Source organism: Papaver somniferum, chromosome 7 (genome assembly GCF_003573695.1).
Source record: "Papaver somniferum cultivar HN1 chromosome 7, ASM357369v1, whole genome shotgun sequence".
Taxonomy (NCBI): Eukaryota; Viridiplantae; Streptophyta; class Magnoliopsida; order Ranunculales; family Papaveraceae; genus Papaver; species Papaver somniferum.
The window spans coordinates 197314505-197386593 of NC_039364.1; the positions used below are offsets into that span (position 1 = coordinate 197314505).

The 72089-nt window shown below is 37.3% G+C and overlaps 1 protein-coding gene across 1 annotated transcript; it reads left to right on the forward strand.

The window, feature by feature from the left end:
* The first annotated feature begins 10863 nt into the window (after positions 1–10863).
* Positions 10864–16234, forward strand: LOC113299340 (tryptophan--tRNA ligase, cytoplasmic-like). The gene is made up of 12 exons (XM_026548354.1): positions 10864–11175; positions 11274–11393; positions 12459–12644; positions 12739–12790; positions 12897–12962; positions 13121–13207; positions 13660–13752; positions 13862–13942; positions 14194–14265; positions 15121–15189; positions 15289–15399; positions 15839–16234. The coding sequence occupies exons 1-12, from the start codon at positions 10961–10963 to the stop codon at positions 15887–15889; spliced, it is 1203 nt and encodes a 400-aa protein (XP_026404139.1). The 5' UTR covers positions 10864–10960; the 3' UTR covers positions 15890–16234.
* The last annotated feature ends 55855 nt before the right edge of the window (positions 16235–72089 follow it).

The following is a 72089-nucleotide window of genomic DNA, read 5'->3' on the forward strand; positions in this document are numbered from 1 at the left end:
CATGATTCTGAATTAGGACTTGTGCAAATTTTTTGTGATGATGAGCATGCTACACATCTTGAGTGTGACTTAGATAATGCTAATGTGACTGATAATATTGATACTCTTGATCTCATGCATGTGAGACGCTTAGATGTCACTTTATTGCCTAAGTCACAATCTGATAGCCTTGCATCCTACCTAGATTTAGTTTGTCACAATATTGTCAAACCAATTTTCATGAGAATACCTAATCTAGGCCTGGAACTGTGTGCCTCTCAAGTCCTCTTGGACTATTTTGCATCTAAGTATAATATCTTTGAGGAACCACAGTTGGAATTAGCATGTGTACCCGTCCCTAGCAAAGTTCATTTCAAATTAGACCTTGTGCATGATGAACCCCAAAAACTGCGAGATTTTGTATCCAAAATTTTATCTGTTGAAAAATCCAGGTTTGGGGGTAGCTCATTTTGTTTCACAGCTTCACTTGCATGCCTATCATATTATTATTGTGTGAAGCTGTTGAAACCTCTACACTTTGTCTTTTGGGTTGATCCTCAACTCTTTAGATTGTTAGTGTACGGTGAATTTTTTGTATATAATCCAGTAGATAAAAATTTTAAAAATCCTTTTGTTCCTTTTGTATATATTTTGCTAATCCAATATGATCTCGGCTGACATATGTTGGATTTTGCCTTGAATAACGGAGTTCTAATCTTGCTTTCGCCGAAATCGGGTATTCTCTTTCCTTTTTCTCTACTCAACATGATCCTCTTCATATGTTGTATTATAATTTTGTTCATATTTTGAAACATTGAGGACAATGTTTAGTTTAGGTTTGGGGGTATAGAGTAGATAACGACATGTTATAATTGAAAACAAGAACTCCCTTTTTTGAAAAAATTAAAAAATTGAAAAAAAAAAAAAAAAAAAAAAAAAATCATAAAAATGGAGCTCATTTACCTTGAAATGTTGACTCTTGTGCATATGTAAATAGGAGTCTTAGTCTAGATATTTAGGCACCCTGATTCTAGCACAATTCACATAGTGATAAGAAACTTGCACACGCACGATCTACCAATACATGTATAGCCTCGATCTTCAAGGTGTTTGATAGGAAGTTAGATTGCCAATCACTTTAGAATACTGAATGAGACTTGACTAGCTTGTTCTTTGGTTGGCTGGGATAGAAGTTGGAGGATACGTTAAGAAAAGCAACCATAGAATTTGACCGGATGCATTCGATAAGGGCCACCTCTTGCTAAGAGTCATGTAATTATTTTTTCTTTTTGTTCATGTATCAAAAGTGTCACTATGTTGTAAAGATCAAAGTTATTTCTTACAAAAAAAAAAAAATCAAAAAAAAAAAATCAAAAAAAAAATCAAAAAAAAAAATAAAAAATCAATTATTTATTCATGTTTTGTCATGTTAAAGACAATAGTCTCTCTTGTTCCAAAAATAAAAGAGAGTAATCAATGTAAATAAGAGTCATGTAAAGAGTCATCTTTTTTTGTGTAAATAGTCTTGTAATAAGCAAGGAGGGTGCAGCCATCGATGTATAACGCGGGTAAACTGAAATATCACCAACTCATTGGGTGAACATTCACAATTCTCGTAAAGCCGGACAGCTAGCTTGGCTTAGAATTCGGTTCTTAGCCTAAAAACTATCTCTTGGTGGTTAGTAGTCATAACTTCAGGTCATTCTAGAACATGTGTAGATACACTTTACACTCTTATCACATGTCTTTTTTGTTATCAGTGCTAGGATTGTGCCTTTGATAGCTAGATTGACATCTCCATTTTGCTGTGAGCTTAAACTGACTTGCACATGTCACATTTGATGGAATCTGAGCTTATATTTTGACCTAGAACTTTGTAGGTACGTTCTAAGCAAACCTTCACGAGACTTCACTCGTCCACTAGGGACACTTAGTGGTTTAAAAGGCTTAGTGCATACGCTAAATGCATTCGAGAGACCAGCGACAGTGGTATAGGTAGGATTTCCTTAGTTTTTTTTTACTTGAGGACAAGTAAAATTCAGGTTTGGGGGTATTTGATGAGTGCTAAAAAGTGCATATTTCTATATATTTTTCTTGGCATTTAACTCATCTTTTGTGCATTAATTCTACATTTTATCCCATATTCTGTATTTTCATTGTTTTCAAGAATAAATATTTTTATTAATTAATTTTGTATTTTTAGGTACCAAATAAAGCTTGGATGAATTGCAGAGCGAAAAGAGCAAAGAAACGGTTAAGACTCCCGCAGGAAGGCAGCGAAGAATGATGTTTGCAAGAGCCGGATAAACTAGAAGTGGGCTTGAAGAGGAAGAATTATTCTTAAAGAAGATATGGGCTTGGCATATCCAAGGCCCAAAACCCTCACCCATATCCATTTCCTATATCCATACCCGTTTCCCTTTCTAGCCGTCAGATTGGACACATCTGAATCCAATGGTCGCAACATCGCCAGTACATCAAAGTCTGAAGCTCCTGCTTCACACTACAACACCTAACTCCAATCTCCACCGTTCATTTTGATGTATTATACATCCAACGGTCGCTACAAGCTCCCTTCTATCTCGCCGTTAGATCAATCTATCATTTCCGCATCCCACGGCTCATCTTCGCGAATCATCGAGACTTGATGAAACCTCTCAACACCCAAGCACCTAATACCTATACCCATCAACCAAACACTCCCCTCCTTCTTCTCCATCGACTTCACCTCCCTCACCTCCGTCTGCAACAGCCTCACCTTCACCACCAACTCCGCCAACTCCACTGCCTCAACCACCACAATCAACCACCAAAAGCCATCATGGCTATCCCTCACCGAAACCCATCATTCCCCTAAACTTCTAGCCATCTATTCTCTCGATTTATTCCCTGATTTCTCTCTGAAACCCTAGGTAAGAAATCATAGAATAGGTCGAGTTAGAAAAGCAATTGGAAGGCATGGAGAGGAGCAGGAGAGTCAGAAGAAGAATGGGTCGAAGGCTATGAAGCAAATCAGAGAAGTATGGGTAAGATTCAACAAACCCTAATTTACTGTTTTTGGGGATTTGGGGAAAACTTGTTGAAACCTAATTGAAGCTTGTAACTATAAATAGGACTTGTGGGTGTTGTTGTAGAGGGATGCCTGGATTAGCCAGAGCACCACCTTAGAGGCCTGGACTATCCAGTGCTCTCTACTGTTACTTCTTGTTTAATTTCAAGTTCAGTAATTTCAATTGTATTTGTTCACCATGTCTAGTATGTTCTAATTACTCTTGCTAGGGTGTAGATGAAACCCTTAGTCATATGTTGAGAAAATTTATGTTCAATTTAATGTTCTTATGATGTTCACTGTTGTAGGATGATTACTAGCTAAAGCATTCAAATGCACTTGTGATGATTTTTACTGTGAGAAGACAGTTCATGCTAGGAGTGAATTAGATAACATAGCTAGAATTATTATCCATTTTATCCTGTTAGGGATGATAGTTAGCTAAATTGATCAAATGAACCTGTGATAGGCTGTACTGTAAGAAGACAGTTTATGCTAGGGGTGAGTTAGTGAGAATGGTTGGCATATTATCCATTTTATCCTTCCCTGGAAAGGAACAAGAACATAAGTTGAATAGGTATTGCCTTAGCTTAGGATTATTAGGTGGATTCAAATGCCCTAGTGCTTTTAGTCACTGTCACTAGAAATAGTTAGAAAACAACACCAGCTCCCTCCTTGTCCTTGTGGACTTCTCCTTATTTGCTCACTCACTACAATTTGACCCTGTGCACTTGCAGGTTATCACTGTAGGCATCCATTTATTCTTATTTCTTACATCCTTAAAAGCCTACCAAGTTTTTGCCCTAGCCCTGCTGTGTAATAATTTGACAAAAGCCTTAGAATGTTAAACAAGTTTAGGAACACTTGAACTTAGTTTAAGCTGCAACTTCATGCTGAATTCACATGCCTTTGACTAGTTGTACCTTAAAAAGACAACTAGTACTTTGGAAAGAACTATAGTTGTGTTTAACATTTCAATAAGAGAATGCATAGCATGAACTAGGGTGAAATCAAACCCCTTATTTCACTGATCTTCTTAATCCACAACTTCTTTCATCTTCTTTTATTCATTACACTAGTTCACTGCCTTTGGCTCAATGCCATTATTTCACAGTTATTCCTTGGTTCACTATCTCACTGCCACTTAGTTACTTGTTTAGATAACTTTAGCTTAGGAAGATTTCAACACACACCTTGTCCCTGTGGATCGACTCGCACTTGCACATTAGCTACATCGACGCCGTGCACTTGCGGTATTAGTTTGTGACTCTTTTAGAGAGCCACCAAATTTTTGGCGCCGCTGCCGGGGACTTGGCGTTGTGTGTTGATTTGTTCTTTGCTGTTTTGTTGCATTCACTTTCATCTTCATATTTGCATCATAGTTCATTGCATTTGCATCTTTCCCTGCATTGCATACTCATTTGCATATTTTTCACTTACATTCCTGCATCATAGCTTGCATCTTTACTCACTTTCTGCTTTCAGCCAGCAGGTACCTGCCTATCTTGCTGCTTTTGCTGTGGAGCTGCTGCTGCTGCTGCTCCTGTGCTTGCTGTACTCCTGCTCTCCTGCTGAGCTGCTGTGCTTGTGCTACTGTGGTGCTCCTGCTTGTGCCAGGCCAAGACTGCTGCTGAGCTGTTGTGGCCCATGTTGCTGCCTGTTGCTGCTAACTGCTGCTGCCTTCTGCACCTGTTGCTCTGCTGTGGCCCTGTGAACCTGCAAAGCCTGCTGTTGTGCTGTTGCTGCTGCTGCTGATCTGCTCCTGCTGCTAGGCCTGAAGTGGTGCTGCTGCCATTCATAAGCTAAGCCCAACTGGGCCTCAACAAAGACAAAAGCTTAGGATGATCCAAAGCCCAACTGGGCTTTTGCAACCAAACTGAGCAGCTGGGCTGTGCTTAAGCAAGTAAGCCTAAACCCATTAAGAGAACCCAACCTGTGGGCTTCCATTTTTAATTTGTGGGCTTGTAATAATTTTTTCCATTTTTCTGTTGGGTTTGTAATTAATTTCTTGTGGGCTTGTTTGTTTAATTTCTTGTGGGCTTGTGGTTTTAGATTGATTTGGGCCTGTTATTTTAATTAAAGAAAACTGAACTCTTGAAAGCCCAGTTGGGCCTCATATTTTAGTTAGTAGCTAGCCAAAGCCCAACTAAATTTCTGGGACTGTGGGCTTAACATCCATTTGAAAACTAAACATTTACACTGTGGGCTTGACCCAAAAACAGAAAACGTTTTCAAAGCCCAGTTGGGCCTCGACCTTTGGCTATTTAAGAGCCCAAATTTCAAATTGTTACCTGGGCTCAGTTCCTAACAAACTCTGGACCTTAACTAACTGGGCCAAACCGAACTTAAAACCCTCAAACACTGGGCCTGTTTTTCAAAAAACCAGCTGGGCTTCGTCCAAATTTCTCAGCTGAGCCGTGCAAATTCCAACAAACCAACAGTGAGCCTTACTCACAAGCGGTGGGCTTCTTCTTCAAAACTCACAGCTGGGATTTACACGCGAGCAGTGGGCCTATTTTTCAAAAACATCATCTGGGCTTCTTCTTCAAAACTCACAGCTGGGCCTCTCCAAAAGCACTAAAAGATCTACCCATTATCTGGGCTTTTTCCCGAATAGAAACCAAGGTTTCTTCATCCCATTTAAACCAAAAGTTTTTTCTTTAACCCATTAAAAACCAAAAGGCTTTGCTCCCTTTAAAAACCAAAACTTTTCCTCATCCCATAAAAAACCAAATTTCTTTTCCAAAATTCCCAAGAAACACAAAGCTCTTTGCTCCCTTTAAAAAACCAAAAGTTTCCAAATGTCTCCCGACAAAACCAAACTTTTCCCTAAAAGTCCAATCCCATTAAAAACCAAATTTTCTTGTATAGAGTCTAGTAGATAGTTTCTTAGTTAAATCTTTTGTTTCTTTTGTACATATTTTGCTAATCCAATGTGACTCTTAACTGAAATATGTTGGATTTTTTTTCCTTGAATAACAGAGTTCTAATCTTGCTTTCGCCGAAATCGGGTATTCTCTTTCCTTTTTCTCTACTCAGCATAATCCTCTCCATATGTTGTATTATAATTATTTACATCTTTTGAAACATTGAGGACAATGTTTAGTTTAGGTTTGGGGGTATAGAGTAGATACCACGATCACATGTTATAATTGAAAACAAGAACTCTTATTTTTTTGAAAAAAAATAAAAAAATTGAAAAAAAAATAAAAAATAAAAAATCATAAAAATAGAGCTCATTTACCTTGAAATGTTGACTCTTGTGCAAATATGTAAATTTTAGGAGTCTTAGTCTATATATTTAGGCACCCTGATTCTAGCACAATTCACATGTGATAAGAAACTTGCACGCGCACGATCTACCAATACATGTATAGCCTCGATCTTCAAGGTGTTTGATAGGAAGTTAGATTGCCAATCACTTTAGAATACTGAATGAGACTTGACTAGCTTGTTCTTTGGTTGGCTGGGATATAAGTTGGAGGATACGTTAAGAAAAGCAACCATAGAATTTGACCGGATGCATTCGATAAGGGCCACCTCTTGCTAAGAGTCATGTAATTATGTTTTTCTTTTTGTTCATGTATCAAAAGTGTCATTATGTTGTAAAGATCAAAGTTATTTCTTCAAAAAAAAAAAAAAATCAAGTATTTATTTATTCCATGTTTTGTCATGTTAAAGACAATACTTCTCTCTTGTTCCAAAAATAAAAGAGAGTAATCAATGTAAATAAGAGTCATCTTTTTGTTGTAAATAGTCTTGTAATAAGCAAGGAGGGTGCAGCCATCGATGTATAACACGGGTAAACTGAAATATCACCAACTCATTGGGTGAACATTCACAATTCTCGTAAAGCCGGACAGCTAGCTTGGCTTAGAATTCGGTTCTTAGCCTAAAAACTATCTCTTGGTGGTTAGTAGTCATAACTTCAGGTCATTCTAGACACATGTGTAGATACACTTTACACTCTTATCACATGTCTTTTTTTGTTATCAGTGCTAGGATTGTGCCTTAGATAGCTAGATTGACATCTCCATTTTGCTGTGAGCTTAAACTGACTTGCACATGTCACATTTGATGGAATCTGAGCTTATATTTTGACCTAGAACTTTGTAGGTACGTTCTAAGCAAACCTTCACGAGACTTCACTCGTCCACTAGGGACACTTAGTGGTTTAAAAGGCTTAGTGCATATGCTAAATGCATTCGAGAGACCAGCGACAGTGGTATAGGTAGGATTTCCTTAGTTTTGTTTTACTTGAGGACAAGTAAAATTCAGGTTTGGGGGTATTTGATGAGTGCTAAAAAGTGCATATTTCTATATATTTTTCTTGGCATTTAACTCATCTTTTGTGCATTAATTCTACATTTTATCCCATATTCTGTATTTTCATTGTTTTCAAGAATAAATATTTTTATTAATTAATTTTGTATTTTTAGGTACCAAATAAAGCTTGGATGAATTGCAGAGCGAAAAGAGCAGAAAAGTAGTGAAAAGTCGGGAGGAATTACACAAGGAAGCCGCGAAGAATGTTGTGCGCAAGACCAAAAGGCTAGAACTGGGCTTGAAGAGGAAGAATTTCCCTTAAAGAAGATATGGGCTTGGCATACCCAAGGCCCAAAACCCTCACCCAAACCCATTTCCAATATCCATAGCCCACTTCTCCTGTAGCCGTCAGATTGGATCATCTCAGCATCCTATGGTCGCCTCATCGTCGCTCATCAAAATCTGAAGATCCTGCTTCACACTACAACACCTAACTCTAATCTGCGCCGTTAATTTTGATGTATTATTCATCCAACGGTCGCTACAAGCTCCCTTCTATCTCGCCGTCAGATTGATCTATCAATTCCACATCCAACGACTGAGCTTCTCAAATCATCAAACTCGTTGTACCCGATCAACACCCAAACACCAAATTCCCTATACCCGAACCAAACACACTTTACCCAAATTTCCCATCGACTTCTTCTTCTCTTTCCCCTCACCTCCGTCTGCAACTCCATCACCACCACGCCCTGCCACTTCCACAGCCACCTTCTCCACCTGCCATAGCCACCATCACCACTCTACAACAACCCATCTCCTTTCCCATCATTTCCCTACCACTCTACCCACCTAATTCATCGATTTCCCCTCTTTTTTCTCTGAAACCCTAGATGAGAAAATCAATGAATTAGGTCGAGTTAGATACGCAATTGGAAGGCATGGAGAGGAGCAGGAGAGTCAGAAGAAGAATGGGTCGACGTACAGAAGCCATTATCAAGGATTAGGTAAACTGAATTTCAATTTTCAGAAACCCTAATTTACTGTTTTGGGGGTTTTGCTTGTAAAGTGGAATTGAGTATAAATAGATGTTGTGGGTATGTGTTAGAGTTATGCCTGGATTAGCCAGAGCATCAGTAGAATAGTTTAAGTTTTTTTTCAGTTTTGTTATTTCCATGAACTGTAGCTTTGAGGGTTATCAATCTTTTCAATTCCATGATTCTCAATTCAAATGCATTGTTAATTTTAGCTGTTCTGAACTCCAACATGTATTTAATTTGAGTGTGTGATTGTTACAATTTATATCAAGCTCATGTTCATGTTTATGTTTATGTTATGTTTTGTTCTTATGATTTTTTCTTAGGATAGTCTCATTCTAGTGCACTGTTGAATGATGTATTGCTAGGATAGTTATCTTGATGCCTGTTTTGCTTGAGCAATGGGAAGTAATCAGTGCTCTGGTATGCCTGTGATTGACTGTGCTGTCAAAAGACAGTCAATACTAGGGGCATATCAGTGAGCAAGCTGATTTTCCTCCCATTCTAATATATGCTCAAGGTCTTCAACTCAACCTAGAATTGCATTGCTTGATTAGGTCACAAGGTGCTTAGCCACAAATATTTTTACAGTCACTTATAATTTCAAGCCTGTTTTGATTCCCTGCTCAGTTAAATTTCTTAGCCATCTTGTTCAGTTTTTCTTGCAAATTGTAGCTGTTGTGCATTGAAATCAGTGCACAAACTCCTCCCTGCCCTTGGCTTACAACCTTGGTTCTTAACTGTTTTTCCATATTGCTTTGCATCTGTTTTGTTTATTTTGCAGCCTTGGTTTGTAGCCTTGGTTTGCATCTGTTTTGTTTATTTTGCAACTATCACTGCCCTGTAAATACCATTGTATATGCCACTGTCACCTTTAACTCACCTTGTGTAGGCCCTGTTTTGCTCTCTTTGCTTCATTGTGTCATTGTCACTCATTGCATTTAGATTAACTAGTTTAGGAAACTTCAACTTACACACCCTAGTCCCTGTGGATTCGACCCGTATTTGCACAAGTTACAACCGACACCGTGCACTTGCGGTTATAACATGTAGGCTTCCTCTTGCTCTTATTTTCTGTCCCCTTTCAAAGCCTACCAGTGAGTGTTAGGCAATAATGTCGTGGATACTATGATGAGTATTGAGGCAGTGAAACCGTGAACACTACGATGCGTGTTGAGGCTGTGGATCCGTGAACACTAAGATGATTTATTGAGGCGGCGATGCTTCTGCCATCAAGAAAGAAGAAGAGTTTTAGGCAATAATGCCGTGAACATTATGATGAATGTTGAGGCAGTTGAGCCGTGAACTCTATGATGAGTGTTGAGGTAGTGATGCTTCTGCTGTCAAACACAAGGATGAGTATTGAGGCAGTTGAGCCGTGAACACTAAGATGATATGTTGAGGTAGTGATGCTTCTGACATCAAACAAGAAGATGAATGTCACAAAATAATGCAGTGAACACTATGATTAGTGTTGAGACAATGATGCTTCTGCCATCAAAACACGAAGATGAGTATTGGACAATAATGTCGTGAACACTATGATGAATGTTGAGGCAGTGATGCTTCTGCCATAAAAACAAGAAGATGAGTGTTAGACAACAATGTCGTGAACACTATGATGAGTGTCGAGGCAGTAGAGCCATTGACACTATGATGAGTGTTGAGGCAGTGGAGCCTTGAACACTAAGATGAGTGTTGAGGCAGTGGAGCCTGAACACTGTGATGAGTGTTGAGGCAGTGGAGCTGTCAACACTATGATGAGTGTTGAGGCAGTGGAGCCTGTCAACACTATGATGAGTGTTGAGGCAGTAATCGTCTCAATACTAGGATGATGTGTTGAGGCAGTGACTCGTCTGCCATCAAAACACTGAGAAGAGGTTAAAGGAAATATGTTGTTAACGCTATGATACTTAGAATCCGAGAATTGATATACAGAACAAGTTCAAGGAATTCAGCCGTGAAAATTCTGCTACTTGAAGCAAGTTCAATTTTGCTGAGTCTAAATATTGATATATGAATCGAGTCTAAATATACAAATAAAGTAACATTATTAGACACTCATAATAAACTAATAAAGTTACACATTATAAATCAAGGAAAATGAAGTTGAGTAGAGGTAACAGATCAACGAAAATGAAGTCAGTACTTGCTATTCACGGAGTATAGTTATAAATTTGGATACAAAATCGGAGTTATTCCGAGATTTTACCAAGAATCTCTCGAGATATTATTGTCAATCTATCAAGGTTATGAACTCGGCTGAACCAAACCTATTGAGTTTGCCGGTTCGACACTCGATCCAGTTCTCAAAACATCGAGCCACGTTGAAACCAAGTCTCGGCTGAACCAGGCCTGGTGAATTTTTAGGTTCGATACCCGGTCCAGTTCTCAAAACATCGATCCGAAACCAAGTCAATCTGCGCGGGTCGCCTAATGGGCACCAATTAACGCCCCTCTTGAGTAATTAGATAAACAACGCCAAACTAGGTGTAACTATTTCAGTTTACATTTTTTATTTTCATCCTTGATCCTGATTTAAGTTTTTGTTTTTTGGGGTTAAGGTTTTAACTCTCTCCAACAGTTATATACTCCCGGTTATTAGGGTTCACTCACCTTCTTCTCTCCAATGGAACCAAATAACCAAGAAAACGTAAAGAAGGAAGAAGAAGAACAAGTAGTAACTCCATGGGAAGTAGCAAGTAAAGGTAAGATTGACTACGACAAACTTATAGACCAATTTGGTTGTCAAAGATTAGACCCAACCCTAATTCAACGGGTCGAACGTCTTACTTCACGTCCTGCTCATGTGTTTCTACGTCGGGGAGTTTTCTTCGCTCATCGGTTCGTATCTCTTGCGCCATTTCTGTTTAATTGAGTTTAATAAGGTTTATGATTTTCGTAAATCTGAGCTTGGGATTTTTTTTAATGTTTTTATGTAGGGAATTTAATGGGATTCTTGATGCGTATGAGAAAGGAGAGAAATTTTATCTGTATACAGGGAGAGGACCATCATCTGAAGCCTTACATTTGGGACATCTTATCCCTTTTATGTTTACCAAGTAAGTTTCTCTTATGCTGTTATCCCCATCTAATTACCACCTTATTTTCGTGTGTAATAATCTCTACACAGTTTACATGTTAGTATTGGAAGTTATGATGAATATCACTATAAGAATCTGAAAATTGAGCTTCGAGATTTGTTATTTAAGGTGCATTTGGTCGGTGTCAATTGCAATTGTGGGCATTGAACTTGGTTTCTTTCGTATAGGTTGTTTCTTTAAGTAAATGAGAAGTAACTTATATTAGGTCATGAGTATCGAAAAGACAAACATATTGTTGTTTTATACTCATGGGTTGCATGTGTGTTTATCGAAATCTGAATTTTATGCTGTTAACAAGAACATTGCTACCAATTTGTACAATTTCTAGGTAGATGGGTGAATAACAGTTGTGTAAGCTTATATATTAGGACATCTCATCCCCTTTATGTTTACACTGTAAGTTTTCTTTTCCAGTTATAACTCATCCTATCATCGAGGGACCGATGTTGATAGTTTTGTATTGTATAATGTTAGTCTCGTCTGTATAATCTGTACACAGTTTACATCTTAGTATTGAAATTTTTGTCAAATATTACTTTGAGAAACTGATAAATGAACTTGGCTATGTGGTTTACTCTTGTTGTTTGGTTAGAAATTGGTTATTTGAATTATGTTTAGTCAGTTGCAATTTGGGCGGTTTAACTTGATTTGTTCCATCTGGTTATTTCCAATTTTGTGTCAAATATTACTTTGAGAAACTAATAAATGAATTTGGCTATGTGGTTTGCTCTTGTTCTTTGGTTAGAAATTGGTTATTTGAGTTATCTTTATTCATGGGTATCAATGAGACAAACTTACGGCAACGGTTGATATTCATGGGTTGTCATGTGTTTTAATCTAGATTTTTACATTGTTCATTCTTATTTTGGTCATCCACAATTAAGGACTAAACAATGTTGCCACCAGTTCGTAGAAAACCTAGTTGTGGTCAATAGCAGGCGTGTAACTCTATATTTTGTTCATTTCCCTAACAAAATAACAAGTGACGTATGTGTCTGAGCTTTGCTTTTATGCTGCTTGTAGATACTTACAAGATGCTTTCAAAGTTCCACTTGTAATACAACTAACAGATGATGAAAAGTGCTTGTGGAAGAACCTTCCAGTGGAAGAGACCCAAAGACTTGCTCGTGAAAATGCTAAGGACATCATTGCATGTGGCTTTGATATTACTAGAACATTCATTTTCTCCGACTTTGACTATGTTGGTGGGTATGTACTAGTTAAATATTCTCCATACTGTATTAGATTGCTACCAAAAAGGTCATTTTTTTTCTCTCTCTTAATGGTGAAGCTTTTTTTGCAGCGCGTTCTACAAAAACATGATTAAAGTTGCAAAATGTATCACATTCAATCAGGTGATCTTCAGTTACATATTTCCTAAGGCAAGAGGGCCTCATGAAGCTGCTTTATTTTAGATTCTTATTATGGGCTTCCTTCAAGTTCTTGAGTTTTCAAGTGCAGGTTCATGGAATATTTGGTTTCACTCCTGAAGATCATATTGGCAAGATCAGTTTTCCACCTGTACAGGTGTGATCATTTGCAAATTGGAAATCCTTTATTTTTTCCTTCATATGATTTGTGTAACCGATGCGTGTTAATATTCATTGTTTCTTCAATTTGTTGTGTGAACCCTCTCAATATGCTTACATCTTCACTTTTCTCACTTATTCTTTATTTGTTGGCAGGCAGTTCCATCCTTCCCAAGTTCGTTCCCTCACCTGTTTACTGGCAAGGATAATTTGCGTTGCTTGATTCCTTGTGCTATTGATCAGGTTTGTTGTCGATATCCTAAGTCTTTTAAATTTGAAACGTTTTATTGCCTGATGCAAATTTTCAAGGATTAGTAAGTTAACAGCACTTTATCGTTCCAAGGTGGATATCTGAAGGTCTCATCATGGTCCTCCTATAGTTTATATGTGCTCATATTTTGAAATACTAGTTAAACTTGCCTCAGTAGTCTTTTAGTATTAAACCATTCCAATTAAACATTAAGAATAAAGCGGTAATCTTTTGAATATATGCTTGGAAAAGAAACATAAAGTAGATAATTATGCCTTTATGGAATGAATCTACACATCTGCACCCTGACTACTGTCTATGCATGTGTAGCTCACGGGATACACATGTACTCTACATACCATGGAAAAATAATCCCTGTGTTGGTCATTCATCTCGTGACTGTCCATTTGTCCTTAACATCTTCATTTTCTACTGTTGAACTCAGGATCCATATTTCAGGATGACACGAGATGTTGCTCCTAGGATCGGATATCAGAAGCCTGCGCTGATCGAGTCTTCTTTCTTCCCTGCTCTCCAGGTAATATATTGTTAACTTCTGTGTCTGGGCTGGTTTATTTGTATACACTTAATTTACTTGCTCTGTATCTGTTTGCTTATTTTTTTCATTTCAATATGAATATTTGCAGGGAGACACAGGGAAAATGTCTGCCAGTGATCCAAATTCTGCTATATATGTTACCGACTCCGCCAAAGACATCAAAAACAAGGTTTGTTTTCAGAAGTCACAGGATTCTACATAATTCACCATCTACTTATCCACACATTTTGAGAACCAAATTAAGCTATATCTACAATTACATCCTCTTTGGGCGAATATATGAGTTTCTCTTAAATCTCAATAACAGGAATTGTTTTCGTATTTTTCTTGTTCTTTCTCTTTCTGCCATCTTTTGTCGTTTAAAGTTTGTGCGGCAGCGATATTTATTATACTCATCATAAGGAACATTTTTCGTTGCAGATTAATAGGTATGCCTTCTCGGGTGGACGGGATTCGGTGGAAGAACATCGGCTACGTGGAGCTAATTTGGAGGTATCACTTTTTTGACAAATCTATTTGTTTTAAGATGGTCATTTTCTCAACTTAAAAAGAAAAAGAAAAAAGAGAGTAGATTATCATTCCTATTTTAACTTGACACGAACTTTACTGTCATGTGTCAAATAAGGTATTTTGACACGATAACATAAAAATCTGGGAAACGGGGACACGAGATGCGCAATATAGATATGATTAAGTATAGTAGTTTTCCTTGGATTATACGGTACTGAACTTAGCAACATAGATACATATATATATGATTCATGCGAAAGGCATTACATAAACTTCATTCGTATAGTTATTCAACTGTCCACTGAATCACTGCATAGAGGAGGAATGTAACTAGGCACAACAAGGCCTGAATTTCCTAATTCTTGTTCCGTAGGTCCGTCGAAATTAGTTTCATCAGTAAACACATCGACAGATAAGTAGGGTTTGGAGAGAAAATGTCTAGAGAAGATGATCGGTGGAAACAAGATTGTTGTCTAATAAGAGTGGTTTAAAGCTTCTCATTAGAAGCTAGTCAAAGTCTTCTACTAAAAATTATCTGGTCAAAGTCTTTTACATCAGGAACTTAATATAAAATTTATATTTTTATGTTTTGGTCAATGTGCGGTGTCTGACGGTGTCGATACGTATTAACACGGCCCAATTTTGTTTTTGAAGTGTTACATTATTTGATTCTTTCCTTCACTGCATTTTGATCCCCTTCAAGTTTTTTTTGTTAATTTCCATCATCTCCTGACATGTATGGACTTTTGTTAACTAAAAGTTACTTTTGTTTCTCTTATAACGGAAATGGGGAAATAAATTGGTGACTGATTTTTGCCGTCTTGTCTTTAAATTCAGGTAGATATACCATTCAAGTATCTAACATTTTTTCTGGATGACGATACCGAGCTAGAACATATAAAACAGGTAACATGAGTTCAAAATTTCTGTGATAAATGTCGCGTCATTCTTTTGGATATCCAAATATGTGCAGGCGGGCTAACTTAATGTTCACTATATATTCAGGAATATGGATCTGGAAGGATGCTTACGGGTGAGATAAAAAAGTGTCTTACTGAAGTTTTGACACAGCTGGTGGAAAGGCATTGCAAAGCCCGAGCAGCAGTGACGGATGCAGTAAGTACCATTTATCTAATATTAATAAATGTTCTAATTAGTGTGAAATATACAAGTACCTTATGTAATTATATTCTTCACAATGGGTGGTCATCTGGGGTTGTTCGGCTCAATTTCCAGTGCCCTAGATTTAGTATGTGGTGGAGGAACTTTTTATAACCTGATCCAATTATCATATTGAAGTTTTTACGTTATGTATTTAGGTCATTGTAGGCATTTTGGCCTGTTATCAAGGGTAAAACCCTTGTATATGGTTAAGTGACCACATTCATGAACAATCAGATATGTTGCACCGGTGAGATTTTGTTTGCATACTAGAGACTTGGCGTAAAGGCAGTTTCACACTTACCAGCATCGAACTTTTCTATCTTATGTTTTCTTGGTGTCATTGTACTCTAGTTCAGATTCTAATCGACTCAATTTGGCTCTTCTCTTTTAGATGGTTGATGCATTCATGGCTGTGAGACCCCTCCCAAATATGTTTCACTAAGCAAGATGGTACCGGATTATTTCCATTTTATCTACAGGGTGAGGTTTTTCTCATCAGATTTCAGTTCAGAGGTATTTTGAATTATGGAAATCCTAGGACCATATGTTAGTTGGTGTCTTCCCGGTGCCAGTACATTTCCAGGCAAGTGCAATACATGATGGCGTCTCCCTGATCTTGCAATCTTTTTTATGTGATGAGTAAAGTAATCCATTTCTCTCTTTCATCTTTAATCAACAATGGATTCACAAATCAATTATATTAGTTAACTGATGTTATAAAATTCTTCCGTATGCTGGTTATTGTCTGAGTAGAAAGTAAGATTGAAATACAAGATGAATTTTGCAATCTGAGTCTTTAAGTTAGTGTGCCGTGATGCTTCTTTTTCTGAAGCTGGAAGTAGACAATTTGATAATTTTTCTGTTTAAACACAATCCTTCTTAGCTGTAGTAATAAGTAATAACTAATATCCTTTTTAGCTCTAATCTCTTTTTAATTCCTAGGTAATGAGAGCAATGGCTAGGAGTAGGGTTCTACTTCAACGTGAAGTAGTGTGGCAATTTTGGTCAAATTTACTCCCTACTATTGGGAGAAGAGAAGACACTCCAATCACCCATTTTTGACCCACACTACTTTAAACGGAGAAGTGTTAGAAGTCTTCACCATACAGGAAATCAGTCTCATGAAGGAAACGCTATAACGTTTTACACAACAATGGACTAAAAAAACAGAAAACGGCACTTTGAGTGTCTTAGCTCACTATTTTTTTAGCCCAGAACCACTTTGTTTACTCGCTTCAACATGCTAAAATTTAACCTACTTGAAGGGAATAGATACCACTGCGGACGCTAATTACGGTCTCAAAAACGTAATTAGGTATTGTGGGAAAAAATCAATCCCGAAAGCTTTTTTTGAAAGCTCCCTCAGCGGGTCTTTACCATTTGCAGCGGTGAAGAATTTCACGTTAACTTACATTTTTGGTTCTGTTTTGTGGCCTGAAGTTTTTGCATCGTGTTTTGGGCCATTAAAGTCATGTTAGTATTTTTTTTTATTCTTTTTTTTGCTAAAAAAACACATCATGGGATTAACAAAGCACAAAATTACAAACAGCACTTAAGGTCTCCTTCCTAACAAGAGTTTCCAAAAAAAAAAAGAAGGAAAAGAGACCCAAATATCTTTGACACTGAATTTTCTAGAACGACGTGCAAGCCGGTCAGCTAACGCTTTATATACACAACTTTAAAGAACAAAGACTAGAAAATAAACTCCAACGTTCTTCAAGAAGGTCACTACTTCTCCACTCAATATTAGTATCGTCTCCATTCACAAAATCCACCAGTTGGAGACAATCACTAACGAAGATGAGTAAAGATTCATCTCTTTAGCCCAAGAGATAGCCAAAATTAGAGCAGCAGTTTCAGCACCAACTGCATCTGGAATCAAACCAAAGTCCGAACGAGGTCTTCCTATTCTCATGCAATATCACACCAGATAACACCCAAACCCATATTAAAATCTTTAAAGGAACCATCGATGAACATAAAATGCTCAACCTCAAACCTGGGAACTTTAACATCCCTATTTACTGTTTTAGCAATTATACAGGGAGCAATATAAGTTTTCATCATTCTTCTAGTTTCCATAATAACTCTATTTATATCAACAACAATATTCCTGAAGTTCACATCACATCTTAACTTCTAAATACACCACATCACAATTGCACCAATACTCGGCCAATTAACATTAAAGAGAGATAAACCATGAGCAGAATCATGCCAGAACATGAAAATATCATTAATCCACTCTAAATCTGTAGTAATTAAATGTTGCAGAGAGAGTCCAAACCAAATATGAGCAGCAATCAGACATTTCACAAATAAATGCATAGCGATCTCTTCATGATCATGACATAAAGGACATTTCACATCCACATAAGGGTTTTAGAACTGCAGGAAAGAATTAACTGACAGCATCTGAGCAAAGATTTTCTACAAGAATTTTTTTATTTTCGATAGACAATCAACAACCCAAAATTTCCTCCAAATATTTGCATCTTCAAAATAACTAACCTGGCGTTTTTAGGGGCCACTCAAAAGGATTTAGGGGCCAACAATAAAACAAAAAAGGTCACCCAAAGGGAAAATGTAGCCAGCCCTTATCTCGCGTAATTCGTAATGGCGAAATTACCCTTATATATTCGGAGGATATGATAACATTGTTACCCTCCGAATGCAGTCGGAGGCCAAAATATTTGCCAGACGTCCGATTATACGAGGTGCAGTATTTCTTGGTTCGTGTTTTGGATTCAGCGTTAATCAGGAGTTAAATATATTACAAAACCTACCGATTATAAGTTTCCGCAAATTCAAATTTTGAAAGCTACCATAATCGGTAGATATGCTAAATCCAATACCTACCGATTATTGGTTTCCCCACATTCAACTTTCGTCAAATTAGCCGTTGGAGTTTTTGGGAAAAACAAAAAGAGTAGTTGGACCCTAAACCTATATAAAGAAACTCATATCTATCACCCCAATTGCACCAAACTCTTTCCTCTCTTCAGTTTTAATTTTCATAACAAAAAACATGGATATTGCTTTTGCCGAAGAAGAAGATTGTGCTATTTATAGAGCGTGGGTTGTGGTAACTACTCATGATCGTGTTCACAAGCTCCACAAATCGGAATCCGAAGAGCAGATATGGAACCGTATCTTAATGGTATTTGAGGCCTTAGATGGTAATCGAATTCGAAGATCATCCAATGACATTAAGATGAGAAAGAATGCGCTAGATAAGGAGATTGACAAACTTGAAGATGAGGAACGGTTTGTTAGGAACGCTTTTCCTTGGTGGACGTATGAAAAACGAGTAAGTATCTCTTTAACTCCAATTCACATTAACAAAAGTTAGTACTAACTTGTTACTCATTCGTAATTTCAGAGAAATCTTGCGGATCGCCGGTATGTGGACCTCTACGGGAAACGATTTGAACATGAAGGATGCTAAAAAATCAAGAGGGACAATTTCTATGGTCACTGGAAGTTATGATCTGTTTTAATACTTTTATGGTCAATTAGGAGTATGGATTTAGGTGCTTTTGACGAAATTGTAAGGTTAAGGCCGTTTGAACTTTATGTAATGGATGTAATCGGAGTATTATTAATATAAAAACTAGCCGATTATACGAAATCGGTAGATTATTTTGTTAAACAACCTACCGATTGTAATATTCGGTTATTTTATGAGTCAACTTTCTTTCCGATTATGGTGTTGTTTGGTTCCAGGAAACAGTTTTTTTTGAACTTATAATATTCGGAGGATAATATTTTTGTAAAGTTCCGAATGTACGATGGCCCAAAAATCAGAATTTGGAAAAACTTATACTTTTCAAATTTTGTCTTTGAAATAATCGGACGTTAAATTAGTTACCAAAACTTCCGAATATGAGATGTCTAACCTTCAATATGGGCCCTTGGAACCACCTGGAGCCATGGCGTGGTTTGTTTTGAACTTGTGATATTCGGAGGATAGGTTTTTTATAAAGTTCCGAATGTACGATGGCCCAAAAATCAGAATTTGGAAAAACTTATACTTTTCAAATTTTGTCTTTGAAATAATCGGACGTTAAATTATTTTCCAAAACTTCCGAATATGGGATGTCTAACCTTCAATATTGGCCCTTGGAACCACCTGGAGCCATGGCGTGGTTTGTTTTGAACTTGTGATATTCGGAGGATAGGTTTTTTATAAAGTTCCGAATGTACGATGGCCCAAAAATCAGAATTTGGAAAAACTTATACTTTTCAAATTTTGTCTTTGAAATAATCGGAAGTTAAATTAGTTACCAAAACTTCCGAATTTGGGCTGTCTAACCTTCAATATGGACCCTTGGAACCACCTGGAGCCATGGCGTGGTTTGTTTTGAACTTGTGATATTCGGAGGATAGGTTTTTTATAAAGTTCTGAATGTACGATGGCCCAAAAATCAGAATTTGGAAAAACTTATACTTTTCAAATTTTGTCTTTGAAATAATCGGACGTTAAATTAGTTACCAAAACTTCCGAATATGGGATGTCTAACCTTCAATATTGGCCCTTGGAACCACCTGGAGCCATGGCGTGGTTTGTTTTGAACTTGTGATATTCGGAGGATAGGTTTTTTATAAAGTTCCGAATGTACGATGGCCCAAAAATCAGTATTTGGAAAAACTTATACTTTTCAAATTTTGTCTTTGAAATAATCGGAAGTTAAATTAGTTACCAAAACTTCCGAATATACCACACAAATCATTGTCATTTGAACTTGTCTAACTTAGTTACCCAAACAAATTTCCGAATGTACAACAAAAATCATTGTCATTTATCTGCTCTTCTTTACTTTACGACCGTGACTACCTCCCAGTCCTGCACGACCACGGGTTTGAGCACCTTCAGTTTGAGCAGCTTCAGTTGGAGAAGCTTCAGCGCTCGATGAAGCTCGAGTTCTTTTACCCGTCTTTGATACTGCCACCTTGGGCTGATGCCTCTTCGTGACTTTCTCCCCAAACTGGGCAGCATAATCTTCGTTATCCATATTATCAACTAGATCTCTAGCCTCTTTGATCTTCTCAGCTGGCATGGGATCTCCGCTCTTCAAGCATGCAGTTAACATTTTGGAAACACGCTTGAACCTATTCACCTGTTTTTTATACGTAATGACATAACATCAAACGGTAATTACCTAAGATTTATAGGAATAATATAAAATGAACAAAAATATAAGAACACGCACCAGTATATCATAACCAGCTGGTTTGTCTTTGATGATACAATTATAACTTGAACCCGCCGCAGTAGTGTTGGATTGATTTCACGGATAACCAAAGGATGTGATACCTTGTTATACCAACTCATATAGTCTGGAGAATTTTCATCACCTCGGATGGTTCGTCTACCAGTGTCGATAATGAAGTCATTCCTCTTATCCCAGTTATCAAGAACAGTAGGTGGGCCTGTGTGAACAATCGTGAGATTGTCACCACTAGAAGAACACAACTCCAACTCCAATTTGTAGTAATCCCCCGCAAAGGAGATATGCGGTGGCAGCGTGGTTCACTTGCTCATCAGTTAATGTTCCATTCTTTTCCTTCTCCAAGGTGCCTCGAAACATATTCATCAAAGCTGTAATGTTGCTCTGTCTTGTTCTGTAACTTGCATGCCTCCTAAACTCTGCTGTTGTTGTCTCTTCATCCCAACCTAAGCACTTGTTAGTTAGAGAATAAAGTTGTGCCAAACTTAACTGCTTTGTGTAGTTAAACTTCACAGCTGTGCCTTGGTCGAGAAGGTTAAGAATCTGCACAACATCATCCGGGGTGATCGTCATCTCCCCAAACGGCATATGGAAAGTATCGGTCTCAGGATACATTATCTCCACGAACGCCGATATGGCCACACGATCATGTTCCAACAATGAATTCTCGGCGGCATTAGCTAACCCCGAGTTGGCAACAATTGTCTTGAACCTTTCACATTCACCGGATAAAGGCCACGCAAGCATTTTTGTTGGTGCGGCGGTAGGTTTGAGTAGACGGACCGCATCTTGATGATCCTATTAATACAAGTATTACGATATAACACATAGACAATACATTAATAAAAAATAGTAATTTTATTACCTCGGTTTCATATATTTCTCTGGCCCATGAGTCTTTGTATCCAAATAGCAATTTTCCTCCATCCGCTGGTAGTCCAAGGATTGTGCTTGCTGGAATACCCTTCTTCTTCAAGTTCCGAGGGACAAGATGTGATGCTTTCTTAGCAATATCCTTCCTTACAACATCTTTTCCTTTTTTGGCTTTTTGGGTACCACTTGGTTGTCCTTCTTCTTCTACTCTTGCCACTGGATCAACTGGTTCAACACTTGGTCATGCACTTTGTTGAGCGGCTTGTTCAACACTTGGTCGCACCCCTTGTTCACTGCCTTGTTGTTCAACAGTTGGTTTCCCTCCTTGTTGACTGCTTTGTTCTTGTTCGCTTTGTTGAGCACCTGAATTATCTTTGGCACTCCTTTCCCTCCTAGCACTAGCTGTCACTTTCTTCCTCCCTTCTCGACTTTGTCTAAACAACAAAGAAAGGAACAATATTTAAAAACTATACAATCGGAAGACAAAGTATGGAAATATAACCCGAATGTACACATTCGGACGTAAGAAGACACATATTGTTCCCGAATACAAAAAAATCTGAAGCTAACTAAACATATTTGCAACCGAATATACATCAATTGGAGTTCAGAAGCTGTAAATTTTTCATCCTACACAATCGGAAGAAAAAGTGCACCTCTATAACCCGAATGTACAAATTCGGAAGTAAGAAGACACATATTTTTTCCGAATGAAAAACAATCGGAATATAACTAAACACGTTTACAACCGAATATTCATCAACTGGAGTTCAGAAACTCTAAAATTTTATCCTACACAATCGGAGGTATAAAACATTATATTGTCTTCCGAATAAATACTGGCCCCAAAATGGGATTTTTCCAATATCATAAATTTTGAGATTTTTTCAATATATACATTCGGTAGTGAGTGTTCTTCCGAATACTTTGTGTCTACTTAAATATATTCGGTAGCCAAAAATTTCATTAAACTACCGATTATTAGCAGTTTGTATCCAGGAAGATATGGCCACCAATATTCAGCAGATAATCATCAAATCTTTCTCCCGAATACTGTCGATGTTCTTGAAAAATGAAGAAAACGACTACATTCGGAAGTAAATGAGCATGCATATCGTCCGAATCTGGATAAATAACCGAAAACCCTAGAAATTTTTTTTCTCGATTCGAAGAATTAAAGCGAAATAAACCCCAAAAATGATAGATTCTTACCTAATTGTGGCCATTTGAAGTTGACGAAGTGTTTGAGTCTCGGAATCGCCACCACCGACTACATTGCCGGGTACTTGTTCTTCGCGTTCTTCTTCATTTGCAGCAAGAATTTCTTTATTTCTTGCTAAAATTCCAATGTTTGGATCGATACCCCGAGCAACATTTTTGGTTCTAGGTCTGTGGGTTTCATTTCTCTTATCCATTGTTTTATAATCGAATCGACGATGTTTTGATTTTACGATTCGCGGCGATGTTTCGGTTGAACGAGGAAATTTTTTTTCTTCTTCCACAATCGGAAGATAATATGAAACTGGAAGAAGAAGAGTTGAAATGAGTAGAATTGTTTTTTATTTGGTTTTTATACAGTTTTACCAGAAGGGCATTTATGTAACTTCAATATCATATAGGGTACCCCTTAACTAGAGTCTTTGGCTGGTATAAATTGATGGCCCCTAAATCCTTTTGAGTGGCCCCTAAAAACGCCAGGATAACTAAATCCATTCATATAAATCCTATAAGCAGATTTAACTGTAAACTCACAATTTCTTGTATGAGCCCATTTTAACTCGTCACACTGATTTATATTTAAACTAATTGACCTAATTATGATCACTACACCAGGATAAAATAAAGCAGACAGAAGATTCATATTCCAAAAATTGTTATGGACATCAATAAGATCACTGACAAAAATATAATTACTATGATTAGGATGGCTAGATACCTGAGGAAAAGGATTCTCTTAAATATAGACCACACATTTATTAACCATAACCCAAAAAGTATAAGTTAAAATGAAATCCAAACACGTTTTACTTTTTACTAACAATTAAGTTTAAATTCTTCTTCTTACTCAAAATCAAAATAAACCCTAACTTCTCTTTTAATCATACTTCAAATTAGTTATAATTGTTCTTTTATAATTCTCATATATGCAATTAAAAACCCTAATTCTTACTTTTCCCCAAAACAAACTAAATCCTAATTATTAATTCTCTCTAAAGTGATATTCTTTTTTCTTAATCATGATAATATTAAAATCAATAGGAATGTATATTTTAATTGTTCCATTCAAAAATTTCCATAACAACATCAATCGAAGCGGAATTAATCCGGGGTTTGATTCTTTTCCTAAGACCATTTTCCTAAAACTCCATAAACACAATCTATAAAATAAATTCTCTAAGATGATTTTTTTCTCAATGATGATTGCACCAAATTTGATTGAGGATATTGATTATTTTTCAAAAACATTAATCATGTCAAATATCTTACACAAACGTTTTTTGTTGATTTAGGGATTTAATGATCATCTTAATATTTTGGGCTATGTATAATAATTATGTTTTGTGGAGTGTAATTTTATGGGCTATCTGTAATGATTTTAAAGGATTGTTTGGTTAGATGAAGCACTTATTTTAAATGGGTTATGGTTAATAAAAGCATGGGCTATATTTAAGAGAAGCCGAGGAAAATTAGAACCCGAAATCCAATTAGAACTCCAAATATGAGTAGAGGAACCATCATTGATTTTTGTAACTACATTAGCTCTAATAAAATTTAAACCATTAACAATAACTTTCCAAATCCAAGAAGAAGAATCAGCAGCTTTATCAATTTCCAATAAATTCTTATTGCGAAAATACTTATCTTTCAAAAACGCAGAAAGTAAAAGATTCAGATTACTGATCACTCTCCAACCTAGTTTGCAGATGAACACCCTATTAGTAGCATAAGTGTTTCTAATACCCAGCCCACAACAAATTTTAGATTTACCTATATCACCCCAGGAACGAAAATAAGCTGCAGGTTTAGGGTTTCTTTTGGACCACCCGAAAGTTCTTTGAATAGTATCCATTTTAGTAGTTATTTTTTTCGGCAAAGGAAAACATGACATGTGATAAACAACTAAACTCGGCAGAACATGCTTTGTAACAACTGTACTACCAACAACATTCAAATTGGTCTTCTTACAAGAGATTAACCTAAAATAGAAATTTTCTATCAGAGTACTGAAAGATTTGGTATTATTTCTACCTATAAACATATGAGTTCCAAGATATTTCTCAGAGTTACTTAGAGCAAGGGCTATGGGATAGAGTGTTTTAACACTCTATCCGTTTCAAAATGGTTGAGAGACTAGGTGATAGAGTGAGTTTGTCACTATGGTATGGAGTGATATAGAGACTACGTGGCACATTTTTTGCCGTTTTAAAGCACAATTTTTTTTGACGACATTTGATTAGCCGTCCACACCAAAGATTTTTTTACTTTTATTAAATATTTTGAAATATTTTATAAGATTCTTATTTATCTAAGTATCTAATAATACCTAAAATATATTTATTTAATATTCTTATATTGTGTTTTAACAAGTTTAGACTCAAACGGCTCTTGATTTGCCGTTTTTTTCCTTGTTTTTTCAAACGACATTTGGTCAGCCGTGTAGTGGAGACTATCAAATACTCGTTTAATTGAAGGAGTGCATGATTCAGTTTGCGCCGAAAGGGGGTTTCCCTCTACCCATAATAACACCAAATTAGGTCTTTTTTGGTTAGACTATTTCGTTTTGAATGAGACCCTCAACCCCATAGTCCTTGCTCTTAGAAACTTCATTTTTAATGTTCTAGACAAAATTTTATGTGTTTATGATGCATTTTTCCGCTAGTAATGAACCCATATTTTTTAAAAGTTAATTGCTTGGCCTGAAGCTTTAGCAAAGACATTACTAATATTCATAAGATTCCTAGCATAAGTGATAGAAGCTTTTACAAATAGCATAAAATCATCCGCAGAAAATAAATGAGAAATCAAAGGACTATTCTTTTTAAATTTAGAATCTTGAATTAAATTGTCTTCTTTAGCTTTTAAGAGAAATTGGGAAAGAATATCCATACAAAGAATAAAGATATAAGGAGAAAGGCAGTCACCTTGCCTAATGCCTCTAGTAGGGAAGAACATACACCAGGAGAACCATTAACCAGAACAAAATAAGAAACTATACTTATGCATTGAAAGATCATTTGACACCAATCATCAGAAAAACCAAGCTTCTTAAAGACAGCCAAAACAAAAGACCACTATAACCTATCAAATGCTTCAGAGAGATCAAGTTTAATAGTTATATGACCATTTTTAGAAGTTTTCTTTTTCATTTTGAAGGAATGAAGAATTTCATGAGTGATTATTACATTATCATGGATCCGTCTATTAGCTGTGAAACCAGATTGATAAGGAGAAATCAGAGTGTCTAATAATGGTTTTAAACGGTTAGTTAAAGTTTTTGAAATAATTTTATAGATAGAATTAGATAGACTTATGGGTCTGAAATCGTGGGGGAAGACGGATTTTTGATTTTTGGAATTAAGGTAATAAAAGTAAAGTTAGATTTTTTAAGAAGAAATTTATTTTTGAAAAGGTTTTGAACATGGGACACAACTTTAGACTGAACAATATCCCGATTGTCCCTAAAGAATCCAGTAGGAAAACCATTAGGTCCCGGCGAACTCCAAGGAGACATATTTTTAACCGTGTCAAAGATTTCATTACTGGTTGGAATAGAAACCAGAGAAGAGTTAATATCTTCATAAATGATTGGCTTGACATGTTTTAGGGCTTCTTTTATATCATAGTTACTAGGATTCGAATAATTATAGATATTTTTAAAAAATTTAGTAAACAGTGAAGCAACCTGTTCTCTATTTTCTAACCAATTACCCTGACCATCGCTAATGGTATGAATAGTATTATACATATTTCTAAGATTAACAATATTATGGAAAAAATGCGTATTTTTAGTAAAGTAGTTTATTCTATATTTCTGTATGTAAAAACTATGCTCAATATCATACCAGTAGTCTAGTTGTTTGGAATAGTTCAAAATATAACTACATATATCCGGAGAATAAGGCAAACCTTGAAGTTTTTCTATCTCAGCATTTAACCTACCTATTGTAGTTTTGATATGTCCAAAAGAATTAATATTCGATTTAATCAACTCATGCTTCACATTTTTAAGTTTATTCACTACAATAAAACCAGGAGAGCCCTTGACACTTTTAGACCAGGAATCATGAAGATCCCCTTTAAACTCAGAACTTAGTTGCCATCATTTAAAGAACTTATAAGGAATGTTTATATTCCTCTCATAGTGAAAGCACTTAAGAAAGATGGACTATAATCAGAGTAAACTCTTCCCAAATTAGTGACTATAGTATGAGGTAAAGTCGTAACCCGTTTATCATTCATAAATCCCCTGTCCAGTTTTTCATATATCAGTTCTATGGGATTTTTAAATCTTCTGTTGCACCACATAAAAGGATTACCATAAGAGAAGATTTCATTCATATTCATCTCTAAAAGTCTAGTTCTAACAAAATTCGGAGGAAATGAGTTGTCAGGATTACCACCTTGTTTTTCAGAATCATGCAAAATAAGATTCAAGTCTCCTAACAATAACCAGGGACAATTACTATTTTCATTCATACTGCTAAGGAAGTTCCATTGATTCCTAATACCAGATAAAACTCAAACATCCATATATGAAGGAAACAAGGCAATTCTTTATCACAGGAGTTATATCACACAATATATGAATCATATTTAAATAACTACCAATCACTTCAATACTATATTTTGCGTAATAACCAAAAGCAAGACCACCAGATTTATCCACAACAGGAATGATAGTCCATGAGTCAAAAGGTAGATGATGTGTATATTTACTAAAAGTCTCAATATCAACCATGGTTTCTAAAAGAAAAATACCATCAAGTTTATATTTCCTAAATAAGTTTTGCAAGTGATGCCATTTCTTATCAGAACAACACCCATTCATGTTCCAACATAGAAATTTCATGATGATAACAACACTAGAGAGCAATAAAGAAACATAAATCAACAGATAAAAAGCAGATAGATCAAGGGTACTTACAAGGTCATGGGATGAAGAAGGAATTTCCTCCATAGTGTCCATAACATCTATCATCATGAGATTTACTTCATTCTCAAAGTCTTCTTGAGACAACACAAGTTCTGGAGGTAAAATAAATATCGGAGTAGGCTAAAAAGCTACCGCCTTGTCAACTCAGTATCCTAGATCATAATTAGTCACATCAAAGGACTCAAAAGTTGGTTGAAGAAGCATGTCTAAAGTGTAACTCATTTCAGTGGAATAATTAAAGACAACACCAGAACTAGTAAAAACAGTTTGAGAGACAGAGGTGCATGATGCTGACCAAAAAACATTAGAAGCCAAGTTTTCCGAAAAAGAGACTCCACTGCTACCTATAGAAAAATGGCATACCAATTAGAGGAGAAAAAGGTGGCAGAGAAACCAACGGAGGCCAATGCGGAGTTGTAACCATAAAACCTTTCCTCTCAAAAGCTATAGAAACTGGGTCAAAAAGCAAACCAATCTCAACAGAAGTTGAAATAGCAGGAGGCATAGATAAAAGATTTGAAGAAGGCACAACATTTGCATTAGCAGAAGAAGAAGAATATTATCTTAAAGTTAAGGAAGTAACTGAAGGAAGAGGAGGAAAACCATATGATACCACTGGGAGTGATGTTGAACCCGAACTTCTTAAGGACCCTACTGGATGAAGACTAACTGCGACAGCCGAAGGTTTTGATGTCTGACTAGATTGAGATTTAAGTTCTGAACCCCTAGATGATCCAGAGCCTTCACCTTATTCCAAAGAAGCACCAAACTTAGTAAGAGCAACATGAGTAGCTTTCGGATCAGGAGCAGGAAGAGCTTTTGAAAAAGCGGGGGTCTAACAACACCACCCAATATTTTGCTTAGCAATCTGTATGGAAAAACTCGAATATACTTTTAAGTGAATCAACAAGACTCAATCAATTAAAAGTATATCAACGAGTTTATATCTCTCTATCTTGATTTGATTTCCTCAAACAGAAACTGCGAGTACTAATCAAATACAAGGAATAACTTGGATGGTACCAAAGACCAATATCCAAGTGTCAATCAATATCAATCAATAACCGTTAGGTCGGATTCTCTAATTGATTGATCTAATGCACAACCTGTATTATTTCAATTATAAAGATAAACAATATAATGCGGAAATTGAAATAACACAGACACCATAAATTTTGTTAACGAGGAAACCGCAAATGCAGAAAAACCCTGGGACCTAGTCCAGATTGAACACACACTGTGTTAAGCTGCTATAGACACTAGCCTACTCCAAGCTAACTTCGTACTGGACTGTAGTTGAACCCCAATCAGTATCCCACTGATCCAAGGTACAGTTGTACTCCCTACGCCTCTGATCCCAGCAGGATACTACGCACTTGATTCCCTTAGCTGATCTCACCCACAACTAAGAGTTTCTACGACCCAAAATAGCAGGCTTTGACAATAAACAAATCTGTCTCACACAGACAAGTCTATCGAAGGATCAATCTGTCTCACACAGAAAAACCCTAAAGTTTTTGTTCCGTCTTTTGATAATAATCAAGGTGAACAGGTGTAGATGGTGGATTTTCGACAAGGGCTAAAATCGTAAACCCATAATCAAACGAACCTCTCTGATCCAACAATCAGACGAGTATTGAGACTCATGTCTCTCATCAAATCTCTGACTGAGAATACTGTCTCTCAGAGTATATGCAGATATGTAGTCTCTTAGCTGAGGCAACGGCATATCTCATAAATACTGAGAAATTTCAGTAATTACTTCTATATAGAATCAGACGGCTCCTAGACAGATTGCCTGCTAGTATAGAGCAGTAACGTCTTCAGGATGTGACAATAGTTTTCCCTGACTATATAAAAGAAATATGACGCTTCAACAAGCTCATATCGCTCAAATTCCTGAATAATTAATGCTCCTAGAAGATCGTACTAGTATAGAGCCATTAGTTAATTATTCTTAAAATCATTAGATTCCTTCACTGAATCTCTGGAAAAAATTCAATATTTTTCGTAATATTTCGTTACTTCAATTTATGGTTCTTCCCAGCATAATTCCATGGGTTAGTATTAAATATTCCACGTACGGGCGTCTGAGTTACCTTCGAGTAAGCCCCGACTCAAATGGTGCAAGTGTACTCAACAATGATGCACTAACAATCACCTGAATGCACGAATGAGTATTTCAAAATACGACGAGACGATGAACCTATGCAAGAAAATAATAAATAATAAAATATTGACCAAGGCTCTGGGGGACTGGGCCCACCGGTCGGCCGGCCGTGCCGTGACCAGTCCCATGCCCAGTTTTATATTTTATCATATTTTTGTTATTTTTCCTGATCTTATGAAAATCCTTTCATTTGAGCAAATATCTTTCGTTTTAAAGGAACTCCTCAGTTTCATGGTGTTTCCTTCGCACCAAGGAAATAATATAAAATTGGGAAAAATATTGTGGGACCGTGTTCATTGGCCAACCGGCCATACCTTGATCCTGGACGGTCCCACACCCCATGGTTCCTCATTATTTTATTAATATTTCCTTGATCTCATGAAGACTCCTTAATCTCATGGTATTTCCTTAAAACCATGAAAAATAATATAAATTTAGGGAAACTCGTGGGACTGGGCTCCAGCCGGCCGGTCATGCCCTAGCCGGTCCCACACGCCCCTTTATTTTATCATTATTATTTTTATGTTTCCTTGATCCCACGAAATTCCTTGATTTCATGGTATTTCTCTCAAATTATGAAAATTCCTTCAAATCATGGAAATAATACGTATAATTACATAAAATTAGGGAAAACGCACGGGACCGGGCCCTAGCCGGCCGACCATGCTCAAAGCCGGTCCCACACGCCCTTATTTTATTATTCTTAATATTATTTGTTTCCTTGATGCCATGGAAACTCCTTCACTTCAAGGAAACTCCTTAATTTTAACAAACTCCTTGATTTCATGATATTTCCATAAAATCATGAAAAATAATATAAAATTAGGAAAAGCACCATGGGACCGTGGTCATTGGCTGGCCAGCCATGACTTGGCCCCAGGTCCCACTCTTCATGATTCCTTCATTTTATAATTATTTTCCTTCATCTCATAAAGTTTCCCCAGTTTCAGCGAAAATCCTGATTTCGTCATATTTTCCCAAATGGTTGCTCAAACGCACGCCAGAAAATATAAAAATTCTCAGGATTTAAAAACATACATTTTGACGACGTGAGAATGTTACCTTGATCGACCAAGGTTGGCTCTTTGGATTGCAAGGAGCCGGTCCCATGTATTTTCATGATTTGACCTAATTTGCGCAATTGCACGTATTAGGTCCAAAACTCTTCCAAACAATTTTGGAATTTCATAGAATGATCATCACTCGATCCTGTAACCATATAGGTCTGGTTTCATGACCCCTTGGTAGGTCTCTCACCTCCACCCAGGAATGATTCACTCTTCGACCGGCATCCCGAAGAAATCAGATAAAATCTTCCTACCATAGGTGATCTGATGAAGATGCAGGAAACTCTTGCCAAGAATCAGACTGACATGGTTGTTACACAGAAGGAGCTTTGTAATTATCTCAAAACTCTTACTGACAAGATGTCAGAGAAGACTCAAGAAAAGGGAAAAGAAAAGGAGACATCTCCAGATGCTCATCCTGAAGTAGTTCCAATTCATACAGTAGATGACAGTGAAGTCCGCAAAGCTGCACACAACCCATCAGCAAAGGAATCATCAAATTTCATTACTAGGGAAGAGTTGGAACGCCTCTTAGAAAACCGTGGAAAAGACAAGACATCACATGTCCATTGTCACCAGCCTCCATACCCTGCTGCTACACAAAGGTATCCTCTTCCAAAAGGTTATACCTCTCCAACCTTCACTCTGTATGATGGAACAGGAAATGCTCGAGAACATGTCTCTCATTTTCTAGAAGCCTTGGGAGAATATGAACACAACCATGTTGTTCGTCTCAAGGAATTTTCAAAATCTTTGAAAGGAAAGGCATACACCTGGTACAACAATATTGCACCAGGAACTATCAATAATTGGGGAGAAATGATTAACGCCTTCTACAGAAAGTAATTCTTTGTGTCAGAGCAAATTACTCTTTCTAATCTTGGAAGAATGTTTCAGAGGAGCAATGAACATCCCAATGGCTACGTGAAAAGATTCAGAGTCCAGGACTGTCATGATCCAAACGTCAAGGAGAAAAAACTGGTAGACTTGTGCATCAACGGCATGATCCCGGTATACAAAGCTTTATTGGAAAATTCGTTTCCAGACCTTCTCAGAGCTTCATGAAGCGGCAAAGATATCGGCAACTACTGCACCCGCTTTACTGGAAAGAACAAAATCTACAAAGGCTGAAGAACCATGAGACACTCGAGGTAGCAGACGTCTGGTTAACAAGCAAGTACAACCTTCAGCCTTCCATAAACGCTGTTGTAGAAGGGAGCAAACGGAAAGCCAAACCGTCGCGCAAGCATGCCTCAAATCCTTCAAAATCACAAAGGAAGGATAAGCAAGATGCACAAGCCTCTGACCAATGCACAAGAGTTTCTGATCAAGAAGCACCCGACTTTCCTTTTTCCATTGAAGAGGTGATCGAACTCCTGGATGTCTGGGTCCAAGATGGTGCAATCAAGTTGCCATATGTCAAGAAAGTACCAACTGAAGAAGACATGGTAAGTCCTCATTACTGCCGCTTCCACAGGTTCGTCAATCATCCCACAAGCGACTGCGGAGTTTTGAAGCACATTTTCAAAGAGAAGGTTGATCCACAATAGCTTCAACTAGGGACTAAGGAGTACGCAAGAATCCTCTCCCAGTCGGAACCTTTACACTCTCTGAACAACCTATCAAAGAGGCAGTTCAATCCTTGGTCGAACGTGAATTGCTTTATCTGTCGAAGGCACAAAGGAGAGACATGTTCACAGTACTGAACCACATCGTGTCAAGAAGTCCATTCTGAAAATACTTCTTGAGCCTCCAGCCACAGACCAAGAGATGTACGACTGGGGACTGCTTACCACAGTCAATCCCAGAAGAAATGAATTTGGAAGAACGTTGATTGATGCTGGCACCGCCATCAACAACATTCCACTGAAAATCATAGATCCACAGGCATCACTCGACAAGGAGCGACTCATGCTCCCATCTCAATCAGAGACCTTGAAGGAACGCTCGAAAATACTTATGGCTACATCACTCTCAAAGTGAACATAAGTTCAACCTGGACGGAAACCAAGTTTCACATAATCAGGAGATCCAGGATATGAAATATCCTTCAGACGAGCGTGGATCCACGCTGAAAAGATGGGTACTTACAAAGCGCCTTTGGTTACACATCTCTCCAACGAAGAAAGTTCCGATCCAGAAGGTTTGGTGGACGTTCCATCATCAGAGCACTTGGAGGAATTTCTAACTTTAACGAGGTTGAAACAAGAACCTGCAAAAGATGCATAGACATTCATCAAAAGGTCCTGTACTCAGGCAAGTCTCATTCCTCCCATGTTTATGTCATTTATTTCCTCACATGCTATTCTAGCATGGGGACTCAATTCTTCTAGCATCTATGCTATTGCAAGACACTATAAGTGTGTAATCTCACTTCAGCAATATTTTACCAAGTGGTTAAATCTGACATTTCTCCGAATCGAGCATCTCACTGAGACATTCATTACTGAGATGATGTTCAAGCACGTCAAAGAACAATTTGGGAATTTCTCCATATCCTTGCAGGAGTGTTCATGTGTGCCACAAAATCAGAAAGCTCCGATGTCTGCACAAGTGTTGAATCCCACTACCACGACTAAAGGAATGCTGAATCAACAGAAGATACTCAGGGCCGAGACGATCAAACCTAAGACATTCGATGCTTAAGGAATATACGCTTCAACGCTCAAGCATCTAAGAAGCCTTCAAATTGTACTCCCAATCAAAGAGTACACCTTCGATAGTAGCACATCTAGCTTCAGCACAAATATCTCGATGATGACACACTGATTCAACACCAGCATGATGAAATTGTGACTGAACTACAATCGATAAGTCTTCATTATCCCATGATAAGACTTCTGAAGCAGATGCAACATCATTCATCCATGGATGGCATAAGCTCCTTCAACTCTTCTTAGCTAAGCAAATGAGGGATGTATTGGGGACTTGATCTTATTGGGAAAGATTTAAGAAATAACAAGTTATTGCAACCTGATGTGATTCCATGAAACGTCCCACATGACTGAGGAATTTCATGTCTTCAACAATCACATCCAGAATGGAGACTGTCGTTGTTATCTGCCACAACAACATCGATTCCATGACGAAGCCACTTCACTGTAAAGTCATATTCAGGAGAATTTGGGTTGAAATATTAGTACACCTTCATCTAAAGAATTCTCAACCCGCCAACTAGTTCGTAAAGGCTCACTGGATGGAGGAGCAAAGACTATCATCTTCGGTCTATGTAGAAAATCCAAACACAGTACCGGCATCAGCAAGGATATGTAGAGGAACTCCATTCATGGTCTCAGCATCGACAATGATTTCTGGAGAAAATTGAATCATGATCTCAGCATCAATAACAGTCTCAGGCACAACATCCGGATTCATCAACTATCCATTCTCTGAAGTGTTACTCGATGGATCATACTTCTCCAAGCCCTAATGATTCATATCAAGATATGTAGACATGAAAACATGATAACATGAACATCTTCCCAAAGCTTTCACGGCGGACGGGTACAAATCAAAGTCTTCTACAAGATGTTCTCATCGCCTCTACAAATGAGATACGACATGCTCCAGGCCATGGGTTTACAAAAACTTACCAATGGGTGAGGAATGAGATAATACTTCCTCAATGAAAGATGTTTGTATATGTTTCTTATACAACATATCAAAAGGGTGCATCAATCGGACATACGAGATGAAAGATATGGCCTTTACCGTCAGGTCTACGGAATCTGAAAAATTTATACGGGATTACAAATTACAGATGTGCACGATTCGTTGGATGACCTCTACAACTCCAAATTGAGTAATTCTTTTTTCATGTGATAACTCAGCCTCTTAGATTCAAAATTTGGGGTCAAGCATCGAATTCCGACATTGTATGAGGTTCCTACAACTTCTAGAGCTTACAACATGCAAGTAGCAATTCTTAGACGGGATTCATAACTTCCATTGTCGATCGGTGTCCACCAGGTCTTTCCACCAAGTACTTCATTAAGGTACCTCCAACTTCTACCACCTAGGTATTTACATCAATTTTTCTACCTGGGTCCTCTATCCAAGTCTTGCAGAAGAGAAAACGAAAAGGAGAGATTTAACAAAATACTGGGGACTGACGGTCCACTGATCATGACGATCAGTTTCACAGTCCAAGACTCATGGTACCAGACTATCATATGCTAATCATTCATCATAAAAGTAATGCTACTACCGAGACATGAAACCATGGTCATTACATCATCCTCTCTCGAGAGCAACCTCAGCTATGGTCCAGTGACCAGGGTTTCAGAAGTGATGTTTCTAAGACTGACAGAAACAAGATGACACTGCAAGCACCATGCTCATGCATCAATAAAGGGACCCTGATATCAAGTTAATCAATTCCGTCTAAATCCTTCATCGGTCTTTCAAGCGTTCAAAGACACCAGCAAATGGTCTAAAGACACAAAAGAGACGTTTTGCAGCAAGTTCGTCTGAAGTAATTTTACACTTCCCTGTACAAAGCGACAAGCTGGGAGTAATTGATGAAGAATCTAGGGATGGGTCATATACCATTCTCTTCGTATGGATGTCCTCTACAACATATCCAAAATTCACCGCAATTGAAGAAACGAGCAACGAGATGTGGCCAAAACATTGGACAACATACAATCTGAAAAAGTTCTGAAAGTCTCCTGGAAGTTTACGGTTTCGCCTTTTTCAGGCCCTAAACATGCTCAAAACTCAAAAAGCTTCTCTTCCAAAGCTTGGAAATTTTATGGGCACGAATATACATATGCAGATCGCAAAAATCCGACATCGGACGAAGATTCTACAGCAATTTCAATGAAGACTTAACTTATAAATTTTCTGATGACGAATTATGACGAAATTCTTCATCCATATACATCTGAATCAGAAGCTACGCCTCCCGCGCGAGATCAGACTTCATCTTCAGCTTCTAGTCTCATTTGTTGAAGCCGGCGGCATTTTGCTGATAAGATGCAAGCCTTTTATTTTCAGCTTTCCTTTTTCAGTAATAACTCATCTGCATCCGCTAAGGCTAAGAAAGCGTTGATTCTACCACGGACGACTCCCAGATGATCGAAAGACATACAATGCATCAGCTTTCCAGCGTCTCTGAAAGGTTGATTCACCTCGGCATGAACATCTGCAGAAGTCTTTATCTTTGACTAGATATTTCTGGAGCGTTCCCCGGAAGGGCCAGAAGAGTGGTTGTAACCATGAGTCACCACTGTCTGAGGCGAAAGACATGGAGTCATGGATATACCAATAACAAACGCATAACAAAATGTTAACAATCCAACTCTTAACTATTTACGATTTCACTAGCTGTAGTGAACATGGAGGCGAAAACTTGCTCGTTCCTTCAAACCTGTAAAGACGAGCAAAATTCATTATTCAAAATCATGACTTGATGTTCATAAAACCGTGAACAACTCACGTGAATTTTAACATCCACTGGTTTTTCAAAAATTGGACAGACGTCCATTCTACAATTGTGAAAACCTACATATAGACATTATTTCACCATGTATAATTGTCTACTTTCAACAGTTGTTCAAAATCAAAACATGATTTTACAAACTATATAAATATTTAACGTGAAACTCACGCAAATTTGAAAAATATATTTATATATTTTTTCTCCCTCGCACGAGCATTTGTCTTTGAAGCGAGAGTATAATTTTAAAGATTTCTGCAAGCTCGAAGATAAATGAAAGCTCATAAACAAAATTTTTTTATTAACAGACACACGACTGTTAAAAAAAAAAAATCTCTCGTACGAGCATCCATCGTTGAAACGAGAGTTTATTCCACTCTGTGAGATCTCACATATTTAAAAAATAAAATTTTGTTTTTAGTGGAAGCTCATAGACAAAATTTTTATCATTAGACTCGGGTCTATTTTGTTGTTTCTTAAACTAATGAACGAACGAGCGTCCGCGCTAAAAAGGATTTCCCTTTCGGGCCCGGCCCGCGAATCCTAAACGACCAAGGTCCCGTCATTAAAATTAGCGGTTCAACACCAATTTATGCTCATTAGACGATGCTCTATTATGCCAGTGGGATCTTCATTCAAGTCGTGGTTTGCTCGTACCATCAAAAATCCGGTAACGTCTTAACTTACGACTAATTTCAATTACTTATATTGTTTATGACCGGAAAATCACCATTTTATGCTGACTGAGGAACAGACTAAGCATGGGACTTAATGTAGATGGTGGATTTTCGACAAGGGATAAAATCGTAAACCCATAATCGTACGAACCTCTCTGATCCAGCAATCAGAAGAGTATTGAGACTCATGTCTCTCATCAAATCTCTGACTGAGAATAATGTCTCTCAGAGTATATGCAGATATGTAGTCTCTCAGCTGAGGCAACGACATACCTCATAAATACTGAGCAATTTTAGTAATTACTTCTATATAGAATCAGACGGATCCTAGAAAGATTGCCTGCTAGTATAGAGCAATAACGTCTTCAGGATGTAACAATAGTTTTCCCTGACTATATAAAAGAAATATGACGCTTCAAAAAGCTCATACCGCTCAAATTCCTGAATAATTAATGCTCCTAGACGATCGTACTAGTATATATGCATTAGTTAATTATTCTTAAAATCAATAGATTCATTCACTGAATCTCTGGAAAATATTCAATATTTTTCGTTACTTCAATTTATGGTTCTTCCCAGCAGAATTCCATGGGTTAGTAACAAATATTCTACGTACGGGCGTCTGAGTTACCTTCGAGTAAGCCCCGACTCAAATGGTGCAAGTGTACTCAACAATGATGCACTAACAATCACCTGAATGCACGAATGAGTATTTCAAAATACGAAGAGACGATGAACCTATGCAAAATAGGAAAGAAAATAATAAATAATAAAATATTGACCAAGGCGCTGGGGGACTGGGCCCACCGGCCGACCGCGTGCCGTGACCAGTCCCACGTCCAGTTTTATATTTTATCATATTTTTTGTTATTTTCCCTGATCTTATGAAAATCCTTTAATTTGAGCAAATATCTTTCGTTTTAAAGGAACTCCTCAGTTTCAATTACTTATATTGTTTATGAGTAAACTCCCTTATTTTATTATTCTTAATATTATTCTTAATATTATTTGTTTCCTTGATCCCATGGAAACTCCTTCACTTCAAGGAAACTCCTTAATTTTAACAAACTCATTGATTTCATGATATTTCCATAAAATCATGAAAAATAATATAAAATTAGGAAAAGCACCATGGGACCGTGGTCATTGGACGTCCGGACATGCCTTGGCCTCAGGTCCCACGCTTCATGATTCCTTCATTTTATAATTATTTTCCTTCATCTCATGAAGTTTCCTCAGTTTCAGCGAAAACCCTGATTTCGTCATATTTTCCCAAATGGTTGCTCAAACGCACGCCAGAAAATATAAAAATTCTCAGGATTGAAACACGAACATTTTGACGACGTGAGCATGTTACGTTGACCGACCAAGGTTGGCTCTTTGGCTTGCAAGGAGCCGGTCCCATGTATTTTCATGATTTGATCTAATTTGCGCAATTGCACGTATTAGGTCCAAAACTCTTCCAAACAATTTTGGAATTTCATAGGATGATCGTCACTCGATCCCGTGACAATCCAGGTATGGTTTCATGACCCCTTGGTCGGTCTCTCACCTCTTCACAATTAATTAGGTTTTATCACCTAAGGCTCAGACGAGCATTTTTTTAATAAATGATTAAACCAGTATTTGATCATCCTTTCACCAACTCTTCAAGAGATCTTGGTATTTGCTCACTCGAGCATATGGGCGCTACATGGTCGACTCATGATCCCATGTATCCGGTCCCTCCCTCATTCTATGGCTAATTTTCAATGAACCATCAATTGGTCATCAATTGATCGAATTAGGGTTTCTGAGTCCAAGGATCATAATTCCAGACTCGGACGAACGCTAATAATTTTACGACGATCTCATGATCAACATTTTATTAATTATACTTGGTCTAGTTTCCAGTATCTTAATTTAATATTTTATTTGATTACGCTACCAGTTATTCATCAGATGATCAATATTTTCTCAAACCAAGGAATATTGGTTCAACTCTCAATATTCAACAATTCATCGAATGAGCAATATTTGCTCACCTTAAACTATCAACGTTTACTTGAGAATTATACTTCTGTCTCAACAAACATGTTCGATTCATGAGTTTCAGAACATTTTGCAAAATCATGTTCAACTCAGCAATACATGGACTCATCGTCCCATGAAGTCAGCAACTGATTAACTAAATACACGTCTGCCTTGCAGACTCCACAATCAAGAGACATCAATCATGTCACATTGGGGGATATTAACTAGGGTTTTGGTCTGGCGGTCTACAACACGTACGTTCATACACACAATGAGAATGTGAGCAAGTCGTGCAATCAGTTGAAGGAGTTAACAAAGTAGTGGATGGAAAATCGACCAAGTCTCCGCACGATGAGCAACTAGTTTTAAACACGATTTCAATTTCCCCACTCTTTGATTCCATCAACTGTCACACTTCATGGGATCATGGTGTTTACAATTCCAGCAATATAAATAAGTCTCTGAATCATGATTGAACATACAGAAATCTCACGTCAAACAGATAACACGAGATTAACAACTCAACATCTGAGCATTTACTCTCAACAGAGCAAATTCAATCATTCAGAACTTATCTTATTCAGAATACACAATACACCTACAATCTTTGATTACCATTGATTCCACACATTTCTCAGTTTCCCTCCTACAGATCGACCCATCCTCTCTTGTGACCGAATTTACTCTGGAACGACCATTGTCTTGGTTTAGGCCGGAGTACTACAGATTGATCTCTCGAATTAAAAGCACTCCCTTATTGCAGTGCATCTGTGTGAGGTTGAACATTTCCCTCGGTTCAAGGAGTCTCCTCCGTACGGTCGTATCCTCAATTCCGTAAAAACCAGCAAATCGTTTTGCCCCATCTACAACAGGAACCAATTGATAATCCGGTCTTATATTCCCAAAGAACAACCTAGATTAATCAATCACCTCACAACAATCTTAATCGTATAGTAGCGAAAAAAGATGTTGTGGAATCACAAACAATGAGACGAAGATGTTTGTGATTACTTTTTATATCTTGCCTATCAGAGATATCAAATCTCAAGCCAATCAATCTGATTGTACTCGTACGATAGAAGATGCAAGATCAGATCAGACAACCACGATAAAAGTACTATCGGTCTGGCTTCACAATCCCAATGAAGTCTTTAAGTCGTTAACCTGGTTTTAGAAGAAGAAAACCAAAGTTTAAAGGAGAATCGAATCAAGTACGCAAATTAGTATCACACGTAAGGTGTGGGGATTAGTTTTGCACAATACTAGATGTCTCCTTTATATAGTCTTTCAAATCAAGGTTTTGCCTTGGTAACAAAGCAATCAATATTCACCGTTAGATGAAAACCTAATTTAGATTCAAGCTAATATTTATTAACCGTTAGATCGAAAACTTAGCTTGTTATACACAAATGAAATGCACGCTTCTAGGTTTGTTAACCATACCCAAACGTGTACATTGTTGGTTCAACAATAGTTAACCAAAAGGTTAGCCATATGAGCATTTCATATCAACCATGTTCTTCTTCACCATAACTAGTTCAAACTCAAATGAACTAGTTAGAGAGTTGTTCAATTGCAAGGAAATCATATGTAACTACACAAGACACAATTGAAGCAAAGATGATTTGATTCACTTGAATCGGGTCATGAACTTTTATAGCCACGGTTTGCAAACTGCATTCCTGAGTCTTTTTAAGTTTAAGTTCAGAAATCATCTTAAGACATATAACCTTCTTAAGTTCGCACACTAGGTTCGCGGACTTAAGCAACCGGGCAGAGTTCACAAACTCCAGCAGAAAATCTCGGCAAAGACCTTCCGCCGGTTCGCGGACTTAGCTTCATGCAAGTAGTCTGTCAACTCCAGCAGAAATTCTTGGGTTTGAGAACTTCGACAGTTCGCGGACTAAGTTCGCGGAATTGGCAAAAAGCCATTCTTCCGGTGTCTCTTGATCAACAAAGTTCGTAAACTTTGGTTCATGGAATAGGACTTATACATAAATGTGTTTCCACAACAATTCTTATGTCCATCATTGGTTATGTAATCTAAACTCTCATTTCAATCATTGAAACATTCTGTTACACCATTTCTCGTCAAAGTAATTTTCAAAGTGATTGAAACATATCATGACTTTTGTCACTAGGTAAAGATAAACATGGTTGAAGCGAATAGCTTACCAACACATATTTCGAGATATAGATAGGCGAGGTATACTCAGATCGAAATACCAAATGTGTATAATCTAAGTATATATATATAGCATACGAATTCTTGTCTCAAAGAGTAGGAGATAGAGTAGATAGACTTTTGAGTGATATATAAGTTCAAGTCTTCACATACCTTTTTGTCGATAAGTTCCACCGGTTCCTTGAGTAGTTCTTCTACTTGTATGATGAATCTCCATGAAGTCCTTGAGCTCAACTACACTTTCTATCCTATTCCGAGACTTAGCTATAATAGACTAGCAATCAAGAATTATAGTTTTGATCACTAACATTGACAAACATGCTTGAGATAGCAACGTATGTGAGTTTGACCGAGCAATGCTCTAACAATCTCCCCCTTTGTCAATTTTAGTGACAAAACTATCAATACATATGGAATACAAAAAAGATAAAGAAACTTAAGTAGCTCCTATTCCACATGTCTAATCTTCAACATTCCTCGAAATCTTCGTAACTTCCAAGTACTTCAATGATCCCAAAGGTTGTAAGTTTAGCATCACTGCTGTTGAAGATCTGTAGCTATAACAATGAGAAAGCATCGGTCTCGATCATTGTTTTACAGTGTCATAGTATTATTACACATCGTCAAAGTTCAATTGTATCACAACTTCAACAATAATACTATGGTGATATGTATGACTCCCCCTTAGTCAATAATCCATCTCATATGGAAACCACTCCCCCTTACATAATGACCCGAATACCATATGTATTTGTAGTGAACTACATATTAATTCTTCCCTCTTTTATCAATAAAATTGGCAAAGGTACAAGAACGGTATCATAATGAAATTTCATAAGAGACATTTCATGACTATAAAGAAAGAACACACATTGAAAAAGCGGGGGTCTAACAACACCACCCAATAATTCGATTAGCAATTTGTATGGAAAAACTCCGAAATACTTTGCTAGAGAATCAACTAGACATTCAGACTCAATATAGATTAAAGTATCTCAAGGAGTTAATATCTCTCACTTGTTTTGATTTACTCAAGCTAAAAACAATAGCGAGTCTTTAATCAAACACAAGGAATAACTTGGACGGTACCAAAGACCAATGTCCAAGGATCAATCAATATCAATCAACAACCAAAGGTTGGATTTCCAATTGATGATCTTAACGCACAACCTGTATTATTTCAATTATATAAAATATAATGCGGAAAAGAAATAACACAGACACCAGAAGTTTTGTTAACGAGGAAACCGAAAATGCAGAGAAACCCCGGGACCTAGTCCAGATTGAATACACACTGTATTAAGCCGCTACAGACACTATCCTACTCCAAGCTAACTTCAGACTGGACTATAGTTGAACCCCAATCAGTCTCCCACTAATTCAAGGTCCAGATGTACTCCTAAGCCTCTGATCCCAGCAGGACACTACGCACTTGATTCCCTTAGCTGATTTCACCCACAACTAAGAGTTGCTGCAATCCAAAATCGCAGACTTGATAATAAACAAATCTGTCTCACACAGAAAAGTCTATCAAAGGATAAATCTGTCTCCCACAGAAAATCCCTAGGTTTTGTTCCGTCTTAAGATATGAAATCAAGGTGAACATGAACCAATTTATAATCCGGTTTTATATTCCCGAAGAACAGACTAGATTAATCAATCGCCTCTCAACGCTCTTTCTTGACTACACAAGAAGATGTCGAGGAATCACAAACAGTGAGACGAAGATGTTTGTGACTTCTTTATCTTGCCTATCGGAGATCTCTCACGATCTCAAGCCAATGAATAGATTGTGCTCGTACGATAAAAGATGCAAGATCATATCACACAACTACGATAAAAGTAGTATCGGTCTGGCTTCACAATCCCAATGAAGTCTTTAACCTGGTTTTAGAAGAAGAAAACCAATGGTTAAAGGAGAATCGAATCTAGCGAGCGCACTAGTATCACATAGACGTGTGGGGATTAGTTTTTCCCAATGTTAGATGTCTCCTTTATATAACCTTCAAATCAGGGTTTTTCCTTAGGTACAAAGCAATCCATATTCACTGTTAGATGAACACCTGATTTAGATTCAAGCTAATATTTCTCAATTGTTAGATCGAAAACTTAGCTTGTCACACACACTTGGGTAGATGTTTACTGGGTTTGTGAAAACCATGCCCAAACGTGTACGTGTATGTTGGTTCAACATAGTAACCCAAAAGATTAACCATATGAGCATTTCATATTAACCTTGTTCTTCTTCACCATAACTAGTTCAATTGACTTAAATGAACTAGTTAGTGAGTTGTTCAATTGCTATGAGATCTTATGTAACTACACAAGATACAATTGAAACAAATATGTTTCGATTTGATGAATCGGCTCATGAACTTTATAGCCACGGAAAGCATTCCTTAGTAATTTAAGTTTCATGTTCAGAGAACATCTTTAGATCATAACCGCTTAAGCTCACAAACAAGTTCGCGGACTTAAGATAACCGGCAGAGTTTTCCAAACTCAGCAGAAAATCTCGGCAAGGAGACTTCCGCCAGTTCGCGGACTAGGTTCGCGGGATAAACACGCAAACGAGTATTTGGAAATTCCAGCAGAAATTCTCGGTAAGAGAACTTCCGTCAGTTCGCGGACTGGGTTCACGGACCTGGCAAAGCCAATTCCTCCGTTTCTCTCAATCAACAAAGTTCGAAAACTTCGGATTAAGGAATATGACTTATGCACATATGTGTTACCACGCAATGCTTATATCCATCATTGGTTATATAGATCTAAACTCTCATTCTAACTATTGAAACCTTCTCAGAGGACGTTATTTAGTCGTTATTCACAGACCTTTCTCATCAAAGAAATTTCCAAAGTAATTGAAACATTTCATGACTTTCGTCACTAGGTGAAGATAAACTCGATAAAAGCGAAAAGCTTTACCAACACACAATTTCGAGAAAAAGATAAGTAGAGTATACTCAGCTCGAAATGTCAAGTGTATATGATCCAGTTTATATAGCATACGACTTTTGTCTCATAAGAAGTAGGAGATAGAATAGATAGACTTTTGAGTGATAGATAAGTTCAAGTCTCCACATACCTTTTTGTTGATGAAGTTCCACGGTTCCTTGAGTAGATCTTCGTTGTTGTATGATGAATCGCCATGAAGTCCTTGAGCTCAACTACACTTTTCTATCCTAGTCCGAGACTTAGCTATAATAGACTAGAAATCAAGACTCATAGTTTTGACCACTAACATTGACAAACATGCTTGATATAGAAACGCATGCGAGGTCGACCGAGCTATGCTCTAACAATCTCCCCCTTTTTCAATTTTAGTGACAAAACTATTAATACATATGGAATACAAAAAAGATAAACTTTAGTGGCTCCTATTCCATAGTCTAATCTTCAAAATTCCTTGAAATCTTCGTCCTTCCAAGTACTCCAATGATCCCAAAGGTTGTAAGTTTAGCACCACCGATGTTGAAGATTCGTAGCTACAACAATGAGAGAAATCGAGATTCTCGATCATTATTATACAGTGACATAGTATTATTATGTAACATCAAAGTCCAATTGCATCACGACTTTAACAATAATACCACGGTGATATGTATCGATCCTCCTTAGTCAATACTCCATCTCGATCATGGAAACCACTCCCCCTTACACAATGATCCGAAAACCATATGTATTTGTAGTGTGAACTACATTATTTCTCCCCCTTTTTGTCAATAAAATTGGCAAAGGTAAAAGAATGGGATCAAATGAAATTTCCACAAGAGACATTTCATAGACTAAAACAAAACATACATACCAACTTAATTTAGATGCAATCATAAAGCCGAAGCTAAATGCATTCATCAAGGAGTTTTAAGATACAAGATAACCCCTATAAAATTCCACAGCCGCACACCCCACAAGATATTACCATTAAGCACAAGTTCAAAAGAACTTTCCCCCATCAGATGTCATTCCCGAAAGAACAACAAGAGCGACCTTAATTTCGAAAGAAAAGAAGTATTTTTAATTGGACACCAAACACCATAGGAATGATTTTCTATATCCAAAACTCAATCAAATTAATCACAAGTAAACCCATGATTAATTTAATTGGAATACGCAACTAAATCGAACCACAAAAGTGATCAACTTAATTGATTGTGCTCAACATAAGTAAACTTACGGAGATACAACTAAGCCAGTCATACGGAGATGACTAACTTAATCATTCAAATATTCAACATATGGAAAACCTTACGGAATATACGACTACATTAACCAATAGGACATGATTAGTATGGTCGTTCATATACTCAAAACAAGAACTTGTGGAATATATGAAAACTGAACTAAATTAATTACAAGAGAACCTATAATTAATCCAATCGGAATAGACAACCAAACTAATCACCTAGGTAATCAATTTAATCGTCAAAAGATTTTCTCGACAAAAGAAAACTTTCTGAGCAAATAACTAAATAACCAATCAAGATGATTAATTTAGTTCAAGAATGCTCAACATATAGCATCTCATGGAACAACCAAAAAAGCCAAAGTTAATCGACTTAGTTGTATCGTTCTCAACATGAGACACACAATGGAGCCTTCACGGTAATACATAACAAGATGGATCAATGAATATCAATACCGTGGATAACATACAAGTATCTATTATATTTTCCATCATTATAACGACATAATAGACTTTATCCTTGTCTTACAAAAGATTTCATCCTATTTTCCATCAAATAAATGACTGCATGGGCATAACTTTTGTAATTTTCAAAAGTCCATTCGTCCTTTCATCAATACGAATATCAATTTATGAACGACTTTACTTTTGAAAAAATATGGGACCTTCAAGTTCACAGATGCAAACAATACATATCCCATAAAAATATTACAATACTTCAAAATCCAAAAGATTAATACTGCAACCACATCTTTTTAATATTTTTAGAAAATAAACCCAAATCTAAAAAATCAAAAGATGAAAAAATAATAGCTATGTGTAGTCACAATCTTCGCTATTCAAAATGCTAGTTATTCTTCAATAGAAGATCCATAAACTGTCTTGTGATCAAGGAGACTGATTTGTCAAGATCTCCATCTGAAAAATCATCCTCAGACTGATCATCCTCAGAGACATAAACACTTTTACTTTTATCAAGTAATTTAGTGTTCCTCTGTGCTTTAAAGGCCACACCCTTTCCGATTTTGGATGTATGCTCATGATCAAATATCTTTAGCTTTCAACCAATATATTTCTGGAAAATATTATCAAGGTTATTTCCCTCAACGATGACATGCTTCTTAGAATCGTATCTAGATGGCAGCGATCTGAGAATTTTCATCACAATGTCCTTTTCAGGAATAGTCTTACCCAATGCAAACGATGCATTAACAATCTCAGACACTTTGTGATTAAACTCATCAAACGTATCTTCATCTGCCATTCGAAGGTTCTCCCAATCAGAATTAAGGTTTTGAAGCCTAGCTTCCTTTTCACTGGAGTTACCTTCGAATACGGTTTCTAAGATATCCCAAGCATTTTTAGACCTAGTGCAATTTGACACATGGTGCTGAAGATTTGAGGTAATGGCATGTATGATGGCATTTAAACTATCGGAATTTTGCTTTGCAGCAAGTATCTAGGAAGGATTATATTCACCAATATTCTTGGGAACGTTTACATCTCCAACTGCCACAACGGGAGCATCATAGCCATTAACAACATATACCCATGATTGAAAATCACGCGCTTAAAGAAAAGCTCGCATAGCAATCTTCCACCGTAAGTAATTAGAGCCGTCGAAGATTGTTGGTATGTTAATAGAGATAGCACCTCTGTCCATAGAGTCAGATCGCTACAAACACACACTTGTAAGGTCTTAAACGTGTTTGCCTGCTCTGATACCAATTGAAAAAACGGGGGTCTAACAACACCACCCAATATTTCGCTTAGCAATTGAAAAAAATGTTTTTCTTAACAATATCCACTAGTCTAACTGTCTAGTTGATTATCTAGTAAAGTATATTGGAGTTAGTCCATACAGATTGCTAAGAGAAATATTGGGTGGTGTTGTTAGACCCCCGCTTTGTCAATTGGTATCAGAGCAGGAAAACACGTCAAGACCTTACAAGTATGTGTTTGTAGCGATATGACTCTATGAACAGTAGTGCTATCTCAATAAATGCACCACCAGATCCAGGGTTTTCAGAATTCTCTTCCATGACTGATTTAATAAAACCTGTAGAAGAAATTCTATCTAAACCTCCACCAGGTTTAAAATCCCTTGAAGTATTTTCAGGGCTTGAAAAGAAGCTTGAGAGCTTATATCTTGATGTTGAGTTATACCTCCAGAAAGAGCAAGAATCTCTTGACAGGGTAAATCAAGTTATGATGAATAATATTCATGTTGAGGTTGATATTGATTTACTAATCAGTGAGAGCAATGCTCGTCCTCTGCGTAATCCAATTAGTTGTGATAAACTAAAAGAATTACAAGAGGAGTTTAAATCTCAGTCATCTGAGTGTATCACCTCAAAGCATGAATTGATTCGTTGCTCAATTCCTGATACCTCCTATCAAGATAGTAGTATTGTCTTCTTTTATGAAGAATATAGGACGTCTCTTTTTATCAAAAGAGTTTTCCTTCGCAGTACTAAAAACTATCTGCAAAAACTGTTTTTTATAAGTTGGAAAACAAGAAATCAGAAACACAAATCTTTTTGGGTTCTCTTGAAGTTCTTTGATAGACTTATAAAAACAGTTCCTTGGGTGTTTCTCAACACTTCAAGATTTAAGAGTTGTTGGAAAGAAACTCTTTCTTGGTGCCATGGTGAGCAAGACATTATTTACTCCAACACAACTTGATTGTGTTGTAAGTGCATCCTCACCAAGAAATCCTTGTTATGTATACGGTGAGGGAAGCACGAAAATTGGGGCGCTCAGATTATGTCCGGTAAGGCTGTAGAATTCAACTGGATTCTTATAAAAAGGTATGTCTATAAACTTGAGCAAGATTTGTGTTTTTATTTGCTTAGAGAACTTATAATGATCCACGTACCTTTCTTATCGTTCATTTCTACCTAACTTGATCTGTGTTTAAGGTTCTTAAATGTTTAGGTTGAAAACATTAATTCGGGATGTTTGGACTTCATGGTGCACATACCAAGTATGCATAACATCATTTAAAACCAAAATCCGGGGGTTTAAGTTCACAAACTTCATCTGCAGACTGCTCCAGGATACGAAAATTCGTTTGCAAACCTGTATGCATACTTGACGTCGATATTCGGTAAACTTGTTTTGGATGCAAAATGGATTGACCTAATTCTTTTTGCACTTTCTTCCTCTTTGAATTCTCTGCAAAATGGAGATGAGAAACCTTGAATTTGGATGGGTTAAGATTGGTATTTGTCCTGTTTCTTGTTTTTGAGTATTTTGCTCCGTTTCATTTCACTTGTTCCAATTCTCTTGAACTTGTGCACTTGGATTCTTGGAGTACTACTCTTCTAAGCTAATTTGTAGCTTTTACAAGAATGTTGTTGGTGAATCACAAAGAAGGAAGTTCAAGAATGGAAAGTAGTACGCAGTGCTAAGGAATTCTTGAATGTTCACAATCATCCTTTGTGAACTATAATGCATAGTCGTTTTTGACTTTGTATGTTCTTCTTTGTTAAAAAAATCTTTTTATACGCCTTTGGTAGCTATTATTGGTGTAAATCCATGCGAAAAATATTGATTCTACCCTATAAGGACAAATCATCTTGTATATGTGTTACGAGTTTGTCTTGTTGCCTAGGAAACTTCTTATGAGAATTTATTCTTATTTTTGAGAAGGATTACTAGAGTTTGGAATAGCCATTATTGTGAGTACACATAGCTATGTCCAACGTTTTCATCTTCATGTTTTTAGATTTATTGGTTTAAATTCTAAAAATATTTGGAGGATGATGTTTTTGCAGTATTTAATATTTATGATTTGTGATATTGCAATTTGTTATGGGATATTGGTGTTTACGTCCGTGAACTATGTTTGTCCCATATGTTGTCAAAAGTAAAGTAATTCGTGATCGGTATTCATGTATTGATTAAAGGATGAACGGACTTTTGACAAATCCAAAAGTTAAGCCTATATTGTCAATTCTTTGATGGAAGATAGGTTAAAATCTTTTGTGGACAAGGATAAAGTCTATTATATCGTTATGCAAATAGTGATTGAAAATAGAATGGATCCTTGTATTTTTCGCAGTATTGATCATCCCTGATCCATGTTTTATGTATTACTGTGAGGCTCCGTAATGTGTCTCATGTTGAGCAATAAACAACTAAGTTGATTATTTTCATGATTAGATTTGTTGTTGTTCCATAGAGTACTTTATGTTGAGCATATTCAACTAAATTAATCATCATGTTTGGTTATTTAGTTGTTACTCCATAATTTTTATGTTGAGTATATGAACGGTTATGCTAATCATTTCCTAATGCTTAAATTAGTCGTATGCTCCGTAAGTTTACTTATGTTGAGAATAATCAATTAAATTGATCACTTTTTGTGTTTAATTTGGTTGTGTATTCCGATTAAATTAATCATGGGTTTACTTGTGATTAATTTGATTGAGTTTTTGGATATAGAAAGTCATTTCTATGGTTTTTGGTGTCCAATAAAAATCCTTCTTTTATTTTGAAATTAAGGTCGCTCTTGTTGTTCTTTCGGGAATGACATCAAATGGGGGAGAGTTCTTTTGAACTCATGCTTAATGGTCATATCTTGAGGGGTGTGCGACTATGGAATTTTAGAGGGGCTATCTTGCATCTTTAAACTCCTTGATGAATGTTATTAGCTTCGGCTATATGATTGCATCTAAATAAGATGATGTGTGTTCTTTCTTTTTAGTCATGAAATGTCTCTTACGGAAATTTCATTATGATCCTGTTCTTGTACCTTTGCCAATTTTATTGAAAAAATTTGGGGAGAATTAATATGTAGTTCACACTACAAATACATATGGTCTTCGGGTCATTATGTAAGGGGGAGTGGTTTCCATGTGAGATGGAGTATTGACTAAGGGGGAGTGATACATATCACCATAGTATTATTGTTGAAGTTGTGATACAATTGAACTTTGACGCTGTGTAATAATACTATGACACTATATAGCAATGATCGAGACCGATGCTTTCTCATTGTTATAGCTACGAATCTTCAACAGCGGTGATGCTAAACTTACAACCTTCGGGATCATTGAAGTACTTGGAAGTGACGAAGATTTTGAGGAATGTTGAAGATTAGACATGTGGAATAGGAGCTACTTAAGTTTCTTTATCTTTTTTGTATTCCATATGTATTGATAGTTTTGTCACTAAAATTGACAAAGGGGGATATTGTTAGAGCATTGCTCGGTCGAACTCGCATGCGTTGCTATCTCAAGCATGTTTGTCAATGTTAGTGATCAAAACTATGAAAAAGCGGGGGTCTAAAAACACCACCCAATATTTCGCCTAGCAATCTGTATGGACTAACTCCGAAATACTTTGCTAGAGAATCAACTAGACAGTCAGACTCAATCTAGATAAAAGTATCTCAAGGAGTTAATATCTCTCTCTTGTTTTTGATATTACTCAAGCTAATAGAAATCAGCGAGTCCTAATCAAACACAAGGAATACTTGGACGGTACCAAAGACCAATGTCCAAGAATCAATCAATCTCAATCAACAACCAAGGTCGGATTTCCAATTGATGATCACAAACGCACAACCTGTATTATTTCAATTATATAACAAATATAATGCGGAAATAGAAATAACACAGACACCAGAATTTTGTTAACGAGGAAACCGCAAATGCAGAAAAACCCCGGGACGTAGTCCAGATTGAATACACACTGTATTAAGCCGCTACAGACACTAGCCTACTCCAAGCTAACTTCGGACTGGACTATAGTTGAACCCCAATCAGTCTCTGATAGGCACATTTTTCTGTCTTATATAATCTCAATTGTATATATTATTAGTGTTCGATTTTATATTTATTATGGCTTTTTATGTCCCTGTAGGTATTTTCGGAGAAATAAGCTTTTGCGGTGAAATTGGCTAAAAAGTGGTTTTTGCGCTCGTGGAAAAAAATTACTATACGGACTCTCACTTTGGATAAGGGGTAACCTAATTACTAAGGGGTGACCCATTTCCAGGCATCTGCTAAAGGGAGAGCGGAACTGGATAAGGGGGAGGTCATCTTCAAAGTTCAAATTAAGGAAAATGGCGGGAAAATTTGGCATCAGTCTGCATGGTTTTAGATTTGAATTTTCGGACAGTTTCAAAGAGATTCAATGGCCGAAATCGGTTTTTATGGACTTTAGAAGACCTTACAAGCCCAGTACAATCAATTGGATCCGGCCAATTGGGCTGGAATGGCCGAGAGAGGGTTTCAAAGTCTCAACATAGAGACGTGTTCTGTTTCGAGTTTAGAAGATTTTTGAGAGATTTCTGGAGGACTTTGACGCTGGATTAACATGTACATGGTCCTATTCAAGTCTAGGGAAGAGTTTGGTAGCTATTATATAGCTAACAACACGTGAAAAAACTAAACATAACTGATTATCGTTTCAAACGCAGAGAAGAAAAAGAGGAGATTTCATCGGGATTTGATGACCCTGTTGAGTTATAAAAAGGTTGGGTCGAGTCATAAGAAAGTTTTAGAAACCTTTAGGAGAGAGTTTAGAGTCCAGGAGAGCCGAGGAGAAGCGATTACAGAGAAGACAGTGCTGCTGCTGCTGCCATTGAAGAGCTTCAAGAACACGAAGAACAGACTCGCAGAGTCAGTCGTTCTTCAACAGTCTTAAACAGCAATATCCGTGTTCTTCATTACAGCAGTACCGAAGTGTCGTTCTTCAACAGTGCAAACAGCAAACTCGCTGTGTCGTTTTTATACAACACTTGTGTTGTATCGATTATTTTCAGCACTTACCCTTTTGTAACAGTGACGCTGTAACACTATTACAGCGTTACAAACTTCAATTATCAATTATTTTCATCAATAAAAACACTTATTTAGCCATGAATACATCTTGTGAGTGTGTTTTCGGTATGAGGAGCTAAACCCATTAGCCAAGGCGACGGAGGAAGCCATTGTTCCACATTAATTGGTATAATTCTAATTTTACTATTTATTTGCAATATTATTATTGGATTATTTGCATGGAATTGGAATTGAAATAATAGTTTTTATTGAATAGTTGTGAATTAATTTGATGAAGCATGCTGGGTTTTAAAAACTTTTGATGTTTTATACTCTTTGATTACAACTATTACTTCAAAAATATTTGAGGCAAATATTAGAATTATTTTTAAAGATAGAATTGCATGAATATTATTTAGAGTTTACTATTTATTTGGTCAATGGTGGAATCCTAGTCTTGGTATTTTTCTCTAAACTTTGAATTATTTATTTGCTGTTTAATTTAAATTGAAAATTGTTTCTTCACAAGTCTGAAAAGACCCTTTTTACCACTACAACTACAATCACTTTTGAAATACCATCAAATTTTTGGCGCCGCCGACGCGGATTTGTGTTTAGGTAGCATTTTTTTAGATTTTTTATTTTTATTATTATTTTTGTTCTTCTTTACGTTTTTGGGTTTTTTTTGTTTCCTTGCAGATTTTTGAAGATTGGAGCGAAAGACAATTTTGCCAAAGCTTGTGGTGATTTACTTAAAGTTTGGGAGCGAAAAGAAGAAAGAAGAAGATTTTTTATTTTGTAAAAGAGAGAAAAAAAAGAGAGATTTTTTTTTATTATTTTTTTTTTTTTTTTAGGCTTTCATTTTTGTTTTTGCACTTTATTTTTGGACTTGGACTGTGAACTTTGGGACTTTATTTTTATTTATTTTTAACCCTACGGAAGGGTACCCTTAAATACAAACTGTGTGCAGGGAAGGACGACGATTACGATATCGTCTCGGCCCCTCGGGTTCGCACAGACATAGGAGTCGTGGCCCGAGTCGACTTCAACGGTTCATCCCCGTCTGGTACGGGAGGAGGTAAGTCCAATCGAAACACTCGCGAATCTCCTGCAAGCGGGTTACTGTATTCCTTAAGGTGATAATGTTTGAGGACGAACCAGACTGTTTTTAATTCCTAGTAAAGGGCAAGGCCTGGCCTAAACAAGATAAGGGTTCGGATTTCATCACCGCTCCCTTCTTGCCCGCCTTAGGAAAACGAAACCTAAAGCGAACCTAAGCCTAAAATTTGGACTAGAAAGAGACCTATAGGGTATCGAGCTTAACAGGACAATCATTCGAAAAATATTGGTTACTCTTTTAAGCACACCTCGAAGTTCTTGACGGTTTCTGCGAGTTGAATGCGTGACTGCGCCGCATTGGATCGGTGAGGTTTTGGGTATCAAAGCTCCACTGAGCTTCCCTCGCCTCGATTCAACTTGCTTTAACTCGGATTGATTCCAGAGGGGTTTGCTTAAATTGTAACGAATTCCCTTTCGAAGGATTAGAAGCTGGTCTAGAAACAATCTAAGTGGAGCCATCATGCTTGTTGTTTGCTAGAAATCTTTAGGTTTGCTGTGGTAAAGTCGAGTCAGCCTGGTGTGATTGCTAGAACCTTCCTGTTAGGATTTTTATTTCTTTTTGAATTCTTTTTAGTGTATGCCCGATTTTGTTAATAGGGCTTGGAAAAGAGATACTCTAGGTCGATTGATTAGCGAAAAACCTAGTAGTTCTTCTGATTTAAGCAGGGAGCTCGAAGACTCTTCTTTGAGAGCCCTGTTTTTGGAAACTTCAGTTTTGAGAATTTATCTCTGAGTGATAAAAGTACCCCTAGTACTCTGTTGTGCCAGCGATGGCAACTTTGAAAGATTACATGTTCCCAACTAGGACCAACCGAGCTTCATGCATTAAATTGCCAGCCACTACGGCTAATTTTGAGATAAAACCTAGTATTCTTCAGATGATCCCTATATTCTTAGGAAAAGATGATGAGAACCCTTATTTCCATATTAGGGACTTTGAGGAAATCTGTGGGACAATTAGAATAAAAGACCTTACTGATGAAGTCTTGAAACTTAAGATGTTTCCCTTTTCCTTGAGAGATAAAGCCAAGACCTGGCTGAACAACCTACCATCTGAATCCATGAAACATGGCAGGAACTTATGCTGCTTCTATATGAAATTCTACCCTAAGCATAAAACTGCAGCTGTTAGGCAGAAAATTAGTGCTAGTGTGCAACAAGAGGGAGAGTCTCTTTATAGGTTTTTAGAGCGATTCAATGATCTCCTATCTCAGTGTCCTCACCATGGATTTGATAATATGAAACTGTACAGATTATTTATGATGGTTTAGACTATTCGACCAAAGCCATGGTTGAGTCTATGTGCGCTGGTGAGTTCACTAGTAAAAATGCTGATGATGCTTTTACCTTCTTAGGAGCTATCGCTGAAAAATCCCAACAGTGGGAATCTTGTGTTGAACCCCCTAAAAGACTCTTGGTCAATAGAAGTAGCACCAATATGGTAGATACGAGTTTTGCGTCAGATGCTAAGTTTGCTGCTTTGTCCAGAAGGTTAGAAGCTTTGGAAATGGGTCAGTCTAAAAATAGGTCCCTTGTTGAACCTAATAGAGCCTCTCAAGTCTCTAGTTGTGGAATAGAGCCCGATAATTCATTTTGGGAAGGTCAGTTAGTGAAGAACAAGCCCATGCTGTCTATAACAATCTAGGTTTGAAACCGTCAGAAGTTTGACCCTACTCAGAACCTACAACCCTGGTTGGAGAAACCATCCTAATTTCTCTTGGTCTAAGGGCCAGAATCAAGGCCAGTCTAGTAATTCTCAGCCTCCCCCAGGTTTTGGTTATACTAAGAACTCTTCAGGTCAGACCCAGAACCCATCTGAGAATAGAATAGCTAGCTTAGAGGAAACCCTTAGTATATTAAGGAAGAGCCAGGAGATGCTATCACAAAGCCAGGAAATGTTAGTAAAAAGCCAGGGTAATTTTCAAGAGGAAACCAAACAGAATTTTAAGAATAGTGCCCAGTCTTTTGCTAAATTAGAGCTTCAAGTCGGCCAAATAGCTAAGTTTATCAATGAGAGAGAAGAAGGAAGGTTCCCTAGTCATACTGATCCTAACCCTAAGGAGAGAAATCGTACAATCATGTGAATGCTGTCACAACCCTAGGAGTGGAAAGAAGTTGACAACAAGGTGCCATGCCTGATAGTGAACATGCTGTAGTTCACCCTGCTGAGCCAGAAAATGAGGAGACTGATAGAGTCTCCAAAGAGACCAATGAGGGTCCTGTTGAGCCCGGCTTTGTTCCCAGAGCCCCTCCCCAGCTGCTAGTTCCGACTAAGAGGGAGTCCAACTTTAATGATATATTGGAGGTTTTTAAGCAGGTTAATATCAACCTTCCATTATTAGATGCAATTAGGCAGATTCCCTCTTATGCCAAGTTCCTTAAGGACTTGTGTACGCGAAAGCGTAAGCTCAGTGTCCAGAAGAAAGCCTTCATAGCTAGTCATGTGAGTTCTATTATTAGAATACCACTACTCCTAAGTATAAAGACCCAGGGTCCCCTACCATTGCTTGTACAATAGGTAAGTACCGTGTTGAGAAAGCTTTGCTTGACTTAGGAGCCAGTGTGAATTTACTTCCATATCATGTGTACCTTAAGCTAGGACTTGGTGAGATGAAACCTACCAGATGACACTTCAGTTAGCTGATAGGTCCGTTAAAATTCCTCGTGGTGTGATCGAGGATGTTCTCATAGAGGTTGACAAGTTTATTTATCCAGTGGATTTTGTTATCCTAGATACCCAACCTGTCCCTGACCCAGAGAACCAAATACCAGTGATTTTAGGTCGCCCGTTTTTAGCTACATCCAATGCGATCATTAACTGTCGAAATGGTATTATGAATTTGTCTTTTGGTAATATGACTATTGAGCTGAACATTTTTAATATTAGTAAGCTACCCTCTGAACTAGATGACTCGAATATAGAAGAGGTGAACATGATAGGAACATTAGTCGAGGAGTCATTACCAAACACTTTGTTAGAAGATCCATTAGAATGCCTAGCTCACTTTGGGATTGATTTTGATGAATAATGATTAATGAGGTGAATGCTTTGTTAGATTCAACCCCTTTGTTAGATACTAGTAATGGATGGAAACCTAAGTTCGAACCACTACCAGTTTCTAAGTCTACCCTAGTTCCTTCTTTAGAAGAGCCTCCTAAGTTGGACCTAAAACCATTGCCAGATACCCTGAAGTATGTGTTTTTAGGCCGTCTGAGACTTTACCTGTGATTGTTTCTTCCGACTTGGATAGAGATCAGGAAAGTAGGCTAGTAACCGTCCTTCAAAACAACAAGGAAGCTTTAGGGTGGACCATAGCAGACATTAAGGGTATAAGTCCTACTGTTTGTATGCATCAGATCTATTTAGAGGAAGACACCAAACCTTCTGCAACGTCAACTAAACCCCAATATGAAAGAAGTAGTCGAACTGAGGTTCTTAAGCTATTAGATGCAGGCATTATCTACCCTATTTCAGACAGTAAGTGGGTCAGCCCCGTTCAGGTTGTTCCCAAGAAATCTGGTATTACTGTAGTCCAGAATGATAACAATGAGTTAATCCCGACCCGAGTGACCACGGGTTGGCGTGTTTGTATTGACTATAGTAAATTGAACAAGGTCACTAGGAAGGACCACTTTCCCCTTCCCTTCATCGACCAGATGCTAGAGAGATTAGCTGGACATAGTCACTACTTTTTAGATGGCTACTCTGGATATAATCAGATCGTTATTGCCCCAGAAGACCAGGAGAAAACCACTTTTACCTGTCCCTTTGGTACCTTTGCGTATAGACGCATGCCTTTCGGGCTATGTAATGCCCCTGCGACTTTTCAGCGTTGCATGATGAGCATATTTTCTGACATGGTAGAACGGTTCTTAGAGGTCTTTATGGATGATTTTTCAGTGTTTGGTTCGTCTTTCGATGAGTGCTTGCATCATTTGTCATTAGTTTTGACTAGGTGTAAGGAAAAGAATTTAGTGCTTAATTGGGAGAAATGTCACTTTATGGTTCGTTCAGGAATTGTTCTAGGGCATATTGTATCTTCAAAGGGTATAGAGGTGGATAGAGCAAAGTTGACCTTATTAAAACTTTACCGGTCCCAAAAACCGTAAGAGATATTAGGTCATTCTTAGGGCATGCTGGTTTTTATCGTCGTTTCATTAAGGATTTTTGCTTGATGTCTAGACCTCTTTGCAATTTTCTTGAAAAAGATGTTAAGTTTGTCTTTGATGATGCTTGTTTAGAGGCTTTTGAGAAGCTTAAGTCATTACTCACTACCGCCCCCATAGTCCAGGCACCCAACTGAAACTTACCCTTTGAGATCATGTATGATGCTTCAGATTATGCTATTGGTGTTGTGCTAGGTCAGCGATAAAATAAGTTACTTCATGTGATTTACTATGCTAGCAAAACTCTGAATGATGCCCAGTTGAACTGTACCACTACCGAGAAGGAACTATTAGCCATTGTGTTTGCCTTAGACAATTTTAGACCCTATCTCTTAGGTTCTAAGATCATCATATATACTGATCATGCTGCTTTAAAATATCTTTTGTCTAAGAAGGATACTAAACCTAGATTAATTAGGTGGATTCTGTTGTTGCAAGAGTTTTCTCCAGACATTAGAGACAAAAAGAGTGACGAAAATGTTGTAGCAGATCACTTGTCTAGGATAGTTGTTAGTTCCCCAGATGATTCCCTTCCTATAAGGGATAGCTTTCCTGATGAATAATTTTTCTTTGTTACCCAATTACCTTGGTATGTGAATATAGTGAACTATCTTGTTACTGGTCGAATGCCCCAACATTGGGGTAAACAAGATCGTTCTAGATTTTTAGCTGAGGTTAAGCACTTCTTTTGGGATGATCCTTATTTGTTTAAGTATTGTCCAGACCAGATTATTAGGAGATGTATACCTGAGAGTGACCAGTCCAGTATTATTTCCTTTTGTCATGATCATGCTTGTGGGGGTCACTTTAGTGCTAAGAAAACTGCTGCTAAGATATTGCAGTGTGGATTCTATTGGCCTTCGTTGTTTAAAGACTCCCACAGTTACTGCGTTACTTGTGAACGATGCCAGAAATTAAGAACCATTTCCCGTAGGAACATGATGCCCTTGAACCCTATTTTAATTGTTGAGGTCTTTGATGTGTGGGGTATTGACTTTATGGGTCCGTTTCCTAATTATTTTGGTAACCTATACATCCTTGTCGCCGTAGACTATGTCTCTAAGTGGATTGAGGCGGTTGCGTGTAAAACCAATGACCATAGGGTTGTGATTGAGTTCTTGAAAAATAATATACTTACACGTTTTGGTACACCGCGAGCTATAATTAGTGATGGAGGGTCGCACTTTTGTAATGGGACTTTTAGGCTTCTGATGAAGAAATATGGTATTACACATAAGGTAGCTACCCCGTATCATCCACAGACTAGTGGTCAGGTAGAGGTTTCCAATAGGGAGATAAAAACTGTTAATCCTAATCGGAAAGACTGGTCGTCTAGGCTTACTGATGCCTTATGGGCTTACCGTACTGCATTTAAGACCCCCATTGGAATGTCGCCTTATCGGCTTGTTTATGGCAAGGCATGTCACTTACCTGTTGAGTTAGAACACATAGATTATTGGGCTGTTAAGCAGCTAAATTTTTCACTTGACAAGGCAGGAGCCCATAGGAAACTCCATCTCAATGAGTTGGACGAGATTCGTATAGATGCTTACGATAGTGCGAAGGAGTATAAGAACAAAATGAAACTTGTGCATGATAGAAACATATTACGGAAGTCATTTTCTCTAGGTCAAAAAGTTCTTCTGTATGACACTCGTTTGCATCTATTCCCCGGGAAACTGCGCTCTCGGTGGACCGGTCCTTTTGTGGTCCGTACTGTTTTTCCTCATGGAGCTGTTGATATCGAGACACTGGATGGTAGTAGTTCTTTGAAGGTTAACGGTCAGCGATTGAAGCCCTTTTTAGAGCCTTTTCCTACAGGTGATGTTGAGGAGGTCCCTCTGGAGGACCCTGTTTACCCTTGATTAACCATCGAGGCGATTTGTATGTTGTATAATTTTTGTATTCAGTTTTTGGTTTGGTTTCACTTCACTCAGGTACTATCTTTCCGAACTCTCTCTTTACTATTTCCTCATGTTACTTATATTTTTGGTACTGTTCTTTCATGTGAAACATTGAGGACAATGTTAGATTTAAGTTTGGGGGTGGGGAAGAAACTTTTTTGTTAGCTTTTAGTTGCAATAAATAAACTCCAGAGCCTAGAAATTTATGCATATTAAGGATAGCACTAACCAACCTAAGTGGATGGAAGCATTTTGGTTGTAGGAGTTGAGGAACCAATCTGATTAGATGAAAACATCTATAGAGTCTATTCATAAAAGCACAGAGCTCAGGTGTTAGAAATAACATGATAGTTTCACCATATTTCGTTGAGTCCTTTTCACTTCTATTTTTATTTTTTCATGTTAAACTATGTTTCTCTAAGTGATTAGGTGGGGCACACGATTCAAGTTGTTACCAATGCTAGGGTGAATTAGAGTGATTGAGATACCATGAAAAAAAATGAAAAAAAAAAAAACAAAAGAAAGAAAAGAAAAAAAAAAGAAAAAAAAAAGAAAGAAAATATTGAGACCAGACCATTTGACCAAAAGGAATAAATTCAATAAAGTCGACCACTGGTACCCTTGTATATGCCAGTTGTGTTGACCTAGAGTTAGGTTATCGACCATTGGTACCCTTGTATATGCCAGTGTGTTGATATTAGTCAAACTAGTATCTAAATCCATTAGGATAGGTTCATTTTGGCGGAGGCCTTCAGACAGATATGGGAAACGCCGTTCACTTAGTAAACATCAAAACCATATATGTTTTTCTATATCCATCTTCTTGATCTATCCATGTGATTAGTTTTGACTCCGAATATGATGTCCATAGTGCAACTATCTGAGTAGAGCTCTGTCACTTTATATGAATTTTAATATGCTTGAGTGCAAACTCGTGTACAACAATTGGAATTTCGCATCAGGGTACTTCTTCCTGTAGTCAATAAGTATGCCAACCAAGGAGATTCTTTAGTGCCTTCCAAGGTTCTGCGTAGATAGCTAAGGACTGGATGTACAGGTTTTGTGGGTATATCTCTGGTAAGCCCTCCCGAGACTATAACTCGGCCACTAGGGCCACCTAGGGGTTTAAAGGCTTATTGCATACGCTAAATGCAATCGATGATGCCTGCGAAAGTGAGTTAGGATTTTATTTTCTATTTGATTTGCTCGAGGACTAGCAAATAATAAGTTTGAGGGTATTTGATAGGCACATTTTTCTGTCTTATATAATCTCAATTGTATATATTATTAGTGTTCGATTTTATATTTATTATGGCTTTTTATGTCCCTGTAGGTATTTTCGGAGAAATAAGCTTTTGCGGTGAAATTGGCTAAAAAGTGGTTTTTGCGCTCGTGGAAAAAAATTACTATACGGACTCTCACTTTGGATAAGGGGTAACCTAATTACTAAGGGGTGACCCATTTCCAGGCATCTGCTAAAGGGAGAGCGGAACTGGATAAGGGGGAGGTCATCTTCAAAGTTCAAATTAAGGAAAATGGCGGGAAAATTTAGCATCAGTCTGCATGGTTTTAGATTTGAATTTTCGGACAGTTTCAAAGAGATTCAATGGCCGAAATCGGTTTTTATGGACTGTAGAAGACCTTACAAGCCCAGTACAATCAATTGGATCCGGCCAATTGGGCTGGAATGGCCGAGAGAGGGTTTCAAAGTCTCAACAGAGAGACGTGTTCTGTTTCGAGTTTAGAAGATTTTTGAGAGATTTCTGGAGGACTTTGACGCTGGATTAACATGTACATGGTCCTATTCAAGTCTAGGGAAGAGTTTGGTAGCTATTATATAGCTAACAACACGTGAAAAAACTAAACATAACTGATTATCGTTTCAAACGCATAGAAGAAAAAGAGGAGATTTCATCGGGATTTGATGACCCTGTTGAGTTATAAAAAGGTTGGGTCGAGTCATAAGAAAGTTTTAGAAACCTTTAGGAGAGAGTTTAGAGTCCAGGAGAGCCGAGGAGAAGCGATTACAGAGAAGACAGTGCTGCTGCTGCTGCCATTGAAGAGCTTCAAGAACACGAAGAACAGACTCGCAGAGTCAGTCGTTCTTCAACAGTCTTAAACAGCAATATCTGTGTTCTTCATTACAGCAGTACCGAAGTGTCGTTCTTCAACAGTGCAAACAGCAAACTCGCTGTGTCGTTTTTATACAACACTTGTGTTGTATCGATTATTTTCAGCACTTACCCTTTTGTAACAGTGACGCTGTAACACTATTACAGCGTTACAAACTTCAATTATCAATTATTTTCATCAATAAAAACACTTATTTAGCCATGAATACATCTTGTGAGTGTGTTTTCGGTATGAGGAGCTAAACCCATTAGCCAAGGCGACGGAGGAAGCCATTGTTCCACATTAATTGGTATAATTCTAATTTTACTATTTATTTGCAATATTATTATTGGATTATTTGCATGGAATTGGAATTGAAATAATAGTTTTTATTGAATAGTTGTGAATTAACTTGATGAAGCATGCTAGGTTTTAAAAACTTTTGATGTTTTATACTCTTTGATTACAACTATTACTTCAAAAATATATTTGAGGCAAATATTAGAATTATTTTTAAAGATAGAATTGCATGAATATTATTTAGAGTTTACTATTTATTTGGTCAATGGTGGAATCCTAGTCTTGGTATTTTTCTCTAAAGCTTTGAATTATTTATTTGCTTGTTTAATTTAAATTTGAAAATTGTTTCCTTCACAAGTCTGAAAAGACCCTTTTTACCATTACAACTACAATCACTTTTGAAATACCATCAGTCTCCCACTAATTCAAGGTACAGTTGTACTCCTACGCCTCTGATCCCAGCAGGACACTGCGCACTTGATTCCCTTAGCTGATCTCACCCACAACTAAGAGTTGCTGCAACCCAAAATCGCAGACTTGATAATAAACAAATCTGTCTCATACAGAAAAGTCTATCAAAGGATAAATCTGTCTCCCACAGAAAAACCCTAGGTTTTGTTCCGTCTTAAGATATGAAATCAAGGTGAACAGGAACCAATTCATAATCCGGTCTTATATTCCCGAAGAACAGCCTATATTAATCAATCACCTCTCAACAATCCTTCCTGACTACACAGGCGGTTTGTCAAGGAATCACAAACAGTGAGACAAAGATGTTTGTGACTTCTTTATCTTGCCTATCGGAGAACTCTCACGATCTCAAGCCAATCAATAGATTGTACTCGTACGATAGAAGATGTAAGATTAGATCATACAACTACGATAAAAGTAATATCGGCCTGGATTCACAATCCCAATGAAGTCTTTAAGTCGTTATCCTGGTTTTAGAAGAATAAAATCAAAGGTTAAAGGAGAATCGACCCTAGCGAGCGCACTAGTATCACACAGACGTGTGGTGATTAGTTTTGCCTAATTCTAGATGTCTCCTTTATATAGCCTTCAAATCAGGGTTTTGCCTTAGGTACAAAGAAATCCATATTCACCGTTAGATGAAAACCTGATTTAGATTCAAGCTAATATTTCTCAACCATTAGATCGAAAATTTAGCTTGTCTCACACACATGGGTATATGTTTACTGGGTTTGTGAAAACCATGCCCAAACGTGTACGTGTATGTTGGTTCAACATAGTAACCCAAAAGGTTAACCATACGAGCATTTCATATTCACCTTACTCTTCTTCACCATAACTACTTCAATTGACTCAAATGAACTAGTTAGAGAGTTGTTCCATTGCTATGAGATCTTATGTAACTACGCAAGACACAATTGAAACAAAGATGATTCGATTCGATGAATCGGCTCATGAACTTTATAGCCACGGTTTGCATAAAGCATTCCTTAGTTATTTAAGTTTCATGTTCAGAGCACATCTTCAGATCATAACCACTTAAGCTCACAAACAAGTTCGCGGACTTAAGATAACCGACAGAGTTTTCCAAACTCAACAGAAATTCTCGGTATGATAACTTCCGCCAATTCGCGGACTGGGTTCGCGGAATGAGTTCGCGGACTGAAACTTACGCAAACGAATTTGAACTCCAGTAGAATTTCTCGGGATGAGAAGTTCCGTCAGTTCGCGGACTTGGCAAAGCCAATTCCTCCGGTTTCTCTCAATCAACAAAGTTCGAAAACTTCAGATTAAGGAATAGGACTTATGCACATATGTGTTACCACACAATGCTTATATCCATCATTGGTTATATAGATCTAAACTCTCATTCCAACTATTGAAACATTCTCAGAGGACGTTATTCAGTCGTTATTCACAGACCTTTCTCGTCAGAGCAATTTCCAAAGTAATTGAAACTTTTCATGACTTTCGTCACTAGATGAAGATAAACTCGATCAAAGCGAAAATCTTTACCAACACACGATTTCGAGAAAAAAATAAATAGAGTATACTCAACTCGAAATGTCAAGTGTGTATGATCCAGTCTATATAGCATACGAATTTTGTCTCATAAGAAGTAGGAGATAGAATAGATAGACTTTTAAGTGATAGATAAGTTCAAGTCTCCACATAACTTTTTATTGATGAAGTTCCACGGTTCCTTGACTAGATCTTTGTCGTTGTATGATGAATCACCATGAAATCCTTGAGCTCAACAACACTTTTCTATCCTAGTCCTAGACTTAGCTAAAATAGACTAGAAATCAAGACTCATAGTTTTTATCACTAACATTGACAAACATGCTTGATATAGCAACGCATGCGAGGTCGACCGAGCTATGCTCTAACAAAGTATAAGTCTTGATTTCTAGTCTATTATAGCTAAGTCTCGGACTAGGGTAAAAAGTGTAGTTGAGCTCAAGGACTTCATGGAAATCCATCATACAAGTAGAAGAACAAATCATGGAACCGGTGGAACTTCTCTACAAAAAGGTATGTGAAGACTTGAACTTATCTGTCACTCAAAAGTGTATCTACTTTATCTCCTACTCTTTGAGACAAAAGGTCGTATGCTATATATATATACTTGGATTATACACATTTGGTATTTCGAGCCGAGTATACCTCGCCTATCTATATCTCGAAATATGTGTTGGTAAGCTTTTCGCTTCGACCAAGTTTATCTTTACAATGTGACGAAAAGTCATGATATATTTCAATCATCTTGAAAATTGATTTGATGAGAAATGGTGTAACAACTATATAACGTCCTCTAAGAATGTTTCGATGATTGAAATGAGAGTTTAGATTACATAACCAATGATGGACATAAGCATTTTTGTGGAAACACATTTATGTATAAGTCCTATTCCTTGAACCAAAGTTTGCGAACTTTGTTTATCAAGAGAAACCGGAAGAATGGCTTGTTACCAAGTCCGCGAACTCAGTCCGCGAACTTCCGAACTTCTCATCTCGAGAAATTCTGCTGGAGTTGGCAAACTAGTTGCGTGAGTACCAGTCCGTGAACCGGCAGAAGGTCTCTTGCCGAGATTTTCTGTTGGAGTTTGTAAACTCTTCCGTTTGCTTAAGTCCGCGAACCTAGTGTGCGAACTTAAAAAGGTTATATATTTTAAGATGATTTCTGAACTTATACTTAAAAAGACTAAGGAATGCAGTTTGCAAACCGTGGCTATAAAAGTTCATGAGCCGATTCAAGTGGATCAAATCATCTTTGCTTCAATTGTGTCTTGTGTTGTTACATAAGATTTCCTTGCAATTGAACAACTCTCTAACTAGTTCATTTGAGTCATTTGAACTAGTTATGGTGAAGAAGAACATGGTTGATATGAAATGCTCATATGGCTAACCTTTTGGTTAACTATTGTTGAACCAACAATGTACACGTTTGGGTACGGTTAACAAACCTAGAAGTGTGCATTTCATTTGTGTATAACAAGCTAAGTTTTCGATCTAACGGTTAAGAAATATTAGCTTGAATCTAAATCAGGTTTTCATCTAACGGTGAATATTGATTGCTTTGTTACCAAAGAAAAACCCTGATTTGAAAGACTATATAAAGGAGACATCTAGTATTGTGAAAAACTAATCCCCACACCTTACGTGTGATACTCGTTTGCGTACTAGAGTCAGTTCTCCTTTAACCTTTGGTTTTCTTCTTCTAAAACCAGGTTAACAACTTAAAGACTTCATTGAGATTGTGAAGCCAGACCGATACTACTTTTATCGTAGTTGTGTGATCTGATCTTGCATCTTCTATCGTACGAGTACAATCAGATTGATTGGCTTGAGATTTGATATCTCTGATAGGCTAAAAAGTTATCACAAACATCTTAGAGAATCTCATTGTTTGTGATTCCGCAACATCTTGTTTCGCTACCATACGATTAAGATTGTTGTGAGGTGATTGATTAATTTAGGCTGTTCTTCGGGAATATAAGACCGGATTATCAATTGGTTCATGTTCACCTTGATTATTATCAAAAGACGGAACAAATACTTTAGGGTTTTTCCGTGGGAGACAGATTGATCCTTTGATAGACTTGTCTGTGTGAGACAGATTTGTTTGTTGTCAAAGCCTACGATTTTGGGTCGTAGAAACTCTTAGTTGTGGGTGAGATCAGCTAAGGGAATAAAGTGCGCAGTATCCTGCTGGGATCAGAGGCGAAGTGAGTACAACTGTACCTTGGATCAGCGAGAGACTGATTGGGGTTCAACTACAGTCCAGTCCGAAGTTAGCTTGGAGTAGGCTAGTTTCTGTAGCGGCTTAATACAGTGTGTGTTCAATCTGGACTAGGTCCCGGGGTTTTTCTGCATTTGCAGTTTCCTCGTTAACAAAACTTCTGGTGTATGTGTTATTTCAATTTCCGCATTATATTGTTTTATCTTTATAATTGAAATAATACAGGTTGTGCGTTAGCTCATCAATTAGAGTAATCCAACCTTTGGTTGTTGATTTTCATTGATTGACCCTTGGATATTGGTCTTTATTACCATCCAAGTTATTCCTTGTATTTGATAAAGACTCGCTATTGTTTTAGCTTGAGTAAAGATCAAATCAAGAGAGAGAGATATACTCCTCGATATACTTTATTTTAGATTGAGTCTAACTGTCTAGTTGATTCTCTAGTAAAGTATATTGGAGTTAGTCCATAAAGATTGCTAAGCGAAATATTGGGCGGTGTTGTTAGACCTCCGCTTTGTCAGTTACCTCACTTCAACAAGTCAAAGCAAAATCGGAACCGATCTAGTTACTTGTCAGGAAAGAGATTATCATAAATAATTCTTCCTTCGGTTTCTGAAACCACTCGGCCCACAAAGATATGACAAGCACCTATTCAATATACCCCCCCCTTTCTTGTTTGTTATTCCCTGCAAACACTACACCATTTTTTGCTATCAGTAACGATTTTTTTGTGTTAAAATCTGGTTATAACGGTTTCCTGCTGTTGCAAAAAGGGGTATTACAAATTTTTTGTAATGGGCCACTAGCCGTTACGAATTTGGATTCGTAACGGAAACTGTAACAGCGTACAGCCTTTACTACGTGAAAATTTGTAACAGGCACATGCCGTTATGAATTATTTTGTAATAGAAACATCGTAACAAGCTGTAGCTGTTACTATGTGTCATTTTGCAACAAGCTAAAGACGTTACTACGTGGCCAATTGAAACGATTTTAAGCCGTTACGAATTTCTTTGTAAGAGCAAAAAATTACTGCCAGTTAACATTGACCAGGTTAATATTGATTGGAAGTTCATTTTCAGCTGGGAAATACGCCAGGTCAATAATGAACTGAGCACCACCGAATTCTAAACAACCGGCTGATATGCGCATGGACATCGACCGATTGTGCTCGATTTTCTTCGTGGTTGAGGAACACCAACCCATAATCGGTAAATGTGTGCATTTACATAAACTGATTATGGTTAAAGGAAATGCTTAATTTTTCTGTAGGTTTTTTATGCTATAATAGGGCAATATAAACCTCTATATACGGCGATTCTGGCTATGAAAGTCGGTTTATAGAAACACTCACATCCGTCAATTGTTGAAATCGTCCCATATATATAAATAAATGTGTATCGATTCTTAGTGTTCTTCTTGAATGAAGAACATCAAACTAGAATCATCTACCGTATCCGCCGATTCTAGTTTGATATTTTTGATAAAAAGAGAAAGAAAATTTACAAATTTTTCCATATATTAATGATTAATGAACACTATTTAATTTCACATCTAACACGACTTTTTACTACTAACAACCCAATTAATCCTAATAAATCGGGAGTAAATTAACCATTAGCGAAAATAGTTGGAGAAGGGTTTTATTTAGCTTCAAAATGACTCGATTTTATCTTTTACTGGTAGGCCTCAAACAAATGGGGTAGGCCTCAAACTAGTCAACTTAAGAAAATAAGCCTAATATAGGGATTTCTTCGAGTCCTCAATGACTAGGTTGTTGGTTAGGTGCTATCCTAGAACATATAAAAAGTCTAAGTTACTTTTCCATCAATTAAACCTAAATCAGAAAAACAAAAGAAAAAAACGTAATTATCTAACTCTTATCATGTCATTTTCTCATTCTTCATCCGTATTCGTAAGTTAGATCTCCTCATCTTTTTTTCCAAACAAAAACATTTCATCGTCTTTAAACAATTCAAAAATCTATCCATCACCGATTAAAATAAAAAACTATCATTTGTTGTTGTTTTTGGTGCTTGAAATAAATCAGATTATCTCAAACAAGTTCGAAAAATCGATTTTAACACCACGTATGCTAGGTCGGAGACCACTTTTCTGGTCGTAAATCAAAATTTTCACGTTTTATGGCCAGAAAGCAAGAAGATCAGCTAAACAAAAATGAAACACAAAAACAAAAGCAAGACCTGCGGAACCCAGCCAAAACCTATCTTTTTTAAAATTTGTCACATATTTCCATGTCGTTAAAAGTTATCTCCAGCCGTAGATTTAATTACCAGCACACAATAATTTTTATGGCTGGGTTTTTTGCTACTAAATTTGGCCGATATTTATCCATGGGTAAGCTATTTTATATATAACTTGGCCGTAAGCTATTTTGTATATAACCTGGACGTAAATGGGTTACGATTAGATTTTATCTGATTTCACCCAAATACAAATAAGCTATCATCATTTTCATAACCGTAACTCAGTTGGGTTTTAAGTATAGACCTGCCCATAAATAGGAATGAAAAATCTTACAAAACTCTTCTTTCACAAACCTATGATCCTCCAATTACTATATTTACTAAGTGCCACTAGGCTTGTCCAACTCTTGCCAAATTGAGAAGATTGGCACGATCGGATATCCTTTCTGCGGCTTATTTGAGTTCAATAAGGTAGAAAAAATGATATACTACAGGTTCTATCGGAAGGCTGCATTTCTCATACAGAGATCTTCACTAAATCCTCTTCAATATCTTAATGGCATTCTAGGGCCAAATGTCGGAATTACATGATGTACTTCTCGATTTCTACCTGTTCGTTGGTCATATCTTCCTAGATGAATAGTTGTAACTTCTTTATTGGTGGAGTAAAACTTCATCAGAAATAGTTGTAACTTCATATCTTCCTAGATGAATATCTTCAAACCTTAAAATCGATTTCTACCTGTTCGTTGGTCATATCTTCCTGTTCGTTGGTCATATCTTCCTAGATGAATAGTTGTAACTTCTTTATTGGTGGAGTAAAACTTCATCAGAAATAGTCGGATCATCTCCGACCATGTATTGATGTTCCGGGGTTTTAAGGTTTTATTTATTTATTTTATTTTTTCTTCTTCCGGTCATACAGACACAGAGTTTAACTCTATCTTTCTTAGTTGTTTTTTTACCATATTTTTGGTTGGATAAAAAGAAAAAAATAACAACAATCACATGTACGTGCTTTTAAGAGAAGGTTTATAATGAAACATAAAAAGGAAACGAAAAAGAATCACTTTTTCAAACTAAACTACTAATTAAACAAGAATTAATTGTATAATATTATGTATAATAATTACGAATGCTTGGACATGTTTTTCTAATGAGTCATTTGAGCTTTTACTTGATGTAGTTACCTAAAATCTGAGAGAGGTTAGAAGTGGGATTCGAGGGTTTCTGAAAGTGAGTTATGGGAGGTTGAGCACGAACAATCTCTTCCTAAACCACGCACACTGGTCGTTCAAAGGCTGCTTCAGTCACATGGAAGAGGTTTAGGGATAGTCTTAGAGAGGGAAGCAGACGAAGAGAGAGATCAGAGAATTCTAGAGTTTGAAGAAGAATTGCTCTGGGAGGTTATGAGAAAGTTGTCGTATCAGCTTGGAGAAATAGAGGACCTATTTATAGCCGAATTCTCTAATCTCAGGTCGGTGAAGATAAGGATTGTTTTCCGTACCATGCGGAGAAATTCTCCCGTATCTTCAAAAATAGATAGAAATAAACTAGGTTGAGTTTATCTCATTATTCTACCGCCTTTACTCTCTTTTGCGGTGAGAAAGATGCCAGGTATTTCTCACACATTCCGTAGATCGCCAGATCAAAACCGTAATTGTTATCCCCCATTTGTGTGAAGCTGAGTCAGCCTTTATGATAATGTGTTGAGATAGAGAAATATTCTCTTTAGACGAGTTGGCCAAGATAGAGAGATATTCTCTGATTTGTAAGAATGACTAGGATGAGTCACGTGTACATGCATGGGATGCCTCAGAATTCATGTGGAGAGTCTGAAAAGGAGACTCGATTCCTACATGAGTCTCGTGCCTATCATGGGGAATATTCAGCCCTGTCTGAGATTTCCCGAGAGATTTGAATCTCTCCGAGTTTTGCAGACGGATCCAAATCTCTACGAAGATTTTTTTAACGGATCTGAATCTCTCTGTGGTCAGTTGGGACTCGTCCTCAAGAGAGAGAAAGTGCTTTGTACGCCCGATTTATGTCACTGCGAGATTTAAGTTCACTTATCTTTGACCAGTGTATCTTGCAGAGATGTGCTAGGAATCAATTGTATCTGTATTTATGGGGCCGACATGACCAGTGTATCTCGGAAGGATGTTGTAGGAATCTGTCGAAAGGGCCCAGAGGCAGAATAATCAGAATATCTCGCGGGGATGCCCTAGAAATTATTCGAAAATCTCAGTAAGTCGAGTCAGATCCTAGAGTAGACGTGACCAGTGTATCTCGTGATGATGTACTAGGAATCAGTCATTGATATCAAATAGGATGAGTCGTGCTTACATGAAACATGTATGTCTCCGCTCTGGGTCATAAGTCCGCCGGAGACGTTTTTACGCATCTACAGAGCCTACATGGCCATTAGTATCTCGTCGAGGATGTATACTAGGAATCATGGCATCAGAATCAGCTGCATCTCGTGAAGACATGCTGGAATTGTGGCTGTTCTGGTTCATAAGTATACCTGGGACGTTTTACGCTCTATAGAACCTACGTGACCAGCAATATCTCATCGAGGATGTGCGCTAGGAGTCATGACATAATGACCAATGGTGTCTCGTTGAGGACCAAGGGTTAATCTCTCCCGTGAGAGTTGAATTTTATCTATGGTCTTGAAATGACATTTTTTTCCCTTTATCCAAATTTCACCATCTACATTAATTCTGTACTCAGTGTAAAAACTTGCTTGTTTTACGATGAGTATATAGATGGTAACAAATCATTCCTATGAAATTATGATATGCTCGTTCTTTTAGACTTGCAGAGTCCCCGAATTGATGTTTAACCTTCGATTGTCATGACTCTGATCTTGGGAACTTTCTGGGCTTTTACATTGGGAGGCGCCATTGGAAGAGTAGTTGAGCCTTGAAAATATTAAATTTACATCTTGGTCGAATGGGGTTTGCAAATTAAGGTTTACTTGGCCAAAACCCTAATTTCCTCTCTTTGTGCATCTTTGAGCTTTCGAGTTTGTATATGTGATTTTTTTTGGGAAGAGAGGAATTTGAATGAATTATGTATTGACTTGATGTTAGTGAAGAGCCATGAGAGAATATAGATACTCCTCTCCAAATTGCAGAGTCCTTATCCCATACGAATTCTGAGTTCCGTCTAGTATTACACTAAAGCCCTAATTCCTCTTTTGTTTGTGTCTAACTACTCTAGAGAGACTCGACAAGGCTTGATAGGCGTGCATATGTATTGAGGGGTTATCATCTTGTATGATAATATCTTGTTCAATCCCTTATACTAATCAGACACCCCTTTTCCGAGAGAAAACACCTATCTTTGGAACCAAGAGTATTTTCGTCAAAAACCAATATGAGCCTGATTTTTATGACATGAAGGAATTTGTGAGATTCCTTAGGCATGGTCACGGTTTTAGAGAGGGATATAGGCGCGCTTCTGGTCTTTGTTTTGAAAATTATGAACTCGAACTTCCATGTTTGAGCCAAATTCCCTTTATTTTCTTTGAAATTTTGCTTTCTTGGATTCCGTTTCAGTCCCGTTCTTCTTCGAACACTTAGAGAACTCAATATTCTTAATATTCACGTATATGATGCATTTGGAATGAGTAGACGATATCTTGGTCGGTCTCTGGATGTATTAAGGCCTTCTTCTTTGAAAATACTCAAAATTGCGAAATAATGGTATTTTGGTCAAAATCCCTTATGAGCTCATTTTTATTGAAGAGTAATAAGATAAAAGGGGTTAAAATAGGGTAAGAGAGGTGTATATAACCATCCAAGAGAATGGGGAGAGGCTCGGTCCTCTCTCTTTTAGAATAA

What these genes read in the sequence shown, in the direction of transcription:
- LOC113299340 (XM_026548354.1), top strand. Translation starts at nt 10,961, where the DNA reads ATGGAACCAAATAACCAAGAAAACGTAAAGAAGGAAGAAGAAGAACAA. An exon ending in GACTTTGACTATGTTGGTGG is followed by an intron (nt 12,645 to 12,738) that starts GTATGTACTAGT and finishes CTTTTTTTGCAG; the next exon opens with CGCGTTCTACAAAAACATGA. An exon ending in AGCTAGAACATATAAAACAG is followed by an intron (nt 15,190 to 15,288) that starts GTAACATGAGTT and finishes CTATATATTCAG; the next exon opens with GAATATGGATCTGGAAGGAT.